At 31.3% G+C, this 71664-nt stretch overlaps 9 protein-coding genes and 1 pseudogene across 10 annotated transcripts; 5 read left to right on the top strand and 5 right to left on the bottom strand.

Moving 5' to 3' along the window:
- The first annotated feature begins 374 nt into the window (after positions 1–374).
- Positions 375–1151, top strand: LOC130497747 (uncharacterized; annotated as a pseudogene).
- Positions 1152–11491: 10340 nt separating this feature from the next.
- LOC108816160 (glutathione S-transferase U11) lies at positions 11492–12669 on the top strand. Its single transcript, XM_018588731.2, has 2 exons — positions 11492–11926; positions 12047–12669. The coding sequence occupies exons 1-2, from the start codon at positions 11588–11590 to the stop codon at positions 12410–12412; spliced, it is 705 nt and encodes a 234-aa protein (XP_018444233.1). The 5' UTR covers positions 11492–11587; the 3' UTR covers positions 12413–12669.
- A 1689-nt stretch (positions 12670–14358) lies between these two features.
- Positions 14359–15892, top strand: LOC108814954 (glutathione S-transferase U12-like). The gene is made up of 2 exons (XM_018587610.2): positions 14359–14884; positions 15366–15892. Exons 1-2 carry the CDS (start codon positions 14474–14476, stop codon positions 15720–15722), a joined length of 768 nt encoding a protein of 255 aa, XP_018443112.1. The 5' UTR covers positions 14359–14473; the 3' UTR covers positions 15723–15892.
- Positions 15893–17496: 1604 nt separating this feature from the next.
- LOC108815368 (uncharacterized) lies at positions 17497–18639 on the bottom strand. Its single transcript, XM_018587997.2, has 2 exons — positions 18137–18639; positions 17497–17745 (listed from the first exon to the last, which is right to left on the bottom strand). The coding sequence occupies exons 1-2, from the start codon at positions 18626–18628 to the stop codon at positions 17497–17499; spliced, it is 741 nt and encodes a 246-aa protein (XP_018443499.1). The 5' UTR covers positions 18629–18639.
- Positions 18640–20261: 1622 nt separating this feature from the next.
- On the bottom strand, positions 20262–22620 carry LOC108818320 (LEAF RUST 10 DISEASE-RESISTANCE LOCUS RECEPTOR-LIKE PROTEIN KINASE-like 1.5). Its single transcript, XM_018591258.2, has one exon. The coding sequence runs from the start codon at positions 22377–22379 to the stop codon at positions 20499–20501; it is 1881 nt and encodes a 626-aa protein (XP_018446760.2). The 5' UTR covers positions 22380–22620; the 3' UTR covers positions 20262–20498.
- Positions 22621–31153: 8533 nt separating this feature from the next.
- LOC108817437 (uncharacterized) lies at positions 31154–32496 on the top strand. The gene is made up of 2 exons (XM_018590117.2): positions 31154–31815; positions 31991–32496. Exons 1-2 carry the CDS (start codon positions 31210–31212, stop codon positions 32270–32272), a joined length of 888 nt encoding a protein of 295 aa, XP_018445619.1. The 5' UTR covers positions 31154–31209; the 3' UTR covers positions 32273–32496.
- Positions 32497–34054: 1558 nt separating this feature from the next.
- Positions 34055–34937, bottom strand: LOC108817439 (thioredoxin H8-like). Its single transcript, XM_018590119.2, has 3 exons — positions 34727–34937; positions 34450–34572; positions 34055–34326 (listed from the first exon to the last, which is right to left on the bottom strand). The coding sequence occupies exons 1-3, from the start codon at positions 34886–34888 to the stop codon at positions 34189–34191; spliced, it is 423 nt and encodes a 140-aa protein (XP_018445621.1). The 5' UTR covers positions 34889–34937; the 3' UTR covers positions 34055–34188.
- Positions 34938–38300: 3363 nt separating this feature from the next.
- LOC108817438 (thioredoxin H8-like) lies at positions 38301–40113 on the bottom strand. The gene is made up of 3 exons (XM_018590118.2): positions 39134–40113; positions 38797–38919; positions 38301–38657 (listed from the first exon to the last, which is right to left on the bottom strand). Exons 1-3 carry the CDS (start codon positions 39314–39316, stop codon positions 38520–38522), a joined length of 444 nt encoding a protein of 147 aa, XP_018445620.1. The 5' UTR covers positions 39317–40113; the 3' UTR covers positions 38301–38519.
- Positions 40114–40539: 426 nt separating this feature from the next.
- Positions 40540–54405, bottom strand: LOC108815364 (protein NRT1/ PTR FAMILY 2.13-like). Of its 2 annotated transcripts, none has more exons than XM_056990945.1 (4): positions 54052–54405; positions 46551–46768; positions 41943–42508; positions 40540–41526 (listed from the first exon to the last, which is right to left on the bottom strand). In XM_056990945.1, exons 1-4 carry the CDS (start codon positions 54206–54208, stop codon positions 40638–40640), a joined length of 1830 nt encoding a protein of 609 aa, XP_056846925.1. In that variant the 5' UTR covers positions 54209–54405; the 3' UTR covers positions 40540–40637. The 2 variants fall into 2 exon arrangements, with proteins under 2 accessions (XP_056846925.1, XP_056846926.1); XM_056990946.1 differs by having other exon boundaries at positions 41943–42521; positions 54052–54191.
- On the top strand, positions 49348–51803 carry LOC130497781 (uncharacterized). The gene is made up of 2 exons (XM_056990947.1): positions 49348–49950; positions 50720–51803. The coding sequence occupies exons 1-2, from the start codon at positions 49662–49664 to the stop codon at positions 50734–50736; spliced, it is 306 nt and encodes a 101-aa protein (XP_056846927.1). The 5' UTR covers positions 49348–49661; the 3' UTR covers positions 50737–51803.
- Positions 54406–71664: the final 17259 nt, after the last annotated feature.

Genomic DNA, 71664 nt, shown 5'->3' with positions numbered 1-71664 from the left:
TAAAATATTAAAGAAATATAGTACTATTGGATCCATTCGCATGATTAGTCCTAGCCTCCTAGGTCACAGTGGCCTGTAAATCGAACAAAGTTGAATTGAAGAACAGTACACTTCTAATGTGGAAGTGGGACTCGATAGGATTAATTAAACCCCCAGGGGTCAAATTTATGATTAATTATCTTAGAAGTAACGGTGACTTTTTTTTTTTTTTGTAAATAGTATAAGAATATCGGACCATTTCTGATAATATTATTCCTTTTCTGCGAGTCTGATTCCTCGACGGCTACGACGACGAAGAAGTAGTCGTCCAAAGAGCAAAAATGGATTCTCTAAGTACATCTTAAAGGGTCATCCTCTTCATCTCCACTGTTGCAATGTCATCCTCTGTTCTCGGCAGGGCACATGAACAGTTCATACTTTCTTCATCTCGCATTACCGACCTTAAAATTTTGATCAACACCGTTGATGTATCTACCTCTACAGAAACAACCGAGACGAGGAGATCACAAGCGTTGGACGTAGATTCCATCTTGTTTCAAAGAAACTCCAAAAGGAAGCAATGTCACCTTCGAATGCTCTCCTTCGGATCCTCTTGTTCTTTCAACTCCTCCGAAAATGTTCTGTACTCGTTTGTTGCGTGGGTATTGTCAGTCACGTAATCAATAAAATATTTCGTGATCTAGGGTTTTCAGAAATAGCTCCTTACTTGTTTGTCAAGGTTCACTTGTTTCAGTGTGGTAAATTCATTTAAAATGTAAAGAGGTGAGAGGAGAAAGTTCAAACAAGAAAGATGGAGAAGAGACACAAAATGATGATGATGCCAAAGAAGTTGTCGAATCAGCGAAAACTAGGAATCTGCGTGATGATTCAATAGAGAATAAGTCTCATTCTTACAAAAACTTACAGAAGCTGTGTCCCTTCTGCAGATGAGGAGAAAGTATCACTTCTTGGTTTTGAGGTAACAACAAAACATTCCATTTCATTTCTTGATGGAAAGCAAAAGACTTCATGAAGAAGTTTGGTTCTGACGTAAGATCATGTGAAACCAAATGGGCAGGTGTTTACTCGTAAGCGGATTCAAAAAGAAACAGACAATACCAATGCTAAATGGAGTATCCAGTGGAAGATCACAAAGCAATTCACGGTTTTAAGAAAACAAGTTTTTCGATATGTAAAAGCTCTCGTATGCTTGCTCAGAAAACAGATTCAACAATTATATTGGCTGTTGAACCAAACAAAAAAAAGATACTGCTTGAGTCTATAGTACAAAAATTTTCGGAGCTTTGATATAATTGGGATTACTTGTTGCATAAATGACAAAACATACTCAGCCTTGACAACATAAGCATGTCTTATAATTTGTAGAGAAAAGAAATATATTGTTTTAAGAGCAATACTTGCTGAAGAGTCTTCAACAGGTTCATGAACCTCTGAAGAGTTTGGGAAGTCCACATGGTTTCGTCTCTACCATAGTTTTAACTCACTCAGTAAACTAATTCAACATTTTGGGTAATTGTCTATTGAAAAAAAGACAGATATGCTTGTCTGTATATAAAAGCTTTAGGGGGATTGGTATACTTGGGAGTTGGGGCTACATTGTTTCATATATGACAGATTGTTTATTACCTATTACTCTATATCTTTATTATGAACGTCGACTCCATTCAAAAGTTGTCACCACTTATTTATCTATGTGATTCAAGTATAGATTTTCTGTTGGTAGCGCAAATGCTTCATTAGAGTTAAGTTTATGGTTGTGTAAATAAATCTGCATTTGCATCCACAATCATAAATTCATACTAATAATCTACTATCCCTTGGACAAGTTCTTCGGGCTTCCGAAACTCAATTTCAACCTTAAAAGAAGACATATAAATATATAAATGGCATGGAGCGAGATGAATGTTAGATCAGATTTTGATATTTGTAGATATTAATGGATCAAATCGGGATGATTTTTTTTTTTAACTGACATCTAAATTTAAATTTAGGTATTTTGAAATTCCGAAATATCCAGTATGTGTCCATACTCGATTGTGACTGCTGAAGCCACTAGGCCATTGTGAAATTTGAGTCATTTTGGCCCATCATTAAATACAGAGTCAAACTTTCTTTCACATGTTTAGGTCACTCTAATTCCTTGTAGTATTTGTTCTGGCCATTCGACTGACACACGGCGAGGATAAGATACAATAGAGGTCGACACCACCATGCACCTGGAACCCCCTCTGAGTTACAAGACGCGGATTCTGTAACATCTTTGACTTTCATTTTTTCTCTACAACTCAATTTATGCTAATATAAAACATGTTACCTCACAAGATGCGGATTTTATATTTTATAATGTGTTACACAATTACACACAAAAGCGGAAACCATTATTTTAAAACGTATACGTTATACCAGTTTCACCTAACACATTTTTAATCTAAACTGATGTATATTCTAACATTCAATCTAATGCTGCAACTGAGAGCTCAAACACAAACTCCATAGACTTTTAAACGTATAATAAAATTTAAAGTTTTAACTCTTATAACTGAATGATTTGTTTTTGTTATACTATATTTGAATTGTTAATCGTTTTACCCAAAAGTGAACCCATTACGTACAAATGAATGTTGTGATTTGTATACACATAAAAGAACCATGTTTAGGATGTGGAAACAGTGGACCAATAACTTGTTGAAATATATAAAGGAATGACTAGATAAAAACCTGATTGATCATAGATAAAAAATCATGGACAAGAAATCATGGATAGAAAATCATGGATAAAAAATCTTAGAGAGAAAATCATGGACAATAAGATTATGAATTCAAATGAGAATGAGAATCTCATGTGTGGTTAAGGAAGATAGCTGTTTAGAGATGTCACTATCTCTTCCGTGCTAAAGAAATTCTTTTGTCCTCTTCCTCCTTGGTAGTTTACTCATGAGTTTTATATTAGTTTCCTAGATATATTTTGTTTATTCCTTCTTCGTTTTGTTGCTGCTGATGTAACCTAAAGTTATTTCTCTATAAATAGAGAGGTTCCCCATTGTAATCAAATCACAAGAAATAAGAGGCAAGTTTATAAAAATCATGCATCTCCTTCTCTTTATTAAGTGTTATTCATTGTTCTTCACAATGTAATGAGTTAGTGATACATGATTTGGGTCTACCTTAATGGCAGATCATTGCTTGTCCATTCCACTTTAAATCACTCTAAACTCTTCTTTATCTTCTATTATACTCTACCTTACTGATTCTAAATCTTCTTCATTTTAAGTACACAAACTTAAAGTATTGTGTTGCTGCAGAAGGATAGATTCAAAATAGAGTCTCTTTGCCATACTTAATCAGTTTACTATCTAGAATTTTGATTATAGTGTAGGTTACTTAATATAACCAGTGTACTTTCTAGAACATTTTGGTTGTGTGTTTAAGCTATGTTTATGAGGATTCAACCCTAAGTTGGTTGTCTCTTCTATTGAATGGTGAGTTCTTGTGGTTTGGTAAAAAGGGATTTAGTTACAAGTTAACTGAATATTTTCTTGACATGAGACAAACACTCATGAATTTCAACATAACTATTGGCTATATATTTTTCTTCCACCACGGTGTTTAAATTGTGAATGCAAAATCTAGATTCATGAATCGAGGGATTGAAGTTAGGGTTGGGACTAATCCTTCAGTAATAACGAATTGTCTATTTATTGGTAATTTTCCGAGGGATAAAATGGATTGAAGTGTTAATAAGATTTCTAGAATAGTATTGAAATGTAAATATTTCTAGGGTTTGCATATAGAAGAAGATAATTCCTTTTATGACGACCTTAGTCTCCTCTTCATAGAATGTCATTCAGATTCTAAGGGCATGCCCATCAGTGAACCCCTAGTTGGGGTTCACAATACTAATATTTTATTATTTTTTTCTTTTTTTCGTTTGAACTTTTCTTTAAAAAAAAAAAATATTGACATGTAGTGGGCCGCCACATCGCGTGGGGCCCACTGCACAGTTATGAAACGGTATCACGCGAAAGAGGCGAGGAGAGAGGAGTTCATTGGTTTTGTATTTTTTATTACTTTTTTCTAGGAAAACGTGTGAATTTTTGACAAAAACCTTCAATCCACATGCCCTAATAATTAGAAACTTAAATCACAAAATAAATAGATATTTGGTAAGGGTTAAAATCTTTTAGGCTCAGTGAGATGATGGACTTTTGAGGAGACGGCCGAATTCCTGTATAAAATCCAGCTCCGATATGAATGGCCCTTTAAAAAATATTCACATTTGTGATGTTAAAAATCTGGCTCGATCGTTTCTAGTTTTCTCAGTGAGTATAACCAGTGTATCTGCCTTGTATTCTTGTGGTGGGGATCGTTTCTAGTTTTCTCAGTGAGTCGGATTGATTTTATTTTAAAATTTTAATATGTAGTAGTCATCTATGTGGGGAAAAAAATAGCAGTACACTATAGACCAAGAAAATTCAAACTCATTCGTTTAATCAAGCACTCAATTATACTAAATTTCGTAGCAACTCCAAAATTACACATAGGACTTCATGGAGTACACATCAATGAATACATGTTTAACTTTCTTTTTTTTTTGATCAAAGAATACATGTTTAACTAATAACATTATTTTATAACAAAAGTCAAAAATAAAAGAATGACATTTATAAAAATGATTTTAATTAATTAAAGTATTCAAAATAGCCATTTGTACAATAACTACATAATCTCATACTTAACTAAATTATATAGTACTATTTAACAATATAACGTCTCATCGTGGCCGTCAAATATAAGTTGGGTCATATTAGAAATTGTGAAAGCTAATTCTGATTTGAAATCTGATCTTATTCCAAATATTTTTGTTTTGCTTGACGTAATTTACAGAAGAAAAAAGTCGACCAATGAAATCTCCAAAATCCTTAGGTTACGGTCCAAACTCAAATAAGACGTGGAACATTACAGAAGTGTAATGATTACACCCTTGACTGCTAATTCATATACACAGTGGAAAACATGAAGTTTCGACTTTAATTTAACAATAAAGTTAAACCATATACTCACATTTCGAACGGGGTTGTAGTTAATTCGTAGTGGACGGACACTGACACATAAACACGATTCAAGTTCGATATTTATATTATAAAAATTTAAGTCGTATTATTTTATTCACCTAATATAGATATGAATCCATGTTTTAGGAACTATTTAAAAGCCATGGAAAAGAAATCTATCTGCAGATTTATGATTTCCTTTGATTCAATCAAGTTAAAAAAAATTAAGTTACAAAAATAAAAAAATATAATGGCATTTGGTGCTTAAAATAGTTAAGTCAGGAGATGCTATTGAAAATATAAGAGAAGTAAACTCAGACATATCTTAGAATGGACAAAACATACGTAAATTTTAATTTGATTTGTTATTTTTTTTTTGAACCGAAAAACTCAGATATCTTTACCTCAACGAAACAAAATAAGTATTAATATGCAATATCCGCAAGAAATGAAGAAAATCATAATACTAATATTTTTGAAAACAGATATCTGATCATATTCGTTATACTAATATATACACATATATTTAAAGAGTTCTATATATAACTTTTATAAATATTATATTTTATATATGTTTTACAATATTTTATTTACGAAATTTATTAAAATAATAGTCATTAGAATTTAAAAAATAAATAAATATTTTTTTAATTTTGTAATAAAATATCATTTTATATGTTATTTGAATTTTATTTATTTAAAGAAAAATTATTTGTACAAATGGAATCAGATATCGGATTAAAAATCTAAAATTTTTGGAATATTCAGGACATCAAATATTCGGATAGATAATAATTGATTATCCACAAAACAGATCGAATCAGAAATACTTTTAAAAAAACCCGGATATTAAATCAGTGATCACCCTTCACATGATAGATTTAATTTGGTAGTCAATATTCGACCGAAAAGAAAAATTTGGTAGTCAATGTTTACCATTGAAAAGTAATAGTTTATGAGTTTAGGTATGTATCATTAATGCTGTCTAACGTTATACCAAGACGTGCAAACATGTCCTTTTGAGTTTTGACTTCGTCCAAATGTAGCCTTTGTTCACTTCATTTTGGGCTCTGTTACCGGAAGAACTTAATTTTTGCCGGATTTGTCTCCGGGTTATGTTTCATACCGCTGGCTTAGTGTATCAAAAGCGTATCCTACCCCTGTATCTTTGAAGTTAATCTGTTACCAAAAATATCTTTGAAGTTTTTTTTTTTACTTTAAATTTCCATTTATTCATTTATTCAAAAAATATAATAGAGCCAGACAAACAAGAACTACAAAAAGTTACTACAAACCTTAAAAATGAGAAAACCAAGATGAGAGCAACGAGATTGGAGGAGGCCGACTGGAAGACCGACGAGAGAGTATATCAAGCTTGGCTCTAATCTGGCGGGAGATGTCAGCAACCAGAGCAGAAGCCGGCCGAGGAGCCTGAGAGTGGATCCTTGCATTCCTCTCTTTCCAAATGAAGTACAGAGAAGCCTGGAACGCAAGCTTGATGATTAAGGCCACATTAGAGTTTCATGTCGGCCTCTTTACCCAACGAAGAACTTCCGCAAAGGAGGGAGGAGGAGAAACATTGCACCTTGAATAAAAGAAAGACCAGACCTGAGCACTGAAGGTACAATCAAAGAAGAGGTGTTGTCGATTCTCTTGAGCTTGACCACAGAAAACACACAAGGTAGGAACCGTCAAACCCCATGATAACAACCTATCTCTTGTTGGTAATCTATCATGAGCAGAGACCCAAGTCAGAAACGCATGTTTCGGGATGTTCCCCTTAAACCAAACTGCCGCATGCCATTGCACCTCCGGAGCCTGATCAAACAGATGGGTCCATATTCTGGAAGTAGAGAAAGATCCACTTGGAACCTCGTCTCCTATCTTCCACAGGTAGTTATCATCCAGCTATGAATTGACAATACCATCAGGAGGAGGAAGACACTGTCTGAGCATTAAAAGAGTTGGGTTCCTACTACGAGAGCGCGCTAACCACCAATCTCCTTGAGTAATAGCCTCTCTCACGACTGCATCACGAGCAATACCCGAGGTCCTAGGACCACTCTCACCAACAATATTAATCAAAGGATCCAACATTGTCCAGTTATCTTCCCAGAAACTGGCAGTGATGCCTGACCCGACATCACATATCAAAAAGGGTCTGGCATCTTCTCTGAGTTTACACAAAGCTTTCCAAACCCAGCTACCATGCTGAGTAGAATCGAGAGTCCAGAAGTTTTGAGAGCGAAGAAGGTTTACCTTAACCCACGAGACCCACAGAGAACCCGCAGAAGTAAACAGGAGCCAAATCAGTTTAAGCCCAAGGACCTTATTCCAATCCCTGAACCGCTTGAGGCCCAGTCCTCCACATCTCTTAGAGGAAACATACAGTCTCCCAAGCTACCCTTGCTCCCCTAGCTCTGCTAGGTACTCCTTTCCAGAGAAACCCGTTACACAAAGACTCGAGCTTACGAAGACAACCATTCGGTAAAAGGAATATTGAAGCCCAGAACGTAATGGTGGAGTAGATCACAGACTGTAACAACTGCAACCGACCCGCGAAAGATAGATGCTTTACTGTCCATGAGGACAGACGAGCATAAATCTTATCAATAAGTGGCTGGTAGTCCGAATCAGTGAGCTTCTTTGTCGTCAAAGGAACACCGAGATACCTCACTGGGAAGGAGCCTTGCTTAAGACCATACGCCTGTGCTATGTCTCTGTTTCTCTGCATATCGCCTCCATCAAAGAACACAGCAGTCTTCCCTCGATTAATGCCAAGCCCTGAGACCTCATAAAACCCATCAAGAATACGGAGAAGACTTTGGAGCGAGCTTTCGGTACCATCAAAGAACAAGAGGACATCATCAGCAAAACTCAGATGAGTAATGAGTGGAGCCTCACACTTGGGATGGATGCCGAAAAGCCCATTTACAGCTGCCTTGTCTAAAGATTTGGACATGATATCCATCGCCACCACAAACAATAGGGATGAAATGGGGTCGCCTTGCCTTAGACCTTTTTTCCCCGGAAAGCAATCTAGAAACTCTACGTTGAAAGCGATACTGAAGGCTAGGGTAGTAATGCACTCTCTGATCCATGAAATAAACGTCTCCGGAACGTCTATAGCAGTTAAGACATTGAGCAGAAACTCCCAATTAACATTATCATAGGCCTTCATCAAATCTATCTGTAGACATCCCCGAGTGATGGGACCTCGTTTATGAAACCTAGAGACAAGTTCGGAAGCAAGTAAGACATTCTCACAAAGATATCTGCCCTTAACAAAACCGACTTGATTGGACTGAACGACGTCAGGAACGAACATCTTGAGCCTCTTCTTTAGAATTCTCGCTATCACCTTGTACACCGTTGAGCAACACGAGACCGGCCTAAACTTAGACAACTCGTCGGCTCCAGTGACTTTAGGGATAAGAGCAATAGTGATCAAGTTGAATTTTCTGAGTAAACGGCCTGATGTGAAGAACTCCTTAACCGCAGCTATAGAATCCACTCCCACTATCTCCCAAGCATCGAGGAAAAAAGAGTTTTGACTTGGTCGGGGTTACTATGAATACGAACCGGGCAAGTGAGTGTGTCTATCCAAAATCACAACTACTTTAAGTACCATACTAGATTCTACCCGCGTTAAAACGCGGTGTATGTTTTTATTGTTTGGTTTATAAAACCAGTAAATTAAATTAATATGAATGTTAAACTTCTAGATTAAATGTTTTGTTACTTGGACTTGTGTTATTAATGTAATGAACATGAAAAATTCAATGGAATATAACTTGTGTGTATCATATTATGCGAAGATAACTTGTGTATATAATAATCAATTCAATATAATGATTTTAATTTGAAGAATGTAAATATATTTACATTAAGTTTTTGAAAATATTTCTCACTGTAAAATAGGAAATAGAGTTGCTATCCACCAATAAAAAATTAAAAAGTATAAAGAAGTTCAGGGTGTTAGTTATTATAATTTAACACATTCAGCTGAATATTCCTTTCTTGTTCAAATTAAATTAGTTTCTATATATTTGATGTATTTCATTTCTGTAGTTTTAGGATTAGATTGTTAAGATTTGGTAATGTCATATAGGATTTAGAATTTTAAAAACTAAATAGTATACTCACAATAAAATATGTGATTAATAATTCTAAAGTAATCAGGTTGGGAAGATATTATTTAAGTATATTGTAAATATAGTAAAAAACTTAACAATGAACTGGCAGACTACATTTCGAAAATAACATCATATTATCACCAAGGCTATTTTATATATAGTTTAGATATTTTTAAAATGATCACATGTTATTAAAACACACACAAACTTACAAAATTTAATAAATTAGTAAATTTATTCGTATATGATCACCACAAAATATGTTTGTTGAATAACATTTAGTCGACTTATTGAGTTAATTAACAAATTACTTTACAACACTTAAATAAAAATATAAATAATATTTTATTAGGTTAATTAATAAATTAATTTGCTGACAAAAAAATTAATAAATTAATTTATCATTTTAGTATGTTTTAAAAAACAAAACAAAAGTTTATACATTGGTTGAGATACTAAAATTTATACATTTAAATAAATAAATAGGTATATATATACATATTAAGATAAACATTATCATAAATATAATATAAATATTAAAATTTATTTTTCTAGTTTAATTTTAAATAAATCTAAAAATAAAAATTGATAAGCCGCAGAAATATAACTTATGAAAGTTATTTATGTTTATACTGAAAATGCTAAAAAAGAATTAAATATGAAAATTTGAAATTTTACTTTAAAATGATTATCTGAAACCGCAAAGATCCAAACTAAAATTATATATAAATACATGAATGAGGCTAAATTTTTTATCCCAAAACTCGGAACCTGAATCTGAACTGAATCCGAGTGGATATTCTAACACTCACCAATATATATATGTCTGTGTGTTGTACAAAGGAAATATATACGCAAGAATAAGGTCGATATCACAGTGCACAAGCCACATATGATCAGTCTAGCTCAAATCAAATGTACATAACCCTAAAACACTAACTTTCGTTTTTATTACGTAATTTGTATTTTGTAGTCTTAGTGGCCCCTCCTCAATCCTCATGCACTCTCTTTTCATGAATAATTTAAATATCTCTGAAGGTTGGTTTAATTTAAGTAAAAGGGTTTAATGATAGGTCGGTTTAATTTAAGATGATAAAATGATATAATATATGTATAAGAAACGCGTGTTATTTAAGTGATAACATGATAAATAAGTCCAAAAGAAAGTATGCCACGGTAAATTTAAAAAGGACTCTGTTTTAATATAGTAGATTAACTAAAAATTTAAGGGAAAATTGCCAAAATTTAATAAGGTCGTACATAACTATTATCTAGACTTTTGACAAAAAAACATATCTAGACTTCGCACTCACATCAGCTGGAGTTTGTTTTCAAAGAGCGATAAAACTGGAAAACAAAATAGTGTAAAACTGATGTAAAGTATGTAAAAATAAAAATACTAATCGTACACTTCGTCATACATTCTTTGTTTTTTTCCTTTCGTAATCGTTGATTAGTCAAATAGTATACTAGATAACTAAATAATTTTTTTTGTTCAACAACTAAATAAAATTTATATTTATTTTGTGTTAGCTATATGAAGAGTTTGAGCCAATTTAATTTCCAAAGTCTGGAACTTGCATACGTTAATATATACTAGAGACATGGTACTATAAATCATTTTTTCATTAAATTTCAAATTAGGAATATCAAAACATACGTTTAAACCACTAGCCTAGTACGTCTGCTGGTAACATAATTTTCATGCGTTCGTTTTTAAAACTTATACTCTTAACACTTTTGTTTAACAAAAAAAAAACTCAACACTTTTAAAATGAAACTCGTTAGAGTAAAAGAACAATTATTATTTTTTTTTTCTCTTTGCGGATATCGCATTCTTGCAACTATTCATATGAGACAAAAATATATTACTCCAACCTTTCTTTGGGCACATACATAAATTTCCAACAAATTAGCAAGAAAAATGAAATTGAAATACAATTGCAACTAGTGTAGGTACCACTGTTTAGCAACGGTACATATTAGGCAACTATACATAAATTTCCAACAAATTAGCAAGAAAAATGAAATTGAAATACAATTGCAACTAGTGTAGGTACCACTGTTTAGCAACGGTACATATTAGGCAACTAAATTGGACTCACCAAATTTCCTGACTCTCTTGTCACTTTGTATTTCCTACCGACCCAATAATACATTTTAAATTTCAAATTAGGAATATCAAAACACATGTACATACCGAAGCTTTATTTGACCGACATGAGTGCCGAAATCTAAGAGAAGAAAATACAAATGAGCTCGTCCCTATATATAGACGCAAACGCAAAGTCGAAATCTCATCAAACAACAGCTGTTAAATTCCTATCCCACAAAAAAGCAGCTGCGAGTTTAATCAATATATATTCTCTCGTACTTTCAGAAACCAAAAGCTAAAGCGTTATGGGCTCCATGAATGGTTCAAAAAATGATGAGTACGTAAGGCTGTTAGGAGCATGGCCTAGCCCTTTCGTGCTGAGGACTCGGATCGCACTTAACCTAAAGCGTGTATCGTACGAGTATCTCGAAGAAGAAGATACTTTGGATTCCGAGAGCGTATTAAACTATAACCCCGTTCATAAACAGATCCCTATCCTCATCCATGGCAATAAACCAATCCGTGAATCTCTCAACATCGTCATGTACGTTGATGAAACTTGGCTCTCAGGTCCTCCCATACTTCCCTCTGATCCCTTTGATCGTGCCGTAGCTCGATTTTGGGACGTCTACATCGACGAACACGTAAGTCATGTTTCATGTTTGTCTTAGCCCTCATCGATCTCTAGGAAAAAAATAAAACCAAATACACACACTTTGATTGTTAGCTTGTATAATCATTCTATCTTTCTTGAACTTTTATAGTGTTTTACATCAATCAATGGAGTGGCAGTAGCAAAAGACGAGGATGAAAGAAAGGCGGCGATAGCAAAGCTCGAGCAATGTATGGCTCTATTGGAAGAAACGTTTCAAGAATGCAGCAAAGGAAGAGGCTTCTTTGGAGGAGAAAACATCGGATTCATAGATATCGGTTTTGGATCAATGTTGGGTCCTCTCAAGGTTCTAGAGAAATTTACCGGGGTCAAGTTCATACATCCAGAGAACACACCAGGTCTTTTCAATTGGGCAGATAGATTCTACGCCCATGAAGCAGTCAAACCTGTCCTGCCTGATATTGAAAAACTGGTCGAGTTCGCTAGGCTTAAGTTCAATACTTCAATCTTTAAATGAAGACAAAAAAAATGAAAACCAAAGGTCATAAAACTATTATTTTAAAATAAAATATAGACGACGAGCAAATTACCATATGTATCGAATAATCGAGATCGAGGAATAAGATGTTAGACTCGATTAATTAAAAGGCATAGTCAACAAGTTCTTTTGTCGATTTGTTTTTTTTTGCTGAACTTTTGTATGATGTATAAATGAGGAAACGTAAATTTATTTTATATATCTAAAGCTAAATATCACGTGATATTTTCCATTGAGCAAGGAAGCTTCGCCACATTTTATCAAATTGGAAATACCTCGTAAATACACATAGCAAGTGGTAACTGATGAAGACAATGGTAGACCACCACATTAACATTATTGGTATTATGGGCAAATTAGTGAACGTGCTGGTTATATCGACTTTCTCTCAGTATATACGAGTTCCTTAGAATAGACCGGCACAGAATTGTAGAGAATTACAATGAGAAATTATTCTCTCTTACAACTGCATTCTCTCTTACAACTGCATTATCTGTAATAGTATTAGTGCACTTCATAAAAATTGTTCATAATTAGAGTTCTTAAATTTGGAGCAGATGCAAACGTTTTCTTATACATGTGATCAAGACCGGTCCATTGAAGTACTTATATGCTAATATAGTCGCAGTTTTTTTAACCAGCAGAAAAGGGAAGGATCTGGCAATTAGGTATTAAGAGTTCACTCAAACGCTCATTGCCATACCATAGAAATGAAACATGGATCTCCAAGTTCCAAATATGCCATTAATTAACCATTTACTACAATTTATCAACTCGAAGACTAAGATAAATTTAATCATATATGGATTTCTTTTTCAAAAACAGCGACTATATATATATATACCTACAAAAAAATGGCGATTTGAAGGTCCATATATATTATTTTGCACACAAAAAAGAAGGTCCATATTATTAATGTTACTGGTGGCGAATCGATTTTTTATGAGTCTAATTTACTGTTCAATACTGGTATTAAACAACGGTACAACAATAATGCTCATTCTGCCGTGACTTGAAGTATAAACTTAGTTCATCAGAACTGCTGTGTAACATAATTAGGTGTTAAGTTTAGTAACGTAGCGGGCACGTGAGACATATAAAATGCAGAGACCATTGTCTTTTAACGATGTAACAAAACAAGAATAAAGAAATAGATACGGAACAAAGAGAACAAGCAGTAAAACTGGCCAAAATGTAAAGAATATATAAAACAGTTAATTTTAAAAATTTAAAGTCAATTTCAACATTTTTAACAAATACATGATTTTTAGTTCTAAAAACAAATAAGCAGATTCATTAGGTAAGATAGTGATCAGAACATATATATCATAAGGATTTGTGTTATAGTAATTGTTTTATTCCGATTTGGTTCAAGACCATCCCAAATCTTAATAATAGATCAAACTGTTTTTATGTTAAAAAATGATCTTAACTGTAAAATAAATTAAAACACTATTTAAGTCAATCATATTTCCTTAATATGTAGTTCGATAGTTATTATATTTAGTTGAATAAATTAAGATAATTATATGTGGTATAGGTGAGTAATCATCATGGTTGCAAAAAAAAATTCTAGATCAAGAATAGATTTTTTTTGAATAAATCGAGATAGAAAATTGGTTTACTATTATACTGGAAACAACAGATCTTGTTCTCTCAGAACCTGAAACAAATAATTATTTGAAAATAATACCATTACATAAATAATTGAATTATGGTGGAGAAAATCCACCTACCATCTTTGAAATATTTGGATAAAAAAGATTTTGATAAGTCAACAGTCAATCGTGACAAACTTTCGTAGTTCAGTGCCAGTCAAACTGAGACACCTTAAATTCCAACGAAATATCTTTAATTATTCTTTACTTTTTTTATAAAGTTGAAACATAAAAAAAATTAGAAAAAAATATACATAGCCGTCAAAATGCCAGCAAAACAAGAAGAAGCTCAAGAAATAGAAAACATAATAATCGAGTTGTTCCTTTATAAATACACACTCAAAACTCGATCGATTTAACATTCAAAACGATATTTCGTCAGATGTTAAAAAACAAGAAAACAAACAAATCTATTCCTCAAGACACAACTCAAATCAAGAAAAAACAAAAAACCGAGATGGCTCAGAATGGCTCTAACAGTACTGTGAAGCTGCTTGGGACATGGTCAAGCCCATTCGCCTTGAGGGGTCGAATTGCTCTACACCTCAAGTCCGTAGAGTATGAGTACATAGAAGAAGCCGATGTGATGAAATCCAAGAGCGATCTTCTTCTTAAATCCAACCCAATCCACAAGAAAGTCCCTGTCCTCATCCATGGTGACGAGTCAATCTGCGAGTCACTTAACATCGTTCAGTACGTTGACGAAGCCTGGCCATCCAAGCCTTCCATCCTCCCTTCCAGCCCAAAAGATCGCGCCGCTGCTCGTTTCTGGGCTCACTTCGTCGACGGAAAGGTGACAAACAAGTTTCATATAAACTTTAACTAATACCTATGTTTGAACAACCAAGTTCCATATCAAATTGTTTATAAAATATGATATGGACAAACATGTATATTAGCTCATTCTATCAAAAACATGAGAACGAACTTTTATCGCAAGACATGTTGAAGAAAATGGATGATCTCATTTCTATTTTAAATCATTAAAATAAAATTAAAAGCAATATAAAACAGATTAAATAAACAGATTATTCTAATTTATAATTATAAATTTATTTACATATGTTTGTACTTTTCTAATTATTCAAAAATTATTCTCACGTTTAGAAAGTATATGTCAAAATGTGGTGTTTTATTATAACTGTTTTTTTTAATGAATCTCGGCTGATCCGACCCCAAAAGGTACGCACTTAATATACATAGTGGACCTAGTACAATAGTTTTATTATAATTATGGTAGAATATGTGTATTGAATGTTATGAACATGGTACAGTGCTTTGAGTCGATAGATGCGGTGGTTAGAGCGAAAGACGATGCAGGGAGGATGGCGGCGGCCGGAAATCTGATGGAGAGTCTCGCAGTGTTGGAAGAGGCGTTTCAGAAGAGCAGCAAAGGTGGAGGTTTCTTTGGAGGGGAAAGCATTGGGTACATTGATATCGTATGTGGGGTTATAGTTGGTCCACTTTCTGTCATCGAGGCTTTCTCAGGTGTGAAGTTTTTGAGTCCAGATGCAACACCGGGCTTGGTTCAGTGGGCCGAGAGATTCAGAGCCCATGAAGCTGTGAAACCTTACATGCCTACCGTGAAAGAGTTCGTCGAGTTTGCTAAACAGAAGTTCAATGTTCAGTGAAATGACTTTTTAAAAAAGAAAAATCTTTAACGTGTATTTTCGCAATGGAGACAAATATGTGTATCTTATTTATGTTTGCCAAAAATATTGATGTTTGTAAGCGTTAGTATTTGCGAGAATGTAATAATAATTTGTTATGCCCGAATATAATAAACATTATCTTTGTGCTGCTTGCAAGTTACAATCCTGTCTTTATTTGAACGGTTAATGAATTTTCTTATGTTTGTTATGTTGATTTTTGTTGATAGATTGATGGTGTATTATAAAAGAAAATAACAATTTAATTAATAACTAATACAAAAGAGATTTTGTAAAGAGATTTTGTTGAGATATGGTCTAACTTTGGTTCATGTTGTTATTTCCTATGTATTATACAAAGTTGAACTAGTGTGAATTGATTCATTTTTATAAGGGTAATCTATTTTATTTTCTTGGGAATATGTTTCAAACCATCTAAAGAATGTGATATTAGTTTTTATTTTATATTCATATGATCATACCAATTTTCTCAATAACTAATAGTCGTTTTTTAATGAATGTTTTAAAATACCACTATCTTTTATTTTTATTTTTATTTTTATGAGATAAAAATATTCTTTAAGATATTGTTTATCAATTTCAAAATTTTTTGAAATAACTTGTATAGATTTAAAATCGGATGGTGTTAGAGAAGTGGGAAAACTAGATTGTACTTCAGCTTTTGGAATAGGTTGGCAATAGGTGCTTGAAAATTAATTGAAGTTTTTTTCTGGATTCCTAATTAAATTTTGTTCTACACTTTCTTCTGATTCAATTCAGTACTAGCTATACCAGTTCTGTAATCAGAGAAGGAAGATATTGGGTAGAGAGAACTAAATTTTAATGAGTTTAATGATATTTTATAAATAATATGCATATCCTTAGAAAATAGATCATATCAAATAAAATATTTAACTAACCATAATATTTGAAAATATAAAATAACAATTAAAATATAACAAAATTAATAAAATAAATTAATAGTTCAAATCTAATATTAATATGAAAAACATATTTAAACTTTATTCCTAGATTTTATCACTCTAAATCTTTATTATTTTAAAAATATATATATATAAATTAGTTAAAAGTTATATTTTGAAATACAAATTCACAAACGTAAATGTTTCAATTAATAAAGTCTTCTAAACAAGTGATCAAGAAATATAATTTAAATAAAGTGAGAAGTAGACAAAAATTATATCTTGACTTGAAAATTAAACATATATATAAATTAGTTAAAAGTTATATTTTGAAATACAAATTCACAAACGTAAATGCTTCAATTAATAAAGTCTTCTAAACAAGTGATCAAGAAATATAATTTAAATAAAGTGAGAAGTAGACAAAAATTATATCTTGACTTGAAAATTAAAGTTTGTGACTCTTGTGGTTTATCTATTATAGACAAAATAATGACGAGAGACAATATTTTATTAATCTTTAATAAATCATAATTTTACTTTAAAATAAGATAAGTTAATTGTTTTATTATCAAAATTTTAGTTTCTATATGAACCAGGATCTGCCGGTTCATTTGATCGCAGGTTATTTTTTGACTGGTTCAACTTTACTTAGGTTTTCGTTGTTTAAAAACACTGTTTCACTCTTCTTCTTTGTAATTTCATTCTGCTGCAAATGACATATACCAATTCTGCTGCAAAACAAAATTGAAGGAACATAGATAAGTCAGCTACTCGGTACAGAACAATATGAAGAGATAAAATTGTAAAAATGTGCAAGGACAGAAATTAACTCAAAAGAGGCTAAAGATCTTGATTTGCCGGTGTACTTGCATAAAGACATTATCCATCAGCAGAGAATAAACAGAGTCGAACCCGAATGAAACTCCAAGAAGCACCAAGTGGAAGAGGATGGCAAGCCTGCTCCGGTTATTATGGGCGTCGACCAAGGGCACAAATGCTTCATGACTAGTCACACATCGCCAAAAAACTCTAGAGAAAAGATGGACACCCGAATCTTTTGCTAGGTTCGTCCGAAACGGCTGGCAAAGATCAGAGAGACACAACAAGTAGGAGCAATAAAGACGTGTAGATATTCACTTGGTTTTCAATTGTTCATTAAATTGCTTGGGCTTCTGCTTGTTTTTTTTATTCGTATAACCAAAATATCGTATAAACCAATTGACTTTTGGTGTACTATGTTAATCGACAGTGTACTTAACTGTATGAGTCACAAAACATCATTGTTCTTGTATCCGCTGGTTGTATAAGGGTAAGACCGTAAGAGTAGTAGAGTACTAAGGACAATTCCATACATGATATAATATCAAATTACTAGTATTATTTTAGATAAATACTGTACACAGATAATTTGGAGCATATAGACTTTTATATCTCCGAACAAGTAACATAGGATCATTTGCACACACTCACACACATACACGTCACACTGTAGTTTATGGGGGGTCCCCATAACAAAACTTTCCTGGCTTCGCCCCTGAATGCACCGGCGGCATAGTTAGCTATAAAAAGAAGACCCCTGATGGTGATGTTGACCAGATTAACTGAGGCACTGAGTGTGCCGTCCGGTGGAATGATTTCGCACGTGCCAGTCGGAAGATTTGCTTTGATACTGCATTCACTTGGATTGATCAAAAGCGTCTCTACTGTGTTGAGCACAATGACGAATACACCGTACGGATTTGTCACTGCTTGAGCGATGGTTGAGTTTGCGCCGCCACATACTAAGTAGACTGTGGCATTGGAGACTGGTGGTGCACTTGGGTTTCCGTTAAGGCTACAACGCAGGGTACCACGAATGTAGACTTCATCGATTGGGATGCCAAAAAGTGTTAAGGTGTGGGATAAGTAAAAGAGAGAAGCAATAAGAAGTATGGGGAGGAGAAAAACATTTGGTTTTGTCATTTTATTTTGTATTCTTCATTTTTGTCTAGAGAATGCTTTAAAGATGGTGCGTGGCATAAAGGAGGGACCGATGCTTGAGTATTTATCAGATATTGGTTTTGACTGTCGGATGATTTATGGATCTGTCAATATCAAATATAAAAAGTCTGTTGATATTTGGGTTAAGAAGCCAAGAGTTGGGATACACCGTACACGGTATTGTTAGCAATTAATCTTATAGTAACTTCTCATTTTAGCTCTGCCTTTTTGTTATGTTTACTCCATATAGCCACATGCAAATCCTAGGAAGAGTAGAAATTAATGTATTACATTTGTGTTTTTACTTGGATTAGCAGAGCTAGAAAACAAAATACCAGTGTTATAAAATAAAATTATTATAGATGGTATAATAATTAAAAATAAATATTGTAAATGATATAATAAGATAAAATAAAATCTTTCAGGAAATGAAATCAAATACATAGTAACATAGAAATACAATCAAAAGTAACCAAACGTGTTTAATATGACTAAAGCAGTTATAGTTGTTAATTTAAATGTGTTCTAGTGAAATAAGAAAAGATGGTGTAGTGTACGTGCGGAGGTCTCCAAGTGTTAGAAACTAGACGATGGCAATGCCTTGATACATACACGCGAGTACGTACATGAAAAACGTGTTAAAATTTATTTTCACTAAATTTCAATTATTCATTGTGTTTTGTATCAGCTGGTTGTATAGGGTAAGTGTACTAAAGCATATTCAACTTCTCTTGAGGAAGCCATAATATGTTGGGATCAGAATCGTATGTGTTGGAGAGTCCAACTATCCAATGAAACTAGCATGAATTCCATATAAATTTATATCGAGTGAAAACAAAACACAAATCAACACATTCTGCAAACACATCTAAGAAAATTATTGCTTCTAGCCTTTGATTCAACAATAAGGTTTCCGACCGCCAACATTATCGCCTTTTCAGCGACGCATATGAGATGGCAGGTTGGATGGATGATGAATATGGTGATGTCTTCTTTGGTTGCCCTTTCTTCAACAAAATAGATCATTGTTTAGAACTCCAATCGAGGAAAGATGGACGTGACAACATCGTATCATTGTATAGTAAATCAAAGCCGAGTATTTGACTAGTCTACCAATTAATATCCCTTCAAATCGCCTATTATTTCGAGCTAGATTGTAAACTTGTAAGTGCATATAAGAAAATGGTCTTGCTTTCGTCTGGTTGAAGGTAGAAGAGACATGCATGAGTACATCCCCTACTATAGGCCGTGGTCAAGTTGATAGACGATTTAGTAATACCACCCAAGTGATGAAAGTGTATCCTTGAACTTTGTGAATACTTCACTCCAATCATGCTTGTTAGCTGGGTTTGAAGATGTTCTGAAAACAGGTCGGAAGTGGTCTGGAGAATACCTCTAAGAGATGATGCCCACTCCATAAGCTTTCCTATGAGTTGTCAGATCCGTAACTTCTTCGTAATTTGATGCTAATTGTAGCACTAAAACAATTCTAGAATCGGGTGCTAGTTGGCACACTTGCTGCGAGTTACGAACCATGTTGATTTCATTGATATACACACGATTTGATATCCTTTATAATTTGGATTCCCAATATTGATATCTTACGCTTACAGGAAACAACAAAATCATTTTTTTCCGGATCTCTATTCCCACACTTACAAAATCTATAAACATAATACAAACTACGAGTTATGTGTACTAGGATTACGTCACCACACAACACCCATGTGAGCCTCTCACATCCTTCTAGTCCGGTAAGAAGGTTTGCTTTTCAGCCCTGACACACGTGGGGACAAGTCAAACTCTTTTTCACTTCATCATCACATTACATCACCGCAATCTAATCCAACAGTCAACATCTCGCCACGTCATCTTCAGCCAAACGTGTACGGCTCTTAATCCTCCTGAGCTCTCCAACAATCTCCTTCGCGTCCGGACGATCATCCTTATCCACCGCAACACACCGAAACGCCAGCTCAGCAACCGCCGCAACACCACCTTCATCTTCCTCCTCACCACCCGCAAGCAACGGATCAACCACCTGATCGAGAAGACCCATCTGTAGCTTAGAAACAAACAGCTCAGCCAAAGCCATGTCTCGCTTCTCACGACGCTGGTCAACCGCTTTCATCCCCGAAACCAACTCCATCAAAACGACGCCGTAGCTATAAACATCACTCTTCTCAGTTAACCGGAAAGACCGGTGATAATCCGGATCAAGATAACCGGGCGTACCTTGCGGGCCCGTGCAAACGTAATCAGACGAAGAACCCGAGCTAACCGTCGTCTCCGAGTACACCAAGAGCCTAGAGAGACCGAAGTCCCCTACTTTAATCCTCATGTCTCTCTCCACGAAGATGTTCGAGGAAGTGATATCTCTATGAACAACCGGCGGCGTGATAGACAAGTGTAGATACTCCATAGCCAAAGCCGTCTGCAGAGCGATGTCTAACCGTACGCGCCACGTCATCTTCGACCTCCTCCCGTGGAGATGATCCGCTAGGGTTCCGTTGGCGACGTAGTCGTGAACGAGGAGGAGGCCTCTCGGGTCGGAGCAGTACCCGTGGAGCCTGACGAGGTTGGGGTGGTCGATGGAGGAGAGGATGAGGATCTCGTTGCAGAAGGACTTCATGGAGAAGGCCTTGCAGTGCTCGGTGTCGCCGTGGTGGTGGTGGAGGAACTTCACGGCGAGGAGGTTGCCGTCGGGGAGCTGGGCTAGGTAGACGGAGCCGAAGCCTCCGTCGCCGATCTTGCGCTTGGGGTCGAACTTGTTGGTGGCGGTTTGAAGCTCCTCGAAGGTGAAGACGGGAGGGAGGAGGGCGGCGGAGCGGTGGCGGCGGAGGAAGAGAGCGGCGGGGTCTTCTTCGTTGACTGAGGAGAGGAAGCTCGCTTTTCTTGATCGGAAGATGGCTACCGCGACGGAGATGGCGAGGAGGAGGCAGGTTAGAGCGAAGATGAGGCATAGCACTGCCACGTGGTTGTTGACTGTTGTTTTTGTTGTTGTTGACTCTCTTTGAGAGGAGTAACAGATGAAGTCTTGATTCGGGTGGGTTGTGTTGAACCCGCAGAGTCCGTTTTTGACTCGACAGTCTTTGCATTTAGGGAAGTATGGGTCTTGGGATGAGTCCCATTCGACTTCGAATCCGAATCTGGTGAGGAAGTCTTGGAGGAAGCTCAGGAGGTCTCCTTGGCAGCCTTGCTCGGATAAGGAGCCGTGGGTTGATTCGCATCCGTGGAGGATCCGACCCGGGTTCTTTAGGAGTTTGCAGTCGTGAGGACAGCGACTACAGTTCGGGAGAGTTAGAGGAGAGCAGGGACGGAGGAGGGAGAGACGGGAGCAGGAAGAGTCGGAGACTCTGAAAGGAGAACCGGTTAGGTCGATGAACCGGTTTGGGGAGGAGGAGGAGAACCGGAGAGAGGAGCAGTTGTTTTGGTTAGAGTCTAGGTGCGGAGAGAGCGTGAGAGAGGAGGAGAGGGAGGAGTAATGGAGGATGGAGAAGGTGAGGTTTTTGATTGAGATGGTGGAGCGTGGAGATGAGCATTGGATCTGGAAATTTGGGTGGCCGCATCCGGGAGAGGTGGAGAATGGGAACGGTGGAGAGGCATTAAAGGGAGGGCAATGAAAGGAAGTAGAAGAAGAAGAAGAGCATGAAGACGAGCAAGTTTTAACAATGGTGAGAACAAAGATGAGTAGAGAAAAGAACCGTCGGGAAGAAGACGGTGAGTGAGACATAGTGAAAGAGATCTGAATCTGGTGATGACTGGAGTTTTAGAAGTGGACAGTAGTTGTGAGGAAGTAAGGAGAAGAAGAGGCACGTGAAGATTTAGGAACTCGGAAACTGAAGAGTTTCTCTCTTAACTTTTAGTTTCATTTCCTTTTAATATAAATGAACATCTTAGCAATTTTGTATTTTTTTAATTACGTTTTCGTTTCTTTCTATGCAAGAAGTGGAATTCAAAATGCATCCATATACGTCAAAAGCTTTCTTTAAATAAAATTCCACATGAAGAAAAAACGATTTCGAAATATTTTACAAATTCCTTTAATTTTTCTTCAAATTAAGCCAAATGCACATTTTAGAAAGTAAATGAATGAGAGAAGAACAAATGGGACGGACTATGAGAGCACAAAAAGCGAAAAGAAAAAGAAAAAGGGTCAAAAGGGGACGACATACATTGTGGACAAATTGAAATTTAGTTCAAAGTATAGGGGAAGACTTTTTATTTATTTATTTTTACAATAATGAAGTAGAAGTTGTATATGTACTTTGAATTATTGCTGGAACTTCTGAGCTTATCCAATGAAAATTTATGTTAGATTTTTCAATATTTAACATACAAATATTAACTAGGTTGAAGATCCGCGTCTTGCGCGGAATGAGCATTATATATAAATTATTTTTACATATTACATGTTATTTTACATATTATAAATAATAAATATTTATTAAATAATTAAAAATTCAGTAACTATTATGTATATAATTAAATTGGTGCGAATACCTAAATAAATTTTATTAATCCAAACAAAAACTATTTCTATTTTATATGGTAAATATTAAATTTCAATGATATTTATATTTTTAATATTGATATCTATTAACTAATGTTTTTTGATCATTTGTATCTTTTTATAAGAAAAGTTTCAATTACTGATAACAAAATTTTAATTGTGGGATGTTTAATAAATTTAATAATTTATATTTAAAAAAATATTCAATGCAAAAATTTATAATTTAATATTAAGTTGTCAATATTTGATCAAATCTTGAATCAAAAAAGATTGTTCAAAACTCCGAAATCAAATATTTATGTATTTGTATGGTACATATTATTAATTATATATATATATATATATATATATATATATATATATTAATCTTAATATTTGTTAAATAAGACTCCCTATTTATATGATTTTGTAATCATTTGTATCTTTTCGTAACAAAATTTTAATCCATGGTCACAAAAATTTCAATGTGAGATTTTTAACAGTTTTAGTTATTTATAGTAAGTTTAAAAAATTCAAAATATAACACATATGAAAAATCTAGCTTTTTATTATTAATTTATTTTGATAAGTTAATTTTTTTTAAAATGGATAAAGGATACTCTATTCTAATTTTTATCAATTTTTATTATTCAAAATCATTAATTGTCATATATATACTTTAGTTACATTGCGAAATTCCGTAATTTTATTTAAGAAAATAATGAAGAGCATTAATAATTAATTTATCGTTAGTTTAATAAAAATTTATTATATATTCAAATGGACCAATATATTTTCTAAAGATTTTAAAAAGTATTGTGATGACACATGGCTACACCAAATGTTGTAATGATTCTTTTTTAATATATAGGGGATATTATTCAAGGTAACCGGTATTTTGAAACCTGTCACTTTTTGGTGAAAAAATATTAAACCTGTCACTTTACACCAATTCTTGTATAAAAATAAATTATTTGGATAACTTCGATGTGAAATTTTTGAAATATTTATGCATCATAGTTAATTTTTTTATTATTATTTTGAGAGACTCTATATCAAAGACTCTCATTAATCATGCATTTAAAAAACACTCATACTTCTAATTATGTATGCATATATATGGTATACAAAGACTTAACGACATTAGATAGAAGACAGTGTTAGCTTTTCTGTTTTTAAATTCGAGAAATAAGATGTGGAAAAAGACTTAACAGATCATAGTTGGTCTTTTAGATTAGCTTAAATGTGTTGTTCAAAAAAAAAATTTAGCTTAAATGTAGGTTTGACCAAAAAAAAGATTAGCTTAAATGTTAACTGAAGTCATATTATAATTTGATAGAGTACATTTGTCAAATCTGTTTCGCAAAATCCACAGATATACATAATATATCCGTTGTCTTTATCCGGCGGGTCGGGTCCTGATACATAAATGAAAACAGTGGCTACTTTGTTCACATCTTAATTTTGTCCTCCAAACAATAAAGGATCGCAGCAAAAATCTAAGGCGCGATGATACAGCCGTTGATTTGGAGCCTTACATTCATGACATGATTCATATCAAAGGGGAATTATTGCGATGGGATCAAATAAAGCTGACCTTTTTGGGGTCTCTTTCTTTAATAATGTTTTGTCTGATTATATTTCTCCAACTCAATCATGAACCATTTGAAACTATTTAGGAAAAAAGAAAACCTTTGAAACTTCAAAATCGTGTCGTTAGGAGAAATCGTACTATTGGGCCTGTACCTAGACCTATGGCCATGCTTATCGATTATAGGTTTTATTGGATCCATTGGACTACTTGAGTTCGTTAAGCTCAAAAAACACTTGAAAAGCTGCAATATAGTGGCCCGAGCCAAGTGCCATTTTCCAAGTTTGGTAGCTCCTTTTTGGCTTAAAGATGTGTGTTTGAGAGTGAGAGAGTTATTATAGCCTCTGTTGTGTCATATGTGTTTTTAGACTTTGATCTTTGTCTTTAATATTTTCTTTATTGGTTGCCACTTCTTTGTTTGTGAAGTTGGCTTTAGTTGGTAATGTTTTGATCGGGATGGTCTTCATTTGTGAGTAGATATTTTTCTTTAAGAAAACAGGGGCTGCTTGAGATATTAGATTTTCTTTTTCTCTTCCTCTAAAAGATTATTATTACTTAATCAAGACAATATACATGAGATCTTAGATAAGTACATTTATTTTTTTTAATTCAAAATATATTTTGCGAAACAAAGTTGCAAATCTTGTTCTGATATGTTTCCTGGGTTTCTTAGAAGAATCTCATATAGATTCCTATTCCGTCATTGTTGGATCCAGATAATGTACTTCCCTTCACAATCTCTGTGATCAACTGAACTCAAAGTAGATTAGCTATCAAGTACTTGCGGGATTAGTACACGCTGATCCAATCATTGTTATAATGAGTAGGTGTAGATTCTGGTTCACTAATTTTAAGTTGGTTATGAATTTGCATAGCATGTTAATTTTGATTCTTGATCACCGGACCAAAACGAAGATCATATTTAAATTCAAACCAAAACCAAAACAGATGACTTAAAGCGGATTTGGCACGAATCTAGTTTGTCCAGTCCATGACAACGACCGTATACGTAAATAATAAGAGTAACGTATCACAGACACGAGAAAAATGTAAATAACTTGTTGTCGCTTATGATCACTTTGTCATCCCTTATATGAGTTACACCTTAAAGAGAGTCCCACACTCGTCAACCTCAATCTTTGTTGGAGTTAGCTTGAAGACTTAATCAAGAAGTTATATGATTCCTAGTTGGATTATGATCTATATGGATAATGATCATAATATATGTTTTAGTGTTTATCAACTAGGAATAGGTTTTGTTATGTTGACTATATAAGCAAAGCTATGACGTGAGTTATGTTGTGTGTGAGAGTTGTGAGTTTGAGAGCAAAAGAGCTTTTTGTGTTTGAAGTTGATTACACAAGCTTTGTTTGATTGTTTTGATTGAATAAGAGAAGGACTTCTTATTACTTTGTGATTCTATATTTGGTATCAGAGCCATACACAAAGTTGTTAAGAAGACTTCATCTAAACGATCATGAGTGACGTAAAAGATATAATCGTGAAGGATAAGGATAAAGATGCAGGCCCTGGAGCAGTCAAATTCCCGATGTTAACATCTTCGAACTATACGGTCTGGGCGATGAGGATGAAGATTGCACTCAAGGTCTGTGAAGTATGGGAAACGATAGATGGTGAGTCCAAAGATGTGAAGAAGAATAATATGGCCATTGCCTTCTTATTCCAATCCATACCCGAAGCTTTGATCCTACAAGTGGGTGATATTGACACAGCAAAAGGGGTGTGGGATGCAATAAGGTCAAGGCATGTGGGTGCGGAGCGAGTCAAAGAAGCCAGGCTTCAGACACTTTCATCTGAATTTGACAAACTCAAGATGAAAGATGATGAATCAATTGATGTTTTTGCTGGGAAACTTGCTGAGATTTCTTCAAAATCTGCTTCATTAGGAGAGACCATTGAAGAACCCAAGCTAGTAAAAAAGTTCTTAAAGAGCTTGCCAAGGAAAAAGTACATCCATATGGTTGCTTCCCTTGAGCAAGTTCTTGACCTTAAAACAACTAGCTTTGAAGATATAGTCGGTAGACTAAAAGCGTATGAAGAGAGGATTACGGAAGAAACAGAGGAGACATCTGATGATCAAGGAAAATTGATGTATGGAGATACAAGTCAAGATGGTTATGGTGGAAGCTACAATAGTGGAAACCGAACTCGTGGCAGAGGAGGTCGCTCTAATTGGAGAGGAAGAGGACGAGGCCGTATTGGGTCAGCGTTTCACAGCCAAAGAGATGCATTCAAACAGAGGCAAAGTGGAGATGTATCTCACATAACATACTTCAGCTGTGATAAACAAGGCCACTATGCGTCCGACTGTCCGGAGAAGAAGTTGAAACTTCAGGAGATCGTGGAGAATAAGGATGATGACACTCATAATGCTGATGAACTAATGGTACATGAGATAGTATATCTCAATGAAAAGAAAGTAAACCCTGCCATATTTGAGACTAACAATGACATGGAACAAGTTTGGTATCTTGACAATGGCGCCTCAAATCACATGTGTGGAGATCGATTGTTCTTCTGCAATCTTGATGAGACAGTGACGGGTAAAGTACGATTTGGTGACGACTCTAGAGTTGACATTAAAGGTAAAGGGTCTATACGGTTCATATTTGAAGGAGGAGAGAAGAAGACACTGAACAATGTTTACTACATCCCGAAACTGAGAAGCAATATCATTAGCTTGGGTCAAGCTACCGAAGCTGGTTGTGAGGTTCTCATGAAGGAGAACACGTTGACACTGCTAGACAGACACGGAGACCTCATACTAAGGACTACACGAACATCGAGTAGACTCTACAAGGTAGTACTAAGTGTTGATCAGACACGCTGTTTGAAGATAGATACTATGACAGAGTCTGATATGTGGCACGCACGTCTTGGTCATGTCAACACTAATACATTGAAGCTGATGGCAAAGAAGGAACTCGTCACTGGCTTACCTGACACGGTGATCATGAAACAAACATGTGTGTCATGTCTGTTAGGAAAGCAAGCCAGGAAGTCGTTCCCACAAGCAACGATTTTTCGGGCCAGTAAACCGCTTGAGTTAATTCATGGAGACTTGTGTGGTCCGATCACACCTCCTACACCGGCTCAGAAGAGATACGTGCTAGTGTTTATAGACGACCACACACGGTATATGTGGAGCATATTGTTGAGAGAGAAGAGTGAAGCTTTTGAAAAGTTTCAAATATTCAAGAAGCTTGTCGAACAAGAAATACAAAGCAAGATCAAAATGTTCCGATCAGACAGAGGTGGTGAGTTTACATCTCAAGAATTTGATGTTTTTTGCAGAGAGAACGGAATAAAGCGACAGTTAACAGCACCCTACTCACCCCAACAGAATGGGGTGGTTGAGCGACGAAACCGGACTCTAATGGAGATGACTAGGAGTGTTCTTAAACACATGAATGTGCCTAATTATCTATGGGGCGAGGCTGTGAGACACTCCACGTATCTGATCAATCGCTTGGCAACAAGATCACTAGAGGTTACAACGCCATATGAGATGCTACGATCGAGAAAGCCAAACATAAGTCACCTAAAGGTGTTCGGGTGTGTTTGTTTTGCAAGAACAGAGACGCCGGGAAGGAAAAAGCTTGATGACAGAACAAAGATGTTGGTCCACTTGGGAACTGAACCAGGAACAAAAGCATATAGGCTTCTTGATCCTACTACCAGACGGATCACAGTCAGTCGCGATGTGCATTTTACCGAAGGAAGAGAATGGAACTGGAAACAGAGTGATAAGACAGAGTATTCAAACTCTGGAGAGTTTATTGTAGAACTACATGATCTTGGAAGTGGAGATAAGTCCGGTGAGAGTATACATGAAGAAGAAGCAGGGAATGATATTAGCAATGAAGATGATGAAACAGAGGAATACAGTGTTGACGAGGAAGACGATCCTCAGCCACTACGACGTTCACAACGAGTTGGTAGGAAGCCCTCTAACCTTGATGACTACATCCTACTAGCAGAAATTGAGAGTGAGCGACTACTAATGGTAGTAAACGAGGAACCATGGGATTATGATGAGGCTAAGAAGTTAAAAGTCTGGGTTGATGCGTGTAAAGACGAGATATGCTCGATTGAAAAGAATAAGACATGGGATCTTGTTGACTTACCTGCAGGTGCTAAGGCAATTGGCCTTAAGTGGGTCTTTAAAATCAAGCGTAACGCCGATGGTAGCATCAATAAGTTTAAAGCGAGGTTGGTAGCGAAAGGATATGTTCAGAGGCATGGAGTTGATTATGATGAAGTATTCGCACCTGTGGCTCGCATTGAGACAATACGTTTGATTATTGGTTTGGCAGCATCTGAAGGTTGGGAGATTCACCATCTAGATGTTAAGACGGCGTTTCTCCATGGAGACCTAAAGGAAGAAGTGTATGTGAGTCAGCCACAAGGCTTTGTTGTCAAAGGACAAGAGAGCAAAGTTTATAAGCTCAAGAAGGCTCTCTACGGACTACGCCAAGCCCCGAGAGCCTGGAATGTGAAGCTTAATCACATATTGCGTGGACTGAGTTTTCTTAGGTGCTCAAAAGAGCCATCGTTGTACAGAAAGGAAGTAGGCAATGATCTACTTGTCGTAGTCGTGTATGTGGACGACTTACTCGTTGCTGGGTCTTCACTAAGGTTGATCGAAGTGTTTAAGAGAGAGATGGCTACCAAATTTGAGATGAGCGATCTTGGGAAACTGACATACTATTTGGGTATAGAAGTTGTTCAAGGTGATGATGGCATTACTCTAACGCAGGATCGATATGCAAGAAAAATACTTGAGGAAAGCGGCATGGCTCAGTGTAATCCGACACAAGTGCCTATGGAGATGAACTCAAAGTTTTCTAAAGCACAAGACGAAAGGAGTATAGACGAGAAGGAGTATCGTCGTAGTATTGGTTGTCTACGCTATCTACTCCATACTCGTCCTGATCTTTCGTTTTCTGTTGGCGTACTTAGCAGATATATGCAGGAACCGAAGGAGTCCCATGGTGCAGCCTTGAAACAGATCATGCGTTATTTGCGAGGAACATGTACTCACGGACTTCGTTTTGTTCGTGATAAGAATGCAGAGTTAACAGGTTACAGCGATAGTTCACATAACGTGGACATTGATGATGGAAAGAGTACAACTGGACATGTATTCTACTTTGGAGATAGTCCTGTAACTTGGTGTTCTACTAAGCAGGAGATAGTGGCTTTGTCAAGTTGTGAAGCAGAGTTTATGGCTGCTACTGAAGCAGCGAAACAAGCCATTTGGCTTCAAGAGCTACTAAGTGAAGTCGTGAACAGAGAGTGCAGGCGAGTGGTTATTAAGGTTGATAACAAGTCGGCAATACAACTTGCAAGGAATCCCGTGTTTCATGGCAGAAGCAAACATATTCATCGGAGGTTTCATTTTATACGTGAGTGCGTTGAGAATGAGCAAGTTGAGGTTGAGCATGTACCGGGGAACGAGCAAAGAGCAGACATTTTAACTAAACCGCTTGGAAGGATCAAGTTCATTGAGATGAGAGGTTTGATTGGAGTTGAAGAAGTGAGTAGGTTCAAGCTTAAGGGGGAGAATGTTGGAGTTAGCTTGAAGACTTAATCAAGAAGTTATATGATTCCTAGTTGGATTATGATCTATATGGATAATGATCATAATATATGTTTTAGTGTTTATCAACTAGGAATAGGTTTTGTTATGTTGACTATATAAGCAAAGCTATGACGTGAGTTATGTTGTGTGTGAGAGTTGTGAGTTTGAGAGCAAAAGAGCTTTTTGTGTTTGAAGTTGATTACACAAGCTTTGTTTGATTGTTTTGATTGAATAAGAGAAGGACTTCTTATTACTTTGTGATTCTATAATCTTGGTGTTTCTTACGGGCGATAATTATTACATTGTTTTCTCCCTCATATATCCATGGACACCACCCATATGTATCATTTATACATTTTTGATTATTTTTGTTGCCTATATTCGAATTTAAAATAAGCAGTCTTGACACATTATAAAATTAGCAGTCTTGTAACAAAATATATTCAATTTTCATAACAGAAACAAAACAGATTCATTTTCATCATAGGATTCTTTTAATAAATACTCTGTTCCCTTTTTTGACAAAATAATACTCTGTTCCCTTCGTTTACAAGCTGTAACGGGGGAAGCATATGTGAAAGGATAATAACGAGTTATAGAAATATATAAAAATGCTGACGTGGAAATCACAGATATAGTGAAACACATCAATGAAGCACGACCTTTCTATGCCTAGTGGCTAAAATCGTTTCATCACATGACTATTCATTATTCAATTAATTCAAAATTAACGATTGAAAAAGGTCCCACGTCACCGCGTGCCGCTTTGGACTTGGTCTCAATAATAAATACACACCAAACATTACATTTATTTACATCACAATTCGCTTGTGAATCAAATCTTAGTAATAACATAGCTAGCTAGTATCAAGAAAATGGATTTTTTCCACAAAGCTAAATCCGTTAGGATGCGTAACGTCCATGAGAAGTATCTAACGGCGGACGAGGACGAAGAGACGGTGACTCAAGACAGGAATGGTTCCGACAAGAGAGCTCGATGGACCGTCGAACCAGTTCGTGGTTCCTTTGAAGTGATCCGTTTAAGGAGTTGTTACGGTAACTACCTCACCGCTTCGAACGAGCGGTTCTTGCTCGGTGCCACGGGACTTAAAGTGGTCCTGTCGAAACCTAGTCGGCTTAACGCGTCCGTCGAGTGGGAGCCGGTGAGAGAAGGATCTAAAATGAAGCTCAAGACTAGGCATGGTAACTTTCTACGAGCCAATGGTGGACTTCCTCCGTGGCGTAACTCAGTCACTCATGACTCTCCTCATACTTCGGACTCGTTCTTGTGGGATGTTGATATCGTTGAGATCTTGGTTGAAACGGCTACTCCAGCTCCAGCAGTGGCTACAACTCCTCCGCTACATAGGAGGCCGTCGAGCCCCCCACCACATAGGAGGCCATCGAGTCCTTCTCCGCCACATAGGATCCCGTCAAAACCTCCGGTGTCTAGGAGTTCTTCAGAAACATCCGAGGAAAATGTTGGTATTCTTTAAAAGCTGATTTATTACGATGATACAATTTTTTTTTCTTGTAATAAAAAAACTGGTATTAGGCTGATTTTTTTCAAAAAAATTCTGATGTTGAATTATTATTTTACCTATGTGGATTTTCAAGATTGTCGTCTTAACATATTCTTGATTTGTTATTGACTAGTTGACTGAGTCGCCGCCGAAATCTGAAGGAAGGATCATATATTACCACATCGCAGACGAAGAGGGTCACGTGGAGGATGAGTCGGCCGTTGGATACGCTTTAACTTTCAAAGGAAACAGCGTGGAGAAGTTGACGCAGGCGCTGAAGGAAGAGACTAGCATGGATGATGTTGTCGTGTGTACACGCAATCCTTTAAACGGCAAGCTGTTTCCTCTTCGTTTGCAGCCTCCGCCAAATAGCGGAACAATGCATGTCGTTCTCGTACCCTCAAATACTTTTTAAATGGCGTGCTATGTGTGTTCTGCAATATTGGTCGAAGTGTTGAGAAATATGGTGTTGACCAAAATGTAAACGATTGGTCCCCCGTTCCATTAGATACGAGTATGCAGATAGGTCATTACTGTGGGTGCTAATCTTTCATTTTTTTTGTTATTTTGTAAACGAATCACTTAAGTTTAGCCATTTTATATGTGAACATCCGCGATAATAAAATGATGTTATTATAAGACTTCTTATCAATCATCAAAGACTAAAGTGCTCAAGCATAATTGCGCGCGTCTTCACCAACTCTTCAACTAATTTGTTCCCTTTTCCTTTTTGATATTACTAAATTGTTCTTCTACTAACTTGTTAACACATTCACCACCAAAGCAAAAATAACAATCTCCATTTCAAAATAAAAAAATCTCCATTTCCGATGAGAAGATAGATTTTAACAAGACCCATATATATATATATATACTCATTGATACCGGAACCGTCACACGAACGTCACCATTATAGAAAAATTGGATTAATAATACGATGTTGCAACTACGTTTGTAGAATAGTTCGGTCGATTCCGGTATAATGTAGAATCTGCATGGCATTCAGTTACAAAAAATAAAATAAAATCTGCATTGCACCACAGGGCGTGTAGATACCTAAATAAATGTAGGGAGGGGGAAATTCATATAACAATGTACCGTCCATCGTCTCTCAAGTGAGAATGTATTTCCTATGAATATGATGTAAGATGTCAGTTAAGAACATAATTAGGTGATGCCATCTAAGAACAAGATTAGGTGATGCCATTTAAGAACACAAGTAAGTGATAGAAACAATATCCTATAGTTTAGTTATAGACTCACAGGTGATATACAAACTGTCTAGAGAATTTTATAGCAGGAAGTTTGGGACAACGATATAAGAGAGATGATGAGAAGTTATGACTCGACAACTGACACAATGTGAATACTATCGACATGTATTTTAGAAATCACTCCTCAATGGAAACAAATCCTGGAGGCTAAATAAGGATTGGTTTGGCGCAAGTCTCTGAGCAATTCTTACCTTTCTCCAAAAGGTTATCCACTACAACAGAAGTTGGAACCAATTTCCAAATGGTTAATCAATCGAGTCTGAAGAAATAGCATTCTCCAAATCCAGACACTTGATACTCTTCAAAGTACATTCCAAGCTTCTAGCTTTAGCCTCAAGGCAAGAAAGAACATGATGAAGAGCTCAGTGAGTATTCTGTTTTTATAATTTATGTCGTATTTTGGATAAATAAGAGCGCTTTATACGAGTTAGAGACACATATTTGATATACTAATTTTTAGCAGTAAATAGCGGTTCTGATTATATCTCCGAAAAGTTTTGTTTGATCCTTTCCAGAAAAGAAATAGTTTTGTTCTGTTAAAACAAAAATAATATAGAACACTTTGGTTCATGAAAATTCCGTCTTTTTGCTCAAATAAAATAGTTTTGTTTGATCCTTTCCAGAAAAGAAATACTAGTTTTGTTCCATATTGGCTACACCAAAAAAGCTTGGGTCGATCCAAAGACACCAGGGTACCAAATAAAATAAAATAATAAATAATCGTGCATATATATAAATTAGTTAAGGTTATTTTTGTTGTAAAGTAATTAGTTAAGGTTGTTTGGGATATCAAGAAAGAATAAACCATATATATTTTTAATACTAATTTTTTATTCTGTAAACAATACAAATTAGTCAAAGATTATTACACTAGCTATGCGGGTACATGCAAATCTATTTTTCGATTCCTTTACATAATTACATCATACAAATTAGGTTTTATTTGATGAATCTTAGTTAAAACATTTACTTTTACATAGTAGTAAACTACTATTATTGGCATATGGTAATCTAGAAGAGCTTTTTTTTTGGCATGAAAGTAAAAGCTTCATATTTTTCAGAAGGAGTATGCGTATTTGTGGAGCTTTCCTTCTATCTCATCAAGCTTCAGACCAACAACTCTGTCTACCTCCTGACCTCTCTTCGTGAATACAACCGCAGGAAAAGTATAAAGGTTGTACTCCTTCCACACGCTCTGCATTTCAATCAAACGTTATTTATAACTCAAAGCAAATAATTATTATTTGTTGAAATATTTTCGTTATATTCTTTAGACTTTGAGAAAGAGATAAGAAAAAAAAGAATGATAAGTATTTACCATTATCACATCGACATCAATTTTCACGAACTCAACATTGGTGTACTCAGCCGCTAAATCTTCAAGCTTCGGTTCAAGGAATTGACATGGTCCACACCATTTGGCCGTGAACTCGATCACCAGCTATACATGAACATGGAAATTGGATATGCTTAGTGATTTACTCAAACTAAACCTAGTAAAATGGTAAGTGGAACTGGTTCAAGAGGTAAAAATGTCTTTAAGAGAGCCTCAGTGTCAAGAAAAAAGTAGATAGCGCCATTAAGTAATATATTACCAGCTTGTTTGTGTCTTTTAGAGCGTTGAACTGAGATTTCCACTGATTCTCATTCTTCATTTCCACAATAAAAGGACTGACTTTGGAAGCTGTCCGTGACTTCCTTGAACGGAGGTCGCTCAGCGAAAGTCTCTCTTTTGGCGAAGAAGTATTAGCACCCATTGTCTCACTCTATCTCTATTCAGAAAGAAGCAAGTAATTTTAAGTAGAATTGCTCTCTTACTCTGAGCAAAAGATGAGAGCAAGAGTTGGCTTTTATAACCTCAGATTGTTGTGGGCCTAGTGGCTGTAAAGGGTCATCAAATTTCTCAGTTCAATTTTATTGGCTCTTAAGTTGTTATAGGTCGCCGTCGCCCAAAAATATTCCATGAAGCAAGCAAACAGTTATTTATTTATTTATTATTAACTCCCTCCACTTTAAGATCAAATTTCCTGAAATGGGGGTTTTTTTATTTCTGAAATGGGTTTTTGAAGACTCCAAATTTGTAATCAAAGACGCTTGCCAATTTTGCTTATATTAATCTGAATAATTGGAATTATATGATATCTTGAACAGTGTTTAGTGACTAAAATAAATAAATAAATAAATACATAAGGAATATATTTGGTTTTATAAGACTACAAAATAAAATGTGTCTTATAATTTTCCTCGTAAACGAGAAAAGGGACGCGTCAGAAGTATTTGACCATCTTTACTCCAAATTGTGAAAGGAGAATTCTAAATCTCCAGAATATATGATTCTCCTCTTAGCCTATGATTTTGATTTAGTTTATTTTGGTTTAAAGCTCCTTTCGATTTTTTTTTAATTTAATATAAGGTGTAAAGCATACACGGTTAAACGAATGATGGCACTGAGGCAGACACTATATAACCATAATAGATTCGCTGCTCATTTTCAACATGTTTTGGATTTGTTATTCTAGAGCTACTAGCTCTAACAACAAGATAGATTCTTTGCTTGATTTAAACATATTTTGAAATTCATATTCTTGAACTCTAACGGTATTAATATATTGTAGTTATCCAACATCGATATCTCATCAGTTAAGAACTAATATTAATTTTAAATAAATTAAATTATCAACTGTACATATATTAAATTTTAGTGAGTAACATTTTATTAAATAATACGATATTATAAATGCACTTTTTAAATTAGTTAATACATATTTTCAAGATAACATAGATAAGTTAATTTCATTAGAAACAAAAACGAGTAAATTATAGCATGGAAAACAAGAACAATAAGCTAAAGAAAAGTCAAATAATTGAAAAACGAATCATATAAAACTATAAAACAAAATTTTTTAACAAAGAAATAAAGTTATATAATTATTTAAAAACTCTAAAACCTATATATATATATTATTTACAAAATAAAATACTTCTTTTAATATAGTTTATACTAGGAGATTTTACTGTGCTCAGGCATGGATATAAATTTTATAAAATAATCAAATCATAATACTAATTAAAAACTTTCTTTCATTGGTTCTAAAACTTGAAATAATTTTAATTTATATGTTTATAAAATTAATAAAATATTACATTTATTCTAATTATACATGTGATTTCATGTATAATAGTTTGGATCAGATCATTTTTTAATTTTTGGTATATAGAACGGCATATATTTTTAAATTGAGCTAATATAACTGAGCTCAAATCAATTCAAAATTAAATAATTATTAAATTTCATTTAAATTGATTCGTTCTCTTAGAATTGTAAAATTATTTTTATTCAATTTGTATAAGTTGATATATATTCTTCAGGGAAAATAATTAAATTATTAATGGATTCAGAAATACATCAGAAAACATAAAAATATTATGCACATTGATTATTAAAATCCACTAAACTATGATCCGCGCAACCGCGCGGATGTTTCATTTCATTTATATATATTTATAGATATTTATTTTACATCATTAGTGATATATATTGATGCTAATTATATATTTAAATATTAATATAATTATTTTAAATACAATAATTTGTTGTTTATAAATGATAAATGAGTATAAAATTAATGTGTAACAATATTTTAGTACTAATTATGAAATAAGAAGAAAAATATTACATCAAATTTTAAGTACTGAGATCTTGTTAAAATCTTTTTCAAATAAATTATTGGATTTTTTTTAAATATATATATATTTAAAATAAAAGATATTTTGATTAAACTAGTTGCATATATAGTGTAAAATTAAATGATATGTATATTTTAATTAATGACTTTCTAGGAGATGGTCCATTTTAAATATCACACATGAAATAAATCATTACTTCTCTTTTAATAGATGTTTTTGTCATCAGCTTAAATATATTCAATTAAATATGTACAAACAAATTTCATTAAAAATATAATTTAAGTGATTTATTATTGCAATTTAACATAAAAATAATCGGTTCATTTATTACTTTTTAATATATTGGATTGCAATAATATCTCTAAATTGTACAAGATTTATTTTTGAGTTATAATTTGTTTAAAATATGATTAATTTTGTTAATTTTATTTAGTTTGGTTTTACATCTTACATTGTATTACATTTTACAAATCTTTGTATAATGTGATATATGTTATTTTGACTGAAATAAGAATAGAAGAAAGGGTTGAAGTATTGATTAGTCAAAATTTGCATAAGCAAATAATTTTTTTAACCTTTCAAAAGCTCACGAACTGGTTAAAACTTTAGAATGTTTGAATAACTAAAAACTAACAAGTATTATTAGGGCAGAATTATCGCGGTTTCTGTAAAAGGATTTTAGCATGTAAAGCCCATAAAAGGTGGAGAAACCGAGCAAAAAAGGCGCAGGAAAAGAAACAATTTCGGTGGGTTTTCAGCACTATTTGTGAGCCCTACATGCAATTTTTTTTTAACCAAAAAAAAAAAAGAAAAAGAAATTAGAAACCCACTTGAAGTTTGTGGGATAATTGTGCTCTTAGTTTGACATAGTATTGTTCAGATCAAGTGACAACCAAAATCTTAACTTTTGATTATATATTGTTTGATTAGTTATTTAATATTTCTTCTATTTCAAAGTGATGCATATTAATAAATTATATTGAATTTGAGTTAATAATGCATAGTTTTTATTCTATATTTCTCATAATTTTAAACCAATAAAAATTTAATAAGTACAATTAATCTTTTTGGAGTTTAGAATTAAATCATTATTAATATAGTTTTTGTTTAAAATAAGTTTTCTAGAGGCTTTCACTCTGAAATAATTTTTATAGATATCGTTTTTGGTTAAAATCCAATAAACAAAAAATTAAAACTACTTCACTGAGCGAACTATAATCAATTATAATTTTACTGGTAACATTTGTTTAAAAAAGAACCAAAAAAATGCTTTTACAACTAACTGAAATCCAAATTGAACCTTAAAGCTTTTATATATACAGTTCTATATATATGCTCGATTCGGAGAACCTCTTGTCGCTCATCATAGAGTTTGCACGAAACAGATTTTCCATCTGTTAACTCGAATCTTCACAAATTCTATAGAAATCTCATTATTTGATTCTCAAATAATCTTATTTGAACACAAATTTGATATGAATAACTATTAGGATATCATCGTCATAGATAGAATCACTATAGATTTCTCTACAAATCTCACCATTTTCGTATACGTCCTAGACTGAATCACTCTAGAGACCAAATGACATTATTTTTGAATATTAACAGAAAGAATATCTTCTTTCAATTCTTATTACATATAGATTTTGAGATAGTTCTCAACGGATTAATAAGAAATTGATTCTTAAGGCTTCATATTTTTCAAAAGGAGTATGCGTATTTGTGGAGCTTTCCCTCTATTTCATCAAGCTTCAGGCCAACGACTCTGTCTACTTCTTGACCTCTCTTCATGAATACAACCGTAGGCAAAGCATGGAGGTTATACTCCTTCCACACGCTCTGTATTTCAATCAAACTTGATTTTATAATTCAAACCAAATAACTGTTTTTTTTGTCAACCAAACCAAATAACTTTTTCTGTAATATTCTTTAGACTCTGAGGAAGAGATGATAGAAAAAGGGATTCATTAAGTAAAACCTTTAGCACATCGACATCAATCTTCACGAACTCAACATCAGTGTACTTGACCGCTAACTGTTCAAGTTTCGGCTCAAGTGATTTACATGGTCCACACCATTTGGCCGTGAACTTGATCACCAGCTATATAAGTGAACATAAAAATTGGATATGCGTTATCATGTACTCAAACTAAACCAAATAAAATGGTAAGTTGCACTGGTTCAAGAGGTAGAAATGTTTTGAATCTTTTCGAGAGAGCCTCAGTTAAACCTCACACACATTGTAGAACAAGAAGTCTCAAGAAAACGCGGAAATAATTTAGATTAATTAGAAGGCGCATTAAGTAATCTGTTACCAGCTTGTTTGTGTCTTTGAGAGCATCGAACCGAGATGTCCACTGATTCTTTTTCTTCATTTCCACGATTAAGGGACTAACTTTGTAGGGTGAAATCTCGGACTCGAAGCCAGCTTTATGTGGCTTCCTGGAACGGTCGTTTAGCGAAAACCTATGGCTTGGTGAAGAAGTATTAGCACCCATTGTGCTCACTCTATCTCTATGCAGAAAGATACAAATAATTTTAAGTGAAATTGCTCCTTACTTTGAGCCTAAGATGAGAGAAGAGTTGGCTTTTATAACCTCAGATATTCTTATTGTGGGCCTTGTCACTTGTGGCCGTAAAAGGTCACCAGATTTCACATTACAATTTTTAGTGCTCCAGGTGTTTATTACCGTTCCATGAAGTAAGAAAACAGCGTTTCTTTTGCAAATCTACTTTAATATATTATTAACTCCCACTTTAAGATCTTTTTTTTTTGAACAAACTCCCGCTTTAATATCAAGTTGTCTGAAATGAGTTCTTGAAGACCCCAAACTTGTAATTAGAATTCTAAAGAGGCTTGCTAATTTTGCTAATCCATGTATATTGTTGTTTACTGTATATTAATCGCATGATAAGTGTTTGGTTTCCAAAATTAATAAATAATGAAAGCCCTTTTTCAAAAAAATAAAATAAATAAATAATGAATTAGATGGGGGGTTTTGAACTCTTGGAAAATAAATATGTCTATCTATACAGAGAAACTTAACTACCGTAAGGAAAAGAAAAAAAAATCTGAGAAGATTCTACAGCTCAAGTGTTAGCTAATATTTTATTTTGTGCATAAAAAGTTTACTTTTTGTTCTCAAGCGTGGAATATATGTCGGATCCAAAACGGAATTCAGTGAAGGTGAAATGAATGATGGAATATATGTGGCACAGAGGCAGACACAATATAACCATATAGATTATTTGCTCAGTTTAAACATGTTTTGAATTTGATACTCTAGAACTCAAACAAACATACATGAAATATGTTTTATTTAATTTTAACATGTTTTAATTCCGTATTCTCGAACTACAACGGTAATAGTATGTGGAGTTCAACAGCATCGATATCTCATGTCAGATCATAGTATGCTATGAAAACCACATGTGATCGTATATATGATATAAACATTGAAATAACATCGACAGCAGCATAGTTAGCGATATCATAGAATATGACTATATGCTTTGAACCTACTTTGAACCCACGTTCAAATATCATAGTAGATAACCCTAATCTCCAATAAAACAACATCGCTCATGTCATATCATTTTCAGAGTATATGACTATATGCTATGAGCTAGCACACATGTGATCGTCCAATTTGGTTTAGCTACATGATGAAAATTGCGTTTTCCTTGTTAGAGTTGTTTTGTAGACACCAACACAATCTAGTTGTCCTAAGAAAGGGTAAAATTTATAATAATTTAGTTCTTAGACACTGTAAGAAACATTGTCATATGTATGGTAAACATCGATACAACATCGATCATCTACTTGTTGGTTTTGGAACTCATCTCAACATTAGCAATACTCTTATCCTCCTTCAAATCTCCCATCTGTGAACCAACCTTGTACCGGTATCCCCGAGCACAAAACCAAAAGTAAACCAGATTAACCACACCCAAAACCGCGATCAGATAATAGAAGTAATCCAATTTCCCCTCGTTGAGATTCTTGTTTAGCCAATCAGGACGTTCATGACCACCGGAAAACTTATGAACAACCGTGACTAGAACACTGCTAAGATAGCTCGAACCAGCAAAGGACAGAGAGAAGAGAGCATTAGCTATGCTTCTCATGTGTTCCGGAAACTGACTGTTGAAGAACTCTATCTGTCCTATTATATTGAATGCTTCACATAGTCCCATCAGAATTAGCTGCGGCGAGAGCCAAAACACGGACATGGGAGTCATACCGTTCGGGTCACCTGCCTTGATGGAGCGTGTGCGTCTCACGCCCTCCACGAGGCCGGCAACAATCATGGAAAGGATTGCGAAAACGATCCCTGTCCCGATACGTTGGAGGAGTGTGATACCGGATTTATGGCCGGTGATGCGGCGGAGGAACGGGACTAGAACTCTGTCGTATATGGGAAGAAAGATGCCGATGGTGAGGAGAGAGATGACGGAGAGAGAACCGGGCGGAACCTCGAATTTAGGACCCATATGTCGGTCCATTTTCAAAGCTTGAGAGACCGTGAAAGTTCCTTGTTGTGACATTGCTGTGAGGGATATTATTCCGGCCGACCAAACAGGAACTACTCGGATCAAACACTTTACTTCCTCTACTTCTTGAATGCTGCATAGCCGCCACTTGTTTGCTGGAACTCCCTCAGATGTTAGATCACCTTCTATTATCACCGCCGCTTTATCTAGAAACCTAATTTTATGCAGTTCCAGTTAATTATAGGTTAAAATACATAGCCTGATATATATTAAAATTCCACTTTGAAATGCAAATTATTTTCGAAAAAACACACATGGATAGATGACCAAATTTATTTACGTTTTCTTTTTGCAAAACAAATTGTAAAATTTAGTTATCTAGTGCATATGTGTATTTGAAGAACAATGTGATCATGCGTCAAAAGACTCAAAACCTAATACAGTATAAGCACGAAAAAATTATAGATCAATTTCCACGTGAAATCCATGTAATTCTGGAAACTAAAACAATACTCAAATTTATTTCTGTTTTTTCTTTTTGCAAAAAAAACGATTGTAAAATTTATCTAGTGCATATATTCATTTGAAAAAACGATATAATCATACGCCAAAAATAAATATATAAAGTACCTGAATTGGTTACTTCGGTGTAGCTTGTGTACAACGCTATCTTTAACGGGAGGGTCATAGTAGGTCACTGTGCCGTCATCTTCCACCGAGAGCTTCATCTTTCGTTTCAAACGAGCTGCCATGATAACTTGAGCGATACTGGAGAATATACTTCCTTCAGGTTTAACATAGATGTAAAGCCTCATTCCAGCGAAAAACATAACTACCGCACAAGCCATGAGTCCAGTAGGGATACTAAAACCGATGATCCAGCTGACTTGGTCCTGAATATACACAACGACGGTCTGTGTAATAAGCAGAACCACAGTGAAAGTCAGGTAATACCAGTTGAAGAAACTAGCCACTCCTTTAACACCTTCCTCAGTTCGTTGGTCAAACTGGTCAACTCCAAAAGGGATGCTACATGGTCTTATTCCTCCTGCCCCTATGGAAAGGAAACCGAGACCTAAGAGCAGAGTCCCGAACTGGAGCTTGTTCGGACCGCTGCAACTGACTGGATCTTTGCTATTGCATGTTGCTGGATGGAGTTGAGGAACCGATGCTGTGAGTGTCACCGTCAGTAGTCCCTGCAGATTTAAACTGAATAAACATTACTACCAAACAACTCATTATTCATTTTTTAAACTGATTCTTCATTAGTTATGATGATTAATACCTTGAATTGAACTCTATATGATTGTTAGTTGCTTTCTTAAAGGCAAACAATAATGTGGGTAGACTTAAGTTATGCGATCGAATACAAACAAGCAAGCAATTAGTTAATTAAGTTAACCATATTCTTAATAAGTTTTGACTTCATACGGTTAAAAGTAATACTAGGAAAACAGTATTGTGGGACAGATACTGAATTATGATATCAAATACTAAGAAACAAAAACATTAATTAACTTAATTAAGATTAGACATAATTGGCTTTGACATCATTGATAAATTATTGAGATTTCTTTGGTTAGATACGAGTTGGCGACAAACTGATCACGACGTAGAACCTAATATCATCTTTTTTTCGTCTAGCCTTAATATAATACTATGAGTACTTAATTGTAACAATTTAGGTTCCTTACTTTAATTAACTACTAGATTTTGACCCGCGCTTTGGAAGCGCGGAATATTTTACGATAAAAAATTTTACTAATAATTTAACAAATATTTTGGTAATTTTTAAAGAGTGTGTATTTAAAATATTTTTGCATTTAAATCAATGTTTTTAAATTCAACCCGATTGTGATTATATCCGTTAATCCGGAAATCTAACAATTCAATTTTGGTTTTTAAAATATTCATATTAAAAAAATCACTAAACCTCGAGACTAACCGATTGAACTGATGGATGACTGATGGATGACCGATATGTAATCTTATAATCCAAATTTTAAAGTTCATTATTTTGCAATTTATGAAATTATGACGTTTCTACAAAATTTTAAAGAGAAAATGATAGATATAAAATAACTAAGATTAATTATTGTATTGTCTGGAAACATTGATAGTAGTATAAAAAATATATTGTTTGGAAACATTGATAATAGTATAAAAAAATAAGTGTATTGTTTGGAAATATGGATAATAGTATAAAGAAAGTAACATTAGTGATTTAATGTAGGTTTAACTATAAAGTATAAAGGTGTATTTAATTTAAAAATTTACAAAATAAATATTAGGTCCAACAGAATGTTTCTGTTTTAATAAGATAGATGAGTGTAACTGTATGGTATCGTTAGCGTTAATATTCTCGCTATAAATATGTTACTCCACTTTCAGCTCATAAATTTACCAATCAGGTGGACAAAATTTTAATTATTAATTTATTGTTTTACTCCAGTTACTATTTAAATGAAGGTAAATCTCTTTGTATTTTCTTCTTTGTTTTTGAAGTGGAAATGTCAGTTGTGCTGGATGTGACACTTATTTATTTTGTTTACTCTCAAATTTTTTCACTCAATTCCTCTACTTTAATTTACTCCTAATTACGCTGGCAGTTGCCAGTCACACCCTATGCAAAAGGCAAAAATAAAAGAAAATATAGGGGAAGTTAACAATTGTACGCGATCATAATTCTACAATAATTGGTGAAAATGACTTCAGAAAAGAAACTATCTTAGGTCACGTCATTGTGATTGACCAAATCTACACATCTTTACTTTCAGTTAGCTATATCATTTGGAAATCAATTATTGGCCACTTTCAGTTAAGCTATCATTTTCTTTTTATTTCCAAGATAAAACTCTGTAAAAGTTCCCGTTTAATTACTATCTACACTTGTTTAAAATAAATATGTCTAAAATTATACCATCAATTTAAAATGGGGAAAATTGCCAATAGAGAACAAAAAAACAAGGGTGTTGTCCCTTTGGTATAAATCCTTTTTTGTCCAATTTTTCTCCTTTTTACCCTTTGTATTTCTGAAAACTAATGAAATAAATAGTTTTGTGAATCAAAAAAATATTAAAAATACAAACAATTAATAAAACACATATATACACAAGCTGGTATTTTTTCTTCTTCAAAAAGTTTATAAATAAAAATTTGAAAATACGTTCTACTAAAGGTAGAATGTGCCTTCTACGGAAAATGATATAGTAGAAAACGATTTCTAAAATAAACACGTTCATCTACTATTTTTAGAACGTACATTCTACTATTTACTAAATTTCTAAATAAGTGGAATACACATTCTACTAATCCTAAAGCTATCTACTTTTTGTCCGGATGCATCTTCTACTTTTATTAAGTATTCTAAATTTTGCGGAATGTGTTTTCTAAAATGTACTCTTACGTCTACTAAAAGTAGAAAGCGTGTTCTGGATTTTTATCAATCTTCTAAACTTTTAGAAGGCGCCTTCTACGGATAAGATTACATGATTTTTGCGAAAATTAATGGAAGTTTTAGTTAAGGAAATATTCTAAAAATCTCCTAAAAATATTCTAACTTCCTAAAACGTATTATTTTCGATTTTACTTGTCAAATATTTTTTAAAAAATGATTTCCCTTGTCTTCTTCATTAATCTATGGTTTTCCATAGTTTTTCTTTTGATTTTTTCATAAACTCTTGTTCTATATGATACATACTTATACAACATGTGGTGTTTTGAAATTAGGTGCAATTTTTTTTGTAAAGTTTTATTTTTATTTTATTAAAGTTTACAAATTTATTTTTATTAAAAACATTTTTAAAAGTTTTATTTTTATTAAAAAGTTTGATAAAATTAAAAAGGTTACAAACATTTTAAACTTTTTATAAAAATAAAACTTTGTAAATTTTTTTTAATAAAGTTAGTTTAAAGTTTTTACTAAAATTTATTTTTATTTTTATAAAGTTTAAATTTTTATTTAATTAAAGTTTTATTAAAATGTTTTAAACTTTTTATAAAAATAAAAACTTAGTAAAATGTTTTTAATAAGTTTACTTAACGTTTTTATTAAAAAAAATTGTAAATTATTTTTATTTTTACAAATTTTTTTTTATTAAAAAAATTAAAAGTTTTATTTTAGTTTCCCTTTTTAAAAACTTTTTAATTAATTTTTAAAAAATTCTTTTAGTTTAATGTGTTTAATAAAAACTTTAGACAAACTTTATAAAATTTGTAAACTTTATAAAAATAAAATAAAACTTTACAAAAAGTTTTAATAAAAAGTTCAAACAAACTTTATAGAAATACATTTTAATTTTTTTTATATTTATTAAAATTTTTGATAAATTAAAAAGTTTACATACATTTTAAACTCTTTGTAAACTGTTTTTATTAGGTTGATTTAACGTTTTTTATTAAAAAAATGTAAATTATTTTTATTTTTATTAAGTTTTACAAAGTTTATTTTTATTAAAAATTAAAAGTTTTATTTTTATTTTCCCTTTTTAAACGTTTTTAATTATTATTATTTTAAATTATATTAGTTTAATGTGTTTAATTAGATTAATCAAATGTTAATTTTGAGATTATAAAAGAAATTATACTAAAGAGACAACTAAATGATGGTTTTATACTATAGGGAAAACAATGCTGAATTTTTGTTCCATTTTGGCAATTTTCCCTTTAAAATGCTTATATTTAAAAGTTCTCGGTTTAATTACCACTATTAGATAATTTGTTAACTCGAACCGAGTTACCAATTATCAAAGTTATTTTATTTAAAATAACTTTTTCTGTGAGATAAATGTGGTTTTCTTATAGAACTCTTTTATTAACAACTTCTTATAAAACTCTCTTATGTTTTTGTTTATATGATTCACATTATAGACCGACCTTATCCCTCTCGATAACGTGGCCCCTCTATGATTTCTTTCGTTTTCGTAAAATACAAGAGCAATAATTAGGAGCAAAATGCTATACATGGGCACTTATATATATTATAAGGTTTTTAATTGGTATTATACTTTGGTTGAAAATATGGTTGAATATTTTCATATTATATAAAGTTTGTCTTAACGTGGTTGCCTTATGTGCCAAATACCATATGTATCTTCACCACACAAGATCATATATAGAGTAGAAATATAACCATTTTTCTACATGTGATAAATTTAACTTTCTACTATTACTAATAACACTCATACTAGACACACATTAGAAAAGAGTCTCAGATGTATCAAAGAATTGAATACGTACGAGGAGGGTGGCGAATGACGCGAAAGCAATGGTCTTGAAACGTCCGACGTAAGCGTCCGAGATAAAAGCGCCGACGAGAGGTGTGAGATTGGTAAAACCAAACCAAATGTTGATGACATTTGCAGCGTTGACTTGTTCCAAATGGAACACTCTGGTTAGATACACCATGAAGTTTGATAACAACCCAATCGTTCCCAGTCTCTCAAGCGTTTCATTTCCTGTTTCAACCATTATATATTACTGTAGTATACTTCTATTTTTAAATTGTCAGCAAATAAGTAACAAATAAAATGCTTTTAAAAATAAGGAAAATGAAAGATATATGTTTAAAAATTTAATGTTACAGTTCTCTTACCGTTTCGATTACATAGTAGTCAGATGGACAAATGTCAAACATGATGGACTAGTGTCAAACATGATGGACGATTGTCAAACATGTAATATATGTAAAAATGAAATAATTCTTAGGAAAAAAAACATTAAAACAAATTAATATTACTCTTGATCAGGCGTTTGGGTATCCAATTAGGTTCCTTTCAAATTTATAACTTTTGATTTGAATTCGGTTCTTGTACGGATAATTTTAAATTATATTAAAAAATTTCAATTAATATATAATTTAAAATTTTCAAAATTTAAAGATAAAATAATATAAAACATGTATTTTGAATAATGTATGCAAAAATATGTAAACTAAATAAAAAATAGTTTGGTTTAACATTGAATGATGATCTATAAATATTTTAAATATTTTGGTGTTTTCAGTATTGTATAACTATTTATTTTTGACTGTTTGAATATTTGTAGGATAATCAATGATATTTTAAATATTTTGGTATTTTAAGTAATGTGTAACTGATTATAATTTTTAACTTCAAAACATTTTTATATATTTTGGATATTAAATCTAAAATAAGTAATATATTTAAAGTACATAAATATGATTCAAATATATTTAAATACCATAATTATTTCGGTTTGGATCAGATTCGATTAAATTTTGAATCAGATCGAACATCTAACCATTTTGTGTTTAAGTTTGATACTAGTTTTTTAGATAGGACTTGGTTCAATTTTTTTATTTAAATTTTGTGTCCGGTCCTAAAGATCAATACCCTTTTCTTTTTCTTTTTCTTTTAACAATAACAATTGCAAGCAGTGGAGGAGTTATATATGGATTTTATAGGGGTCAAAATTAATTTATTAGAGAAAAAAGACATGCATAAGACTTGAACTCGAGACATTTTGTCGATTTCAAAGAGAGAGATTTTGACTATCTCACCCACCACAAGAATAACATGAAGAACAAACCTAAACTATAATTTTGTAGATTTCATAGAGGTTAACTTACCCCCGGCCTCCAACCATAGTGGCTCCGCCACAGGTTGCGAGCTATATAAATCCACTTTTTTATTTAATGAAAAAACTCCGTTTTTTATGTGTATTATATGCAAGGACTTAGGCAAACCGTGATCTTGAAACAGCTAATTATATATGTCAATTAAGGGTCTTGATATCTTGTGTTTTTAATAGGTTTTATCATTCATTTATCATGCATTTTGATCATCTAGGATAGCATTTAGACTTGTTTAGTTTGCATTGCATTGCATTTGTTCTTATCAGGTGATGGAGTTGCCAAATGGTGACTTTGGAGCAATTGGAGGTGGATTGGAGGCAAGATTGGTGTTTTTCGAGTTCATGGTGTGATGACTAAGTGTCCCAGCGGCTTCATGTGACAGGCAGCGGCATTTTGACCTCGCAGGAAGCCGATGCACATCACCCAACGGCCTAGCGTCACCCAGCGGCCTGGCGTCCTGACGAGAAGCCGGTGCAGAAGTTCTGCTGAAAATTCTAAGTGTTGGAGCGGCTTTAGGTGCAGCGGCTTCGCCTAGCCGCTGGGAAAAACCAGTGCTCCCTGCCCGACTTCGAGATGTTGCAGCGGCTTGGTGAACGTGACGAGAAGCCGGTGTGCATATCCCAGCGGGTTTCTGCACCCCTCAACGGCTTTTAGTCATCGCCAAAAGGCAGTTGCGACCATTTTCATAGTTAGCATTTGAGAGTTAATCAGACTTGTTTTTACTCTTTTATCCTTATGTTTCTAGCTACTATAAATACTTTGTAGACCTAATCTTTGTAATCATCTCATTTTCTCTCTAGACTTTGCCTCATTTTGTAAAAGCTTGAATCTTTTTATCATTCTAAGGAATTTCTTCATCTTATATCTTGTTTCTCTTAATCATTAACATGATTAGCCTTGAATCTCATATGGATTTGAGGTTTATCATGGAGATTAGGGAGTAGACACATTTTGGATTCATGGGCTAGGGTGATTAAGGGTGATTAGTGAAGATCTAGGGTGTTTAATGTTAGATCTACTTATTTCTTTGCTTGTTGAGGGTTCTCAATGCTATTTTAGTCTTGATCATACTAAAATAGATCCCTAGACATTTCCTGCCCGAAAGGTGTATGATGAAATGTCTGAACCAACTCTTCAATGCTTTTAGTCTACTTTGCCAAAGAGATTTGTTGTTAAAGAGGCTAAGATTGCTATTAGACTTGTTCTCCATGTTTGCTTTAGTAATATTCAACCTAAGAGATTAGATGCTTGAGTTGCTTTAGCAAAAGAACATTCATCTAGAGATAGAGCTTGTTTAGTGTTGTGTCTAGGCATAAGGAAAGTGTTTGATTGATAGCTTGCCACTCTAGTTTGGATCTTAGTCACCCAAAATCAAGTCCCTAGTCCCATGAGTCCACCTTAGCATTTGATTGAGTTCTTGCATTTGTTTCTAGTTTGGATTTGAGACCACCTTGTTCATATTAGTAGGTTCTAGCTTGTTACCATCATCCATCTTCTCGTTTGCTTAGATTAAGAGAGTTTGTGTATTCTTGGTGCTATAGATCACTAGTTCTCTGTGGTTCGACAACCTTTTATACTATCATTTGACTTGGGAGCCTTGAAAACTTCCAATATCAAATTGGCGCCGTTGCCGGGGAACTAGTAGATTTATCATTAGGATTTCAATCTTTCTTGAGACTAAGCTTTATTTTCTTGCTTTGTTTTGCTTTTGTACAGTTACTAACCTTTTCTTCTAGCTTTTGTTATTTGTAGAGATGGCTTCAAGTTACCATGGGGAGCCACAAGAAGAGGAAGACACATTTGAATATCACATTCAAGATGACTTTGATGCAAGTATACTCACACCAGCACAACTTGTGATGTTATATGAGCTTCAGAAGGAGTACCCAGGTTCGGCAAAGACATCCCTAGCACGAAGGATCCGGTTGGAGCTTATTAAGGATCGAGCAGAGCTTGAAGGAAGGGAGGTTACAAAGTATGAGTTTAATGTTGCCTATGACCTTAAAGAGGTAATGGATTGGGCTCCACCACTCCAGCTGGAAGGTATAGAAATTTCCATTTTAGAACTTCAATTTGAGAAAATATGCTCGCCTTGTGGTGAAAACATTGCCCATGATCATGATTCTCTTGTGCTCATCAATGAATGTCTTGATCTGATATGTGAAACTAGGAAGCTAGATGAGTTGAGAATAGAAAAGCTTGCTAGAGATCATATTGAAGTTTGTTTTGACAAGAGCTATCTATGTGCTTCATTTGATCTCGAATCTGAGTTTTTGATTCTTAATGAACCTAGACCTCTTCTTTCTCTTGCTGATACAGGGGATGAGCTTGATGTGGATAAGCTCTTGCTTGAGATAGAAAACCCCCTTGTCAAAAATAATCATGAGAATGTGAACATTGTGTTTTATTCAGTTGATGGAGATAGAGTTGACTACTTTGTTAAAACCTCGTTTGAACCAGTAGTTGACTTTATCTTTCCACCAAATGCATTTGATTCTCATGCCTATTTAAACATCAAAGAGCATCTCATATTTCATGATTCATCTATAGTGAAGCTCTTTGATGAAAAATCTGTCTATTTTCTATGGACAGTAGTGTGCTCCTTTGCGCACTTGGTTTCTTGTTCTTGTAGGAGAAGGACCAAAGGTGCATTGGCTCAGCCTTTTGATACCTATGATTAGCATGCACACAAAGTCAAGCTAGAGACTTAAAACAAGCTCACTTGGGAGGAAGTCCCATGTTTATCCATTGTATAAATTTCTTTATCTTTCTTTCTTTTAAGTTGTTTAATAAGTATGGTTGAGATTTTCAGGTTGGGTCTATCTCTAGATAAGAGAAGTCTTCATTTCCACTTCAGCCTATGTTTACTGGTGCAACAAACAAGAGGCCAAGGGTCCTCTACCACCCAATTCAGCCAATAAACTCCAAGTGTGTGCCACTCCAACCCTGTACATATTTAATTCTCATGTTTCTTTATTTTCCTTAGATCTCTTCTTTGAGCTTACTCTCACACAAGGGACTGTGTGAAGTAAGTTTGGGGGAGAGTCAACTATCTCACATTGTTTTCTGTTTTGTCTACTTGTCATGAGTCTCATGCATTGCATTGCATATTTATTTGCATAAAATTTTTTGAAAAAAAAACAAAAAAAAATCATTTAATTGCATCATTTGCATCTTTAGGATTTGGGTATAGAAGCATTTAGATTGCATTCATGCATTGGGAGCAAACCTTATAAAGGACACATGTCTAGAACTCAATTTGACACCCTAGTTAAACATATCAAATAGCTTGAGCATCTCTTAAAAAAGCTTGTAAGTTTCGAGCCTTGAAAACTCTTCTTGAAACATGTTGCTTGCTTGATATTGACATTGCTCTTGAAAGCCAACTCCAATTTGAACTTGAACTTAATGAACTTAATCTCTCTTGCATATGGGCACTTGCATACTTGATCATGGATCTCATACACATTTGGGTTATCTTATTCCATTCATTATCCTTTGTTAACCCAAATGGAACTCTCCTACCCCTAAACCCTTAGCCATTCTTTGAGACCAACATTGATTTGCTTGAGTGAGGCCTTCTTTTTGATAGCTTGTCATGTGCAAAATCTTGAGAGTATTGGGAGCGACATAGATTTGTTCTCATCTCTTGCTAGCATAGGATCCTCATTTGAGTTAGCATCTAGGATGGTTAGTGGGTTTGTTTATTCTAAAGTTTGTTATCTTGGGTTTGGGAGAAAAGAAAGATGAGAAAGATGATCAAAAAGTTGAGAAAAGAAGCCACTAAGGATCAAAAATAAGAAATCTCTAGATTTAGTCTATTTGAACCTTCCCCCAATATAAAGAAAAGAAAAAAAAAAAAAGAAAAAAAAAAAAAAAAAAAAAAAAAAAGAAAAAAAAAATGATGAATCAATAAGATGGTGGGAAGGTAGATAGAGCTAAGAGTTGTGGAAAGTTAATAAAAAGATCCTTAGATGGTTAAGTTAAACAGTTCATGAGGTGAGTTTGATAAAGTGGGTTACTTTGGGTATTGGAATGAATGTGAATAGGGGTGAAGCTTGTTATATCACTTAGGAAAGGGTAGAATGATGAGAATGGATCTATGTATGCACAAATTGCTCCTGGTCTTAGATAAATTTTGCATAATGATCAAGCTCCTTGTTCTTGAGTGATTGCCACTTTGAAATGATTTATTTGAGCCATTGTTTTCATTCACTTTAGACCATTTGTTTACCTAGCCAAATGATTGAGATCATGTGCCCATTTGTGAGAATCCACCTTGTGTTTGTGTGTGTGAATCAATGTGAGAGCTGGTAGAAAGACTTGTTGGTTGATGAGTATTGCATCTTGTGTAAAGGCATAAGAGTATCTTGATAGGCCTAGAGAAGCTAGAGTGTAATAAGAGAGTTGTTCATGCTATTTGCTATATTTCTTTAGGATGTCAAGTTGAGTGTTTTTGGTGTCTTTTGGCTATGAGCTCCCATCTTCAAACCTCTTCTCCAAATAAGTTCTTGAAAGTTTACTTGTGGACAAGTAAAGGACAAGTTTGGGGGAGTTGATATCTTGTGTTTTTAATAGGTTTTATCATTCATTTATCATGCATTTTGATCATCTAGGATAGCATTTAGACTTGTTTAGTTTGCATTGCATTGCATTTGTTCTTATCAGGTGATGGAGTTGCCAAATGGTGACTTTGGAGCAATTGGAGGTGGATTGGAGGCAAGATTGGTGTTTTTCGAGTTCATGGTGTGATGACTAAGTGTCCCAGCGGCTTCATGTGACAGGCAGCGGCATTTTGACCTCGCAGGAAGCCGATGCACATCACCCAGCGGCCTAGCGTCACCCAGCGGCCTGGCGTCCTGACGAGAAGCCGGTGCAGAAGTTCTGCTGAAAATTCTAAGTGTTGGAGCGGCTTTAGGTGCAGCGGCTTCGCCTAGCCGCTGGGAAAAACCAGTGCTCCCTGCCCGACTTCGAGATGTTGCAGCGGCTTGGTGAACGTGACGAGAAGCCGGTGTGCATATCCCAGCGGGTTTCTGCACCCCTCAACGGCTTTTAGTCATCGCCAAAAGGCAGTTGCGACCATTTTCATAGTTAGCATTTGAGAGTTAATCAGACTTGTTTTTACTCTTTTATCCTTATGTTTCTAGCTACTATAAATACTTTGTAGACCTAATCTTTGTAATCATCTCATTTTCTCTCTAGACTTTGCCTCATTTTGTAAAAGCTTGAATCTTTTTATCATTCTAAGGAATTTCTTCATCTTATATCTTGTTTCTCTTAATCATTAACATGATTAGCCTTGAATCTCATATGGATTTGAGGTTTATCATGGAGATTAGGGAGTAGACACATTTTGGATTCATGGGCTAGGGTGATTAAGGGTGATTAGTGAAGATCTAGGGTGTTTAATGTTAGATCTACTTATTTCTTTGCTTGTTGAGGGTTCTCAATGCTATTTTAGTCTTGATCATACTAAAATAGATCCCTAGACATTTCCTGCCCGAAAGGTGTATGATGAAATGTCTGAACCAACTCTTCAATGCTTTTAGTCTACTTTGCCAAAGAGATTTGTTGTTAAAGAGGCTAAGATTGCTATTAGACTTGTTCTCCATGTTTGCTTTAGTAATATTCAACCTAAGAGATTAGATGCTTGAGTTGCTTTAGCAAAAGAACATTCATCTAGAGATAGAGCTTGTTTAGTGTTGTGTCTAGGCATAAGGAAAGTGTTTGATTGATAGCTTGCCACTCTAGTTTGGATCTTAGTCACCCAAAATCAAGTCCCTAGTCCCATGAGTCCACCTTAGCATTTGATTGAGTTCTTGCATTTGTTTCTAGTTTGGATTTGAGACCACCTTGTTCATATTAGTAGGTTCTAGCTTGTTACCATCATCCATCTTCTCGTTTGCTTAGATTAAGAGAGTTTGTGTATTCTTGGTGCTATAGATCACTAGTTCTCTGTGGTTCGACAACCTTTTATACTATCATTTGACTTGGGAGCCTTGAAAACTTCCAATATCAGGTCTATACACTATTGTTTACCCAACAGCTCATAGTATCCGATCTTGAAATTAAGGACAGGTCAAGGATTAGGTTAACTAAAAAAAAAGACTACGTTCACGATCCAAAAAAAAAAGATATACGTACCTAAAATGAACGTAACGGCTCTCCAGCCTCCACGCTTTTTCTCAACCTTCTCAGCATCCGAAAAAGAATCCGACGAGCTTTTTCGATTGTGTGAATCAACAACATCCATCTTCGGCTGCGGTGCTGAAGAACCGTCCCTTCTATCCATCAAAACCATCTCTAAGGTCGATGTATAACTACAGGCAAAATACTCTTACTTCGATTTAAAGGGTGGAATTAATGTTGGGAGATTTGATTCTCACTTTTGAGGTATATCTAAATAAATAAAGGCAATCACATTAAGAGATTGATAAATGTAGAGACTGGGCTTCTCTCTGCCAGAAGCTTTTTGGGGAGCAATGTGGAAGTGTGTGTACATATGTATATATAAGAGAGTGAGGAGATACAGATTACTATATGGTGGGTGGGGGTGATAATATAATAACGCTATTTATTATAGAATTTTTTTTTAAAACATCTCAAATATTGTAATTTTATTTAAAATATTATTATAGAAAAAAATCTATTCCAATTCAATTGTGTAATAAAGTGATTTTTATTCTAAATTAAATGAATTAATAGATTTTTTTTATAACAGCTCGAACTTATATTTCGAATACAACCACTAATTAAAACGTATTTATTAAAGTAATTTTTTTTATTTTTGTAAATAGTTAAAATATATCGGAGATTGTCTTTCTTACATCGTATGTAGTAAACTACTAGTATTGTGAACCTTCCATATCTTCTTTTGACTAAAATGAAAGTCTTCTGTATTAGAGGAAGATTTATCTGGATTCATCGCAGTCAAAAGAAAAAAACATTCTATATTAATGTTCCAAAGAGATTGTTTTCTCTTTTGACAAAATTCCAAAAAGATATACATTGGACTGTGAGGATGATAATATGCACGGCGTAAATTACACAAATACCCTAACTAAATTTTTTTAATTTCTACATTATCCAAAAAATTGTTATCCAGTCAAGTATTTTAATTAATTATTTTATTTAATTTATTACATAAATTTTTAAAATGGTGTTTATTTTAATACTCAAACTGTATTTATTTTAAATAAAATACTAATAAGTTTAAAATAAAATTTAGAAATATTCGAAATCTAAGGAAAATTCTAAAAGATTCTTCCTTTAATATGAAATTTTAGGAAAAATGACTAAATTGTTGGAAAATTAATTAGAAAAAAAAATAATTTTGAAAAATTCTATTTCAGAAAAACTAAATTTGATATTTAAAACATTAAATATTTCTTACACAACTTTGTATTATCCATAATTTAGTTAATTTTATTTTTAAAACTTAAAATAAAATTAAAATTTTGATATATTTGTGAATTATAGAGATTTATTTAATTTCATTTCAAACATTAATATTTTTATTATAATAAAACATTCTGACTATTAAAATAGGCACATTTTAAAACAAATTGTATATTAAAATGTGAAAAATAATTAGGTAAAGTATCAACTGAATAAAAAGAACTAAATAGTTAAAAAACTTAACGGAATTTAGTTAAAGAATTTTTACCGAAATTTCTCATATGCACGAGTGTCAAATTTGATGGGTATGGTGGTATAATATAAGTTGCAAATATGACATTTTATCCTTACCTAAACTTATATGATATACAATAGATAATGCTATTAAAGGATTGTTTTTATTCAGTTTCTTAATAAACGTTTGATATGACAGCGTATTTTCTAGGGCTCGGCAAATAAACCGAACCCGAAAATCCGAACAGAATCCGATCCGATAAAAATGAATCCGAACCGATTTAAACCCGAAATAAAAACCGAATGGATATTATTTTATGGTATTACGGGTTATGGGTATTATTCGAACTGAACCCGAATCTAAATGAATATCCGATAGAACCCGAAACATTCCAAACCCCAAAAAGATCTTGTACCAAATATGTTCTCAATTTCTAATATGTATTCAAAATACATTAATATATATTGAATATTTAAAATACTTATCTATTACATGAAGGTTGGTGGTACTATTACATGAAGATTGATGGTTAAATGTGGCTATTGAATATTGAAATATTTAGATTTTGATTTTGTTTTCACTAAACAATATTTCTCATTTCATGAGAACGTGGTTTTCGTTTTATGCTTTCGTTTATTTGGTTTTTTTATCAATAAATATGTTTCCTTTTTGTTTGATTTTGAATGATCACGGTTGATGTTCATTTCTTATTTTTAAATCGATTTTACTTATGTTTTGGTTACAAAAAGTTACAAATTAGGTATTTCAAACCCGAAGAACCGAATTTTCTTATGTTTTAGTTACAAAGTAGGTAAAAATTAGATATTTTTAAACCGAAGAATCGATTGGGATCCAAACCCGAAAGTACATTGGGTTGTGCCGGTTCTTGGAAGATTTACTAATCCCGATCCGGACCCGATAGAACCTGAACTGGTCCCGAACCGAATTTTTAAATAATCCGAATGAGACTGATTTTGATAAACCCGAATAACCGAAACCCGATTGGATAAAACCAAAACCCGATTGGGATCCCAAATGCCCATACCTAGTATTTTCCATCAATATTTCAGAATATGGTCGACAAATTTCTTAACTATTTTGAAACTTCTCAATTAATATTTTAACATTTTAAACTTTTTATAAATCGCTAATATATCACCAATATATGTTATTCTCTATTTCTATTCTTGTTTACTCAGAATTAAAAACAGTTAAATGAGTTATGGTTGATGACTTTTATCATTAAAACCTTGTAAATAATTTATAAAAGATTGTAAAATTTTGTAAAAAGTTGTAAAATTGGCTAATTATTTATAAATAATATATAAAAATATAAAGGCATATAAAATTATTTATAGAACCCTAACCACTTATAAAATATTACAAAATCAGCTGTAAGAGTTACAAAATAAAGAATAAGTCTTTTAAAAAGTTTATAATACTATTAATGATATCTTTGATTATTTATACGAACTTCTAAAAATATTTATTAGAGTTACAAAACAATGAATAATGCTTATAAGGATTTATGAATAATTTATAAAAGCTAATAAACCCTTTCTAAATGTTAATAAGCATTATAGTAAGAAATTTGAATGGTTATAAAATCATTGTTAAATCCTTATATATAATATGTAAAGTTTTTTAAAAATATTTATAAAAACTTATTAAGCTATTATAAATTGATAAATAATGTAGAATGATTTATAAATTAATTTTAAAGGTTTGTTAATTAGGTATAATAGCTTAAGATAACAGACCATATTCTGAATGATTTATAGTTATTATCCATTTTCAATGATTTAAGAAATCATTATCTAATCTTATTTTTTTATATTATGTTACAAGTATTTAATGATAATACTATTAACCTATAATCTTTAAAATGTTTTCCATCCAAAATAAATAGAATTATTGACGGAATTTTAATAATAAAAATAAAATAAATTGATTATTTAAAATGTTAAAATATTAGTTTATAGATCTTTCCCAAGGAATTTATCAATACTTAAAAGAAAAATAGAATAAAAGCGAAGCCAGACTAGCATACTTAAAAAGTTACAAATATGATGTGCACCTGAATTTATATGCGAATCAAATTTTGTTTGCTTTACTATCCTTCTGTTTCATATTAATTATTATTTTAATCTTTTTTTTATAATACTCTCAGTTCAATATTAATTGTAAAATACATTGATTTTATAAATAAATTTATTTATCTAAAATTCTATTGTTTAAATTGATAAAATCAATAAAAACATGAATTCTAATCAGTTTCTAATATGTGCGAAAATGTTTAAATGACACTCTTCGTAAAACGGAGAGAATAACAAATTTACTTAAGTAATAAACACTTGGAGTTTAAACAGGGAAAAATACAAATGCAAATCAAGAGAGTCCCTACTACTCCCTCCGTTCTTAAAAGATTTATGTTTTGGAAAAATAGTTTGTTTCAAAAAAATGTATATTTTATGTTTTCTATGAAAAAATTGTAAATTTTAAAAAGATTAATTGGTTTTATTGGATTACTATTGGCTAAAAACTGTTGAAAAAAATACAGAAAATGATAAATTTATTATAGTGATTTAACATGCTTTATTAATATATGTGAAAATACTAAAAAATCTATTTTTTTTTAAAACGGAGGGAGTAGCATTTACCAGCCAAACAATTAAATTTGCAATTCAGAACTTTGCTATTAAATACAAAAAGAAAATGATCCAACATTAATATAAATTTATAGAAAAACAAAAGACATGACATCATTTTCACACGTTCACAATAATCTATGGTAAAAGTATATTAAACAAAAAAACAACAGAATCATATGATATTCACTGTATATGTATTCCAAACCAAACTTTCGGCTCTACTCCTATCCAAACCCTTAGATCATTCGGAATGAGATCTTTTAACTAGAGTCAGGTCGGTACTGGACGAAGCCGGATAAAACATTCATCTTAGTTCTTCAAAAAATTTGAAAAAATATATATGAATAAATTCTCAAATTTGTAAAAAAAAAATTTAACCTCCAAACTATAGAAATCTTCTTAAAATATCTTCCAAAATCTCAGAACCTACCCTGATTAGAGTTTTTTTTATCAAAAGATAATAATATTTTAATACAATTTCAAATGTTTGGAACATTCATATCTTATCTTGAAATTCTCGAACTTTTTTAAACTCTTCTATTAAAATATTATTCATGTTATAAAATTTTAGTTGAAATATCTCCGATACAGTTGCTCTCGGCACACAAAAAAAAACACAATCTCACCGTCTAAAAAAATAAATAAATCCTATATGATGTATGAATTTTGCATAACTGTATTCAGCCATCTGGTGAGTAGAAAGCTAATTTTTTTTGTCATATTTATTATGATTAAAGCCCAATAACTAAAAGAGGATTATACAAGAATAGGGGCCACAAAACTCAGTTATTTAAAAATGAAACTAGAACAAAGAGGCTCGATATGGCCCACAGGCCCATTCAGCCGAAAAGTCCAAAGAAAAAAAAAAGGGATAAAACCAACCATGCGTTAAACGCTATACGCAGGAGCGACATGTGCCAAGCAAAGACGGAATTCAAATCGGCGTTCCACCAGAACAAAAACCCGTTCAATGGAAACCGCCGACGACAAAATAGGAAGTGAGAAAACCTTTGACAACAACTCCTTAATCTTCAATCGACACTGCTGCCTGAAAGTAAATCCAGTAGCAGAAGCACCGTAGTACTAAAGACCAAGCCAAATTGTCTCTGCTTAGAGAAAACGCTTCAACTGCATGTGATCGAGCTTAAGAATTCACGTTAGGCAATCATGTAGGGAATCTTGATATTTCCCGCCTTAGCAGAGGAAGCTTTATTGAGGAAATCTCTCTCCTAAAGTAGATTGGTACTATTCAGACTGTTAGGAAATCAATTTCGATAGGTCAACAACTTTCAGTAAACCAAATTCAGGAGATTCTGTTAACCTGAAAAAAGAAAAATAAAAACTGAGTTGAAAATTCTATGAAAGGGAGAATATTCTGTAACTTTCGAGAGGTAGAGCTATAATCTATACTATATAAAAGTTGAGGCTATAAGCCATTGAGAGCGTCCACATAGGATTTAAAACGACCAGTCAAAATATGACACATCATCCTTTTAATTTATTATTTTAAAAAATGTTAGTATTTCTAATTTTTTTAAACGAAATTGATAATATATATAATTAAACTAACAAAATAAATATTAACATTTTACAGCTTAATTAAATAAATGGTAAATGTTATAGAAAATTGGAAAATCAACATAGTTAAATTAACAAATTAAGAAACTCGACAAATCAGCAACATAATTTATTAATTTTTAAAATGTCAATATTTCAAAAAAATATTTAAAAACGAAATTAATTTACATATATAGCTTAAACTTAAAAATTAACAGTTCACATCTTACTTACATATGCTAATTATTAGAGTAAAAAGGAAAATAAAAAGAAAATATAAATATTTGCAAAATAAGTATTTATTTTTAGGTATAACAAATACTTTTAGATTTTTGTGTTAGTTAATGTATTATTTTAAGTTAATTTACCATTTTTTGTTATAATTTAATTTGTTATTTTAAAAGTACCATTTATACAAGAAAATGGAAAACTAAATTATTAAAAATGGAAAACTAAATTTAAAGTCAATGAATAACAAAAAGTTAAACATCTGAAAAGAGAAAATCACTTAAATACAAAAGAAGAAACTTTCCAATATATGAAGTATTTGGTAACTATAAATAATTGTCTAAAGCTTGAAAAAGTTTTCAAGTTTAACTTGAGGGGAGAGATATTGAAAGAAAACGAGAGACTTACACAAGGGTTGCTTCTTTGTTGATTTTTGATGATCTTAGAAAAAGTTTTACTAATAATGAAGTTCTTGCTAGAGTGGTTTACTTTTGGAAAGGATGTAACAAAAGTTTTTTTAAGATCATCAACCTTTGGATACAATCACCTTTTTGTTACAAATAAGGTATATAGAATTTTATTTATAAATTATCAATCCAAAACTTTATAAGCAATGTATATTGTTTGACACAAATTTTTACAGAGAGGAACAATCCACGCTTTCATATCAACTAATTGAATAGTATGAAGGAGATTTAAAGACTGATGTAATCTACATGATAAAGAACTTCTTGGTCATCAACAACAAAACAAGTTACAAGGTGACTTCTCACAAATTCTTAATTCAAATCATATTTTAATTTGTTATTTCTAAAATTGTAAATATTACAAGAAAATCATTTAATATAAAATAAAATATAATTTGATATCAAATCAGGTAAATTTATAAAAATATAAATACTATATATAAGTTAACATAATCTATAATATTATTTTCGAAAAGTAACAAATAAATAACAAAATAATAATAAATTTAAAAATAAAAGATTTTCAAACGATTATAACTATATAAATTTAAATTTAAACTCATAATTTTCAAAGTTTCAGTTAAAGACTACATCATTAAAAAAATTCATAAATAACATATACTATATATAATTTGATTATATAAACCATTGAGAATTTCCATGCATTATTGCCAGACTATCAATCAAAATATGATAAATAGTTATTTTAATTTATTAATTTTAAAAATATCAATATTATCAAAAATCATTTATTTCAAAATAAAATATAAATCAATATAGAATAAGATGAATTTACAAAAATATAAATACTATATATTAGTTAACATAGTATAATAGTTTTTTCAAAATTAATAAATAAATAAATAAAATATTAGTTTAAAAATGCAAAACTTTCAAACAATTATAACTATATAAATCTAAATTTAAACTCATGATTTTCAAAGTTTAGGTTATATACTGTTTTAAATATTCATAATAAATAACATGCACAATATATAATTTGATATTATAAATCATTGAGAATGCCTACATATTATAAATCATTGAGAATGTCTACATATTATTTTAAAGCACCAAACAATGCCAAGATCGTTTTTTAAATTTTCTATTTCTAAAAAGTTAATATTATCGAAAACTTTTTATTTCAAAATAAAATATAAATAAAATTTTAAATAAGTTATATTATAAAATTAAAAACATCATGTATTATTTAACTTAATATAAAAAATGTTCGAACATTAACATAAAAATAACAAACAAAATTAATAATTAATTTTAAAATGCAATACTTTCGAACAACTATACCTATATAAAACTAATAACATGATCTTTTAAAGTATAGGTTATATGCTACTGACAATATTCAAATATATATATATTATATATAATTTGTTGCACAAAATAATTGAGAATGTCCACATATTATTTTAAAGCACCAAAAATATGCCAAATTAACTTTTAGATATCATCTTACAAAATTTCAAGACTTTCAAAAATGTTTCTTTCAACATAAAGAGGAAATCAATATTAGATTTAGTAAAAAAGAAAAATAATTAAAATCAGTTTGATTTTAATTATTTTAAATGATAAAAAATAAGAATCCAAAGCAATTTTAATTACATACTGAAAAACATATGATTTAAAAATTGATGCTATTTCCTGAAAAAAAGAAGTCAATATTAAATTTAGTAAAAAATGAAATAATAGAAAGTAAATCTTAGGATAATATTATTTATAGTGTTCACATATAATTTAAAAAATTCATGGCAATAATATACAATATCAGCATTTTAATTTTATATTTAAATATTAAATGACAGAAAATTATTTATCTCAAAGTAAAATAAAAATAAGACAAGGATAATTTTTAAAGCAAAAGAAATGAAATTAAACAAAAAAACTTATGTAAGGTCATATATTGTTAAAGATGTAGTTTATCTATGTGTTTTCAAATCGTTTATCTATGTTGTTTCAAACTGACTTTTATCAATCAAATGAATTAACATATTTATTTACTAATCAAAAATTAAAATTTGAATAAAAATTTTACATAAATATTTTCAAGAATAATAATCAAAATATTCATTAAGCTAATAAAAAAACATTTTATGAACAACCCTAAAATAATACTACCAGATATGCAAGCAATAGAATTAATAATGAATATTTCAATTACATATGCACAAAATATGTAATAATTATAATTTTATTGTAAAAATTTGGTAAATACAAAATAAATTTAGATATTGTGCATCTGCATTAATTTTTGTATGTCCTTCAAATAGAAAGATAGATAAAAATATAATAAAATAATTATTATAGTGTAATATTAATTAATATGACTATAACAGTTAATATAATTTATAATAATATTATTAAAAAATTTAAACACATTTATAAATATACAACAAATTTACATACACAAAATAAGATATTTTTGGGTCAACAAGAAGATATCTAAATATTAGTTATTAAAGAATATAATGGTATAAAAGTCTAAATATGAACAATAATAAAGCACACATTGAATAAAGTTTCATATAAAATGCATATTATCTTAATATTAGTATACAATGATACTAATTATTAATATAGACTCGCGCGTAGCGCGAGTTGAAAATCTAGTCTATACTATATAAAAGTTGAGCCTATAATCAATTGAGAACGTCCATATATGATTTAAAACGACCAATCGTATTACGACAAATCAGATTTTTAATTTTTTTTAAATGTTAATATTTCCAAATTCTTTTTTAAAACGAAATTAGTATTATATATATAACTTAACCTAAAACAAAATATTAAAATTTTCAGTTTTTATAATTTATTATTTTTAAAATGTTAATATTTCCAAAAACATATTCAAAAAAACGAAATTAATATTATATATATAACATAAACTAAGAAAAATAAATATTAAAATTTGACAACTTACTTTAATAAATCTATACTATATAAAAATGTAAAATAAATAGAAAATAGTTAAGTTAACAAAAAAGGGAATATATAACATGAATATAAAAATGTCATGTTAACATGAATATATAAGAAAAAGTTCAGATTTTTAATTTATTATTTTTAAAATGTTAATATTTCCAAAAAGATTTAAAAAACGAAAATAATATTATATATATAACATAAACTAAGAAAAATAAATATTAAAATTTGAAAACTTACTTAAATAAATGGTAACTGATATAGAAAAATGGAAAATAAAAAGAAAATATTAAGTTAACAAAAACTAAAACATCTAAAAGGGAAATTCACTTAATATATAAAAGAAGAAACTTTCTAATAAATGAAGTATTAGGTGACTATAAATAGTTGTCTAGAATTCCACAAGTTTTCAAGATTTACTTTGGAAAAGAGAGAGATACTGAGAGAAAGAAAGAAAAATATATTTACGCAATGGTGGCTTCTGATTTTTCTTTGGTTTTTGATGGTCTAAGAAAAGATTTTTAAAATATTTTTAAAAGAATGAAGTTCTTGCAAGAGTGATTCACTTTTGGGAAGCACGGAACATCAACAAGGGTGTGCCAAATCAGATTTTTTGTTTATTATTTTTAAAAATGTCAATATTACCAAAAAGTTGTTTATTTCAAACTAAAATATAAATTAATATCAGATAAGGTAAATTTACAAAAGTAAGACATTATAAATAAGTTAACTAAATATATAAATATTTTTTGAAACTTAAATAAAATATAAAATATAAAATAATAATAATTTTAAAAATACAAGACTTTCAGAAAAAAATATAATTAAATAAATTTAACTTATGATTTTCAAATTTTAGGCTATATACTATATAAAAGTTGAAGCTTTAAGCCATTGAGAGCGTCCACAGAGGATTTAAAACCACCAATAAAAATATGCAAAATCAGATTTTTTGTTTATTATTTTTAAAAATGTCAATATTACCAAAAAATGTTTATTTTAGACGAAAATATAAATTAATATAAAATAAGATAAATTTACAAAAGTAAGACATTATAAATAATTAACTTAATATTTGAATATTTTACGAAACTTAAAATAAAATATAAAATATAAAATAATAAATAATTTAAAAATACAAGGCTTTCAAAAAAATTATAATTAAATAAATTTAACTTATAATTTTCAAAATTTATGCTATATGCTAATGAAAATATTGACAAATAGCATATACTATTTATACGTTGAAAGTACAAATAATTGAGAATGTTCACATAATATTTTTAAAACACCAAAATATGCTAAGTCATCATTTTATTTACTATATAAAAAGTGACAGCTAAAAAGCCATTGAGAATATACATATAGGACAGGACTATAAGCAATCAATCAAAATATAAATATAACAATTTTAGTTTACTATTTTTAAAAATGTTAAAATTTCCAAAATTGATTATTTGGATACAAAATGGAATTAAGTGTCAAAAAGGCAAACTATTAGATAATTAATTAAATGGAATTGGCTCATATATATATATATATATATATATAATTATTTGGAATTTAACATAAATCTATATTATATAAAAGTTCATTATAAAAGAAATTTGAGGCTATAAGCACTAAATAAAATATAAAATAAGAATTTGAAATAATCAATTATATTTTTGAAAAGTTATTATTTAAATTTTTATTTTCAAAAATGTCAATATTTCTAAAACAATTTTCATTTAAAATTAAAATAGAAACCAATATCAAACAAAGAAACTTATAATAAAAGTAAAACATTATATATAAACTCACTTAATATATATAATATTTCGACATTTAACATTCAAATAAAATATAAAATAAGAATTAGTTTTTGAAAATGCAAGGCTTTTAAAAATTTATAAATAATAATTTTGACTCATGGTTTCAAAGTTTAGGTTATATGCTATTGAAATAACATCTATATTATATATAAGTTGAGGCTATAAATCATTGAGTATATTCACATATTATTTTAAAACACCAAAATATGTTAAATCATTATTTTATCTATACTATATAAAAGTTGAGGCTATAAGTCATTGAAAACATCCATATAAAATTTAAAACCACCAATAAAATATGAAAATTATAATTGATAAATAGAATTCAACATCAAATAAGGCAAACTAATAAATAAATCATTAAAATGGAATTGACTCATATATATACTAAATATTTGGAAATTTAACAAAAGAAGAATTAAAATAAATTATAAAGAATACACGATTTTTACTTGCAAGAACACAAAAGAAAATATACTCTTGAAAATAAAATTTCAAAAAGTGTATTTTCAAAATAAATTAGAAATCAATATCAAATGTATTTTCTTTAACAATATCCAAATCAAAAATCGCATAATCCTCATGAACAAGGAACACATCAAGAAATATATGGTTTGAAGTGGATGAATAATAACATTGAACGAAAACGAAAAACTCTGCAGTGGAGAGTAAATCATACAAGCCGAAGACAAAACCCGATAGATAAAAGTATATCACACCAGACAATACTGGATATACTGCTCTCTCGAAAAATGTTAAGTAAGAGAATAAAGTGAGAGGCCCAAGCCACAATTTATTTATGAAATTCAATTTTTTTTATCAATCAAAAGAAATTAACAAATTTATTTATCCATTAATATTTTAATATTAATCAACACTATAATCTTATGTTTTGACAAATATTATTATAGGCAGTTACAGTCAAAATATTCATAGAAACTAACCAAATAAACTATACTGAAATCAATTTAACATGGTGTGATTTACAAGATTTTTAAAAATTATTATTTTAAAGCAAACTACATGATGAACTCTTATAATCATTGATTCATTAGTCTGATTCACCTCATAAAACATATAAAATTTACGATGCTCTTTGTTGAGTTATGTCGAAGAAAAATATTTAGAGCATAATGTTTATAAGGTAGATTAATAATAAAGAGTCTAAGCAAGCACGTCAAATAAGTTATTAATATTTTAAATAAAATTTATAACAATAAATTAGCATGAAAGATAACATAAAAGAATGATAGAAGGAACAATCAATATGAATTTATGAAAATAAATATACTATCTAAGTATTATAATCAACAAACTAAAAACATACAAAATTACAGATTTTGAACATTTAGAAAAAAAAGTCTCAAGATTACAATGAATACGCTATCTAAGATTTTTGCTATTTTATTGTCAGTATTTAGCAACTAGAAAAGAAAAACAATTATCAAAATTATGTAAAAGTTTCAAAGTATCCCAAAAATCTTCATGTAAACACCAAAAATCAAATATTGACTATTGTACCAAAAAATAAATTATAATATATATATTATATGATCATACAAGCTTAACTAAAATACAAATTATTAATTACATCAAGTAGATAACTCTAATACTATAGATTCTAAATTTTATTAATTCACATATTATTTTACATCAAGTAAAGTTTTTGACTATTAAGAAAAATTAGATATTATGCAAGATAGTTTAATATTTTATGTTTTTTTAAACACTTTAATCGTTTATGTAGTCAAGTAAAATATATGTAAAATGTTTCACAAAATATTATAATGTATTGGCAGTTTACATGCATCAAGAAATTTATATAATATTTCAAAATATAAATTAACATTTTTCAAAAATTATGAATATGTTTATAAACATAAGTATTACATTTAAAATTCAAAAAAACTAAATAGCTAATAAGAGGGTATAGTTATAAAATAAACATAAATAAAAAAATCAACGAATCATGTTTCAGATAAAAAAATTATATAAATCAGATAAATAATTAGTTTTAAAGTTATTATAAAAGTAAAAAAAAATATTAATACAGACTCGCGCGTAGCGCGAGTATAAAATCTAGGATTAATCTATACTATATAAAAGTTGAGGCTATAAGCCATTGAGAGCGTCCACATAGGATTTAAAACGACCAGTCAAAATATGACACATCATCCTTTTAATTTATTATTTTAAAAAATGTTAGTATTTCTATTTTTTTAAACGAAATTGATAATATATATAATTAAACTAACAAAATAAATATTAACATTTTACAGCTTAATTAAATAAATGGTAAATATTAGAGAAAATTGGAAAATCAACATAGTTAAATTAACAAATTAAGAAACTCGACAAATCAGCAACATAATTTATTGATTTTTAAAATGTCAATATTTCCAAAAAAAAATTAAAAACGAAATTAATTTACATATATAGCTTAAACTTAAAATTAACAGTTCACATCTTACTTACATATGCTAATTATTACAGTAAAAAGGAAAATAAAAAGAAAATATAAATATTAGTAAAATAAGTATTTATTTTTAGGTATAACAAATACTTTTAGATTTCTGTGTTAGTTAATGTATTATTTTTAGTTAATTTACCATTTTTGTTATAATTTAATTTGTTATTTTAAAAGTATCATTTATACAAGAAAATGGAAAACTAAATTATTAAAAATGGAAAACTAAATTTAAAGTCAATGAATAACAAAAAGTTAAACATCTGAAAAGGGAAAATCACTTAAATACAAAAGAAGAAACTTTCCAATATATGAAGTATTTGGTAACTATAAATAATTGTCTAAAGCTTGAAAAAGTTTTCAAGTTTAACTTGGGGGGAGAGATATTGAAAGAAAACGAGAAACTTACACAATGGTTGCTTCTTTGTTGATTTTTGATGATCTTAGAAAAAGTTTTACTAATAATGAAGTTCTTGCTAGAGTGGTTTATTTTTGGGAAGGATGTAACAAAAGTTTTTCTAAGATCATCAACCTTTGGATACAATCACCTTTTTATTACAAATAAGGTATAAAGAATTTTATTTATAAATTATCAATCCAAAACTTTATAAGCAGTGTATATTGTTTGACACAAATTTTTACAGAGAGGAACAATCCACGTTTTCATACCAACTAATTGAATAGTATGAAAGGAGATTTAAAGACTGATGTAATATACATGATAAAGAACTTCTTGGTCATCAACAACAAAACAAGTTACAAGGTGACTTCTCACAAATTCTTAATTCAAATCATATTTTTAATTTGTTATTTCTAAAATTGTACATATTACAAGAAAATCGTTTTAATATAAATAAAATATAATTTGATATCAAATCAGGTAAATTTATAAAAATATAAATACTATATATAAGTTAACATAATCTACATGATAAAGAACTTCTTGGTCATCAACAACAAAACAAGTTACAAGGTGACTTCTCACAAATTCTTAATTCAAATCATATTTTTAATTTGTTATTTCTAAAATTGTACATATTACAAGAAAATCGTTTAATATAAACTAAAATATAATTTGATATCAAATCAGGTAAATTTATAAAATATAAATACTATATATAAGTTAACATAATCTATAATATTATTTTCTAAAAGTAACAAATAAATAACAAAATAATAATAAATTTAAAAATAAAAGATTTTCAAACAATTATAACTATATAAATTTAAATTTAAACTCATAATTTTCAAAGTTTCAGTTAAAGCCTACATCATTGAAAAAAATCATAAATAACATATATCTTATTACATAAAGCTTGGTTCCTCAAAGTTACTAATTAACATGATCGCGACACGTGTCACTAAATTTTTTAAGATTGTGACATGTGTTTTAAACTATAATGGTAATTTTCCTTTTTTATAATTCAAAATTCGTTTTTTATTTATTTTATTAGTATATATATTTTTAACTATTTAATTTTAATTTATTCAAATCCTAATCAAAAATATCAAAAACATAAAAAATACAACTATTCACATATTAACACAATTTAAAAATAGTAATCTTTGTTTTTAGAAAATTTTATATTATTAAATATTAAAAAATAGTAATTTTCATTTTTACAAATTCATATATCATTAAATACTAATTTTCCTTTACTAAAATCATGAAGAAAATATTACTGTAAAGAAATTAAAAATATATATATCAAGAAATATTTAATAGTAATTATTTTTTTTTCTAAAACTTAGACCAAAAAGATGAAAAAAGTATAATGTTAATTTTTCTTTATTCAAATGATAAACTAAAGGAACTAGGATTATTCACATCTACATATATAGAACTAAACTCACTTAAATTTTTCACTTCTCATATTTGATTACCAAACATAACTATTGATTCAAGAAGAGATATAAGGTGAGGTTCAGCCGTTCAAGCATTGATTTCTTTTGTCATTATTGTCATGCTGCTTAAGTTAAAATCTGCTTGCGTATGTTATGGCCACCAATATGATTAGGCGTTTGTGCACACATATGATTATTATCATGCTGTTTACTAATATAATATTGTTCTAGGTAGTGTAAGTTCATGTCAACGTAAATTTTCCGCTTTTCATTATTGTCTTACGTATGTCATGGCCACTATTATGATTATGCGTTTGTACATACATATAATTATTGCCATGCTGCTTAATATAATGTTGTTTTAGATAATAAGTTCATGTCAACGTAAAGTTTCTACTTCAATACGTTTAGTTGTGAATATATGCTTATGTGTGTTTGTCCTAATTATTATTTTCTAACTGAAATTGTAATTTAATTTGTTACAATGAATCATATTATATAAAATTTGGTTCTTCAAAGTTACTAATTAACATGATCGCGACATGTGATATTTATTAAACTATCTCAAAATTAAAAATAAATATACAAAGATAATAAAAACGATTTTTGTTATAAATTAAATATATAGTAATTTCCATTTTAAAATCTTAAATAAAATATAATTTCAGAATATTAATTGATAGTAATTTTATTTTAATATTGTGACATGTATTAGAATATCTCATAATTAAATATATAAATACTAATAAAATAAATAAAAACGAATTTTGAAAAATCGTTTTCAAAACTATTTAATAGTAAATTTTATTTTTCCAAAGTTATTTAATAGTAATTTTCTAGAAATTTTCCTTTTTCAAAATCCTAAAGAAATATTTTTTAATAACTTATTTTATACTAATTTTCCTTTTCTAAAATCCAAAAACAAAAAAAGATAATTGTAAAAGATCATTTGGTATTAATTTTCATTTTAAAATTTTTACATGTGTCAAAATATCTCATGATTAATAAAATATATAACAAGATAATAAAAGGAATTGTTTTAAAAGGTAGTTTTAGAATTATTTAATGGTATTTTTCTATACTTTTTGTTTTAAAAATTTTAAAGAAAAAAATATTTGTCAAATAATTTATTTAAACTAATTATGTTTTTCTAAATTTCTAAAGAAAATATATTGTAAAATATTTTGATAGTAATTATTTGATAGTAATTGTCTCTTACTAAAATAAAATCTTAAACATAAGAAAAGAAAATTGTGAGAGAGTGTTTTAAAGTAATTTTGTTTCTTCAAATCCTAATCAAATATATTTGTAGAATAATTATTTCAAATATTTTAATGAATAATTATTATCTATAATAAGATGTGTTAAAATATATAATGATTGAAATTATTTATTCTTAGATGATAAAACAAATTTTGAAAAAAAAATAAAAAATTAGTTTATTGAAAAATATTATTTTAAAAAGCCATTCTCGCCGTCGAGCTTTCCTGTAACGTTTTTCCTGTCTTAAACTCTTGCTTTAATATCATTAAGCTCAACCCCTCTTTTCCTTCCACTCCATCTCATTTATTCAGAATCACGAACAACATCTGTAACAGCTTCAGGCTTAACTATAAATTAGTGTTTAGAGACGATGAGGACATGCACCGTTCGGATATATTATAGCCTAAACCATCTCTACCAAGCATCAGCACGTGAAGAACCCGAACATCATCACACAAAAGAGCGTTGTTTAATTCTGTATAAAGGCAATGTGGGCTCTGCAATTCATCTGTTGCTCATTGAAACCTTAGCTAAGCCCATCAATGACTTTCCTAATTCTCACTAACTTCCATTGTAACGTTCTCCAATGCCGAGCAATCACCATCGTAACGTTTCTCCAATTCCACAATTGTCTCATAAGTCTAGCAAAGCAGAAAGAACGACACCTATGGCGGCTACGAGGGTCAATATCTCAGATCCCAAAGCAGATTTCTTTGAGTTAAAGCAGGAAATTGGGTACGAGTTGATCTTCAAGGAGAAACAGAGGTAAAGCTTTCAACTTTCCACAACTATTCTCTTTGTTTCTTCAGAATCAATCATTAATTTTATGATCCTTAGGAAGTTGATTCAGAATAACGATGATACGATGGTGATGAGTGAGGACCATCTCTTGCCA

Source organism: Raphanus sativus, chromosome 7 (assembly GCF_000801105.2).
Source record: "Raphanus sativus cultivar WK10039 chromosome 7, ASM80110v3, whole genome shotgun sequence".
In the NCBI taxonomy this organism is placed as follows: Eukaryota; Viridiplantae; Streptophyta; class Magnoliopsida; order Brassicales; family Brassicaceae; genus Raphanus; species Raphanus sativus.
The sequence above is the reverse complement of the archived record's forward strand: the minus strand, read 5'-3'. Positions and strand labels throughout refer to the sequence as shown.

Excerpts from the sequence above, each read along its gene's own strand:
- LOC108816160 (XM_018588731.2), top strand. The coding sequence starts at position 11,588 with ATGGGCTCCATGAATGGTTCAAAAAATGATGAGTACGTAAGGCTGTTA. Across the intron at positions 11,927-12,046 it reads ACGTCTACATCGACGAACAC|TGTTTTACATCAATCAATGG; the intron begins GTAAGTCATGTT and ends GAACTTTTATAG.
- LOC108814954 (XM_018587610.2), top strand. The coding sequence starts at position 14,474 with ATGTTAAAAAACAAGAAAACAAACAAATCTATTCCTCAAGACACAACT. Across the intron at positions 14,885-15,365 it reads CTCACTTCGTCGACGGAAAG|TGCTTTGAGTCGATAGATGC; the intron begins GTGACAAACAAG and ends AACATGGTACAG.
- LOC108815368 (XM_018587997.2), bottom strand. The coding sequence starts at position 18,628 with ATGACAAAACCAAATGTTTTTCTCCTCCCCATACTTCTTATTGCTTCT. Across the intron at positions 17,746-18,136 it reads ACAGTGTGACGTGTATGTGT|CCGTTTCGGACGAACCTAGC; the intron begins GTGAGTGTGTGC and ends GATCTTTGCCAG.
- LOC108818320 (XM_018591258.2), bottom strand. The coding sequence starts at position 22,379 with ATGTCTCACTCACCGTCTTCTTCCCGACGGTTCTTTTCTCTACTCATC.
- LOC108817437 (XM_018590117.2), top strand. The coding sequence starts at position 31,210 with ATGGATTTTTTCCACAAAGCTAAATCCGTTAGGATGCGTAACGTCCAT. Across the intron at positions 31,816-31,990 it reads CAGAAACATCCGAGGAAAAT|TTGACTGAGTCGCCGCCGAA; the intron begins GTTGGTATTCTT and ends GTTATTGACTAG.
- LOC108817439 (XM_018590119.2), bottom strand. The coding sequence starts at position 34,888 with ATGGGTGCTAATACTTCTTCGCCAAAAGAGAGACTTTCGCTGAGCGAC. Across the intron at positions 34,573-34,726 it reads TAAAAGACACAAACAAGCTG|CTGGTGATCGAGTTCACGGC; the intron begins GTAATATATTAC and ends GTTCATGTATAG. Across the intron at positions 34,327-34,449 it reads TTGATGTCGATGTGATAATG|AGCGTGTGGAAGGAGTACAA; the intron begins GTAAATACTTAT and ends ATTGAAATGCAG.
- LOC108817438 (XM_018590118.2), bottom strand. The coding sequence starts at position 39,316 with ATGGGTGCTAATACTTCTTCACCAAGCCATAGGTTTTCGCTAAACGAC. Across the intron at positions 38,920-39,133 it reads TCAAAGACACAAACAAGCTG|CTGGTGATCAAGTTCACGGC; the intron begins GTAACAGATTAC and ends TCACTTATATAG. Across the intron at positions 38,658-38,796 it reads TTGATGTCGATGTGCTAAAG|AGCGTGTGGAAGGAGTATAA; the intron begins GTTTTACTTAAT and ends ATTGAAATACAG.
- LOC130497781 (XM_056990947.1), top strand. The coding sequence starts at position 49,662 with ATGGCTTCAAGTTACCATGGGGAGCCACAAGAAGAGGAAGACACATTT.
- LOC108815364 (XM_056990945.1), bottom strand. The coding sequence starts at position 54,208 with ATGGTTTTGATGGATAGAAGGGACGGTTCTTCAGCACCGCAGCCGAAG. Across the intron at positions 46,769-54,051 it reads AGCCGTTACGTTCATTTTAG|GAAATGAAACGCTTGAGAGA; the intron begins GTACGTATATCT and ends TGGTTGAAACAG. Across the intron at positions 42,509-46,550 it reads CGTCATTCGCCACCCTCCTC|GGACTACTGACGGTGACACT; the intron begins GTACGTATTCAA and ends TTAAATCTGCAG.